The sequence below is a fragment of the Excalfactoria chinensis genome, chromosome 2 (genome assembly GCF_039878825.1).
Source record: "Excalfactoria chinensis isolate bCotChi1 chromosome 2, bCotChi1.hap2, whole genome shotgun sequence".
Classification (NCBI taxonomy): domain Eukaryota; kingdom Metazoa; phylum Chordata; class Aves; order Galliformes; family Phasianidae; genus Excalfactoria; species Excalfactoria chinensis.
Genome location: NC_092826.1, coordinates 135,229,768 through 135,301,856, shown reverse-complemented (window position 1 = coordinate 135,301,856; position 72,089 = coordinate 135,229,768).

Genomic DNA, 72,089 nt, shown 5'->3' with positions numbered 1-72,089 from the left:
TTAGTTCATGGGATTAATTTCTACATCTGTCAAAAAAAAAGACCAATATTGAGATAATACTGGAAGAAAGCGGATTTGCAAATATTTTGGCAGCTTAATGATGCAAAGCCTCTGTGAGCTTTTAGTATGGAGGTGCTACAGTGTTCCGGGGTGCTTAATGATTTTAAAAAATAAAATAAAATGGAAATGGCCATATGGAAGAGTTCCTGGAACATCCATCTTCTCATGGCAAACATACAGTGCCCAGGGCAGCAGTACCTGAAGGGAAAGGGGCTCTTCAGAAAAGCAATTCTGCTGCTGTCTGTGATCCCTGGATCTAGAAACAACAGCTGCTCCTGTTGCAAACTCAGCCAGATGGGAATGCAGAAAGCTCAAAGAAAGCTTAAAATAGCTTTCTGCAAATGGTGGGAAACAGCTTAGAGGAAGTTTGATGCTGTGAGCACTATTCTGCATGATATCAGCTGCTTCTTAATGTGGAAATGAGTTTATCACTACCACTCTCCTTAAGGATTGAAATTACCCATTGTTGGAATTACTTGGGGGCAGACAGGCAGAGGAGCTGCATTCCAGGTCTTTCAATTAAGATGCTACCCTATTTTCCAAGATGTAAGATCATGGAGAATTCTTGATGGAAAATATGCTTTCAAAAGTGTTTCATGAATTTTTGAGCTCCTGATGTTTCTGAGATCTTGTCACTTGGCTTCAGTTATTTTTCTGGCACAACTAGAGATATGTGCAGCAGGGGGAGATCTTTGGAGATCTTTGAGGTCTCTTCCAACCCAATCTATTCTATAATTCCATGTTCCAGCTAACCCTATCCATCTCAGACCTCCCAGACCCCTCCCCCTCTTAGAAAATTGCTTGAGAATCCATCTCTCAAATATTGCCTTTTCAGTGATTTTCCCCCTTCCATATCTGCGAAAGTTATGATCTAATTCAAAGGATGAATTAAATTGGGAAAGGATAAATGCTTTTGATATGCACACACTTGTAATTTTGCTCCTGAATTTTCCCCTCAGCTTCTGGTTCTGCTGTTGTGTTGGGTATGCTGCCTTTCCTAATGCCTCCATAAGCCCATTTACAGTCACGCTATTTGTTCTGCTTGATTCTGTTCATCATTATTTTCCATCCTTGTCAGCAATTTTAATCAGAGCGAAATCAGATTAAAACTATTTAAATATGCTAATATGGTGACAGGCAATTGAATGGCTTCTTATAAATGATTCAAAATCAAACATAGCTTCCTGTGCCTCGCACAGCTGCACCTTATTAGCTTCGATATTTCTGCTTGTCAAATACATTATATTGCCACTTAGTTTCTTTGCAGTCTGACTCACCTTTCTAATTGTCCTAGGTTTATTTCTTATATTTCCCAGATTGTATTCCTGTTTCTGACATCACGAAGATAGCTTTGTAAAACTGCAACACAAATTGCACCTAATTGCTTTTCTTATGCATCATAACCTACCAGGGAAGCAAGTGATTGGCTATGAACAGTTAAACAATAACTGAAAGACTTAAATTTGGAATCCTTGGTGTCTGTTTTACAACCAGCAAGATGGGAGGTTTCAATTCAGACTTTAGAAACTACCAAATAGTAAGATGTAAGGATGCAAGGGAAGCGCAGAGCTGCCAAATCTCCCAGTGAGGTATTTTAGCACTATGAAATAGTTACACAGTTCATTTTATTGCCCGTCTCAATTTGGCCTGCTGGAAGTATGACTTCATTTCATGCTCCTGACTAAGCTAATTATGGGAGCAAAACATTGCGCATTAGCAGTCTCCAGTGGAAGCCTAAATGAAAGAGACAGCCCTGATCCCAATGGAGAAACTGGCCTGTTTTGTAATTTTGGCAGAGTCAGAAGGAGTGGGAATAGATAAGCAGCATGTCTGTTTTGTGCTTGCAGCAGAATTGCTTGTCCTACATGGGATGATGTGGGGGAGGAAGAGGGGACTGAAGAATAGGGCCTGTCAACAGTCTTCTTCAAGGAGGAGGTGCTGTTTTCTAATACGTACCAAGTGAGTTACTGAAGGAAACATTTGCAACAGGAAAATTGCAAATACTGGATGTTTTTGGCGTGTCAAAATTGAAATGTTTAAAGAATCAAATCCCAGAGGAAAAGCTTTGTTTTTTCCCCCAGGTATTAGCACTTCTGAAACAGTGAAGAGTTTGTAATGTTAAGTATCATTACCTTTTTGTTACATCTGTATGATCCTTGGTTTACTGTCACACACTATTGCAAACCCATGTGTTAGGTTTGAAAATGTATATGGAAATCCTTATTTGCAGAGACTTTAAATAATTCGAGCACATTGTGGTCAGAGTTGGTTAGATCTCAGCTGGAGTGTTACAAACATATTTTGCTGAGATATGAATATGATGAGCAATTTAAGAGACCATGGAAGACTGGGAGTATGAATTTTACCATCTCTAGGAGATGATCAAGAAGTCACAGAAAGTGAGATGCAGTTTAGGAAGACATACTTTCAGGTTAGGAAAAAGCCATCTTGGAAGAGCTCTAGAGCTTAGAATTGGTTATCTTTAAGGTCTGCTTCAGCCTAAGCCATTCTATGTAATGTGCAGCATTTGTCACTGAATGATTTTGACTTGTGCTTGCCTGAGTGTTTCTTGGGAATGCTCATTAAGGTGCAGCAGATCCTCAGCTGGAACGTAGCCTATAGGTTTGTTGGAGTCCCCTGTTCTGATTACTGTATTAAATGAGGTCATTATAAAATAGGCTCCCTGGGGTTGAGTCACCATTCTTGGGTATGTTTAAAAACCATTTGGATGTGGTCCTTTGGGATGTGACTTAGGAAAAAGTTGTCAGAGTTAGGGTAGTATGGTTTGGTTGTGGTTGGACTTGATGATTTCTAAGGTCTTTTCCAACCTGTGCTATTCTATGATTCATTAACAAATCACAATGACTTCTTTCAAATAAAACACTACTTTAAAAAGTGAAACTCTTCTTCCAGTCAATTCCCAATTCTAGGTTTTGGATAAATGAATGTCAGCTGAGTCCCACAATAAATGTGGAAAGCATTGGACAGAATAAATAGCATATCTAATCATTTTCTAAATAGCTTACCACTTACCACATAAAAACATATAATAAAACTGGGGTGACTTGCACCTCCTGAAAATATTAAGTCCCTCTTTGCTCAAGCAAAATGTCTCTTATTGTCATGTATTATCAGATGCCTCCTCGAAGGTGATCTCAGAGACTGACCATCAGCAGCAAGAAGAGCATGTATTGAAGAAACTTTATGATTCTTTGCCTGGTTACATTAATGTTGCATGCAAAAAGAAAAGTTTTTGAAGAGGTAACCCAAATCAATCTCTTACAGGGAGTTACAGGCCCAGGTGATGAATCACGCTTGTTATGCAGGTATGGGAATAATCTTGGTGTCATTACTATTACTCATGGGATCAGGAACTTGCTTAGTGTAAATGTGGATATAAAACTGATCAAAAAAACAGCCATTTTCCACCCTGGTAAATGTATAAGTACATTGGACAAATATATATGGCAGGAATACAGGATTTTCATCTGGATTAAAAAGCTAACAGTTACAAATCAGTGTGTAGGAACAACAGAAATGTAATTAATGTCTCTCAGTGAGCACTTCTTCAAATAACAAGCTTCTAACAAAAACAACACCTGCAAGCTAATGGGTAAAGTGAAGTGTTGCTGGCTGCCGTAGTTAATGGAGTTCTCAGTACATAAAAGGTTGAAGCCATGCAGTTTATTTAAAATGTTAAATAGTTCAAGAAGTAAAAACATCAAGCTAAGCTGAACTTGCTGCTCAGCTTTGCCAAGCCATCCACAAAGGAAAGATTTCAAAGGGAGATGGTAGGAATCTTCTATCCTGAGCCCTATATTACATCCCCAAACCCAGGGAAAAAGACTCTGTTTTAGAGTACGTTTCCCAATGCTTGTCCATATATTCTATGATTGAAAGGGACAGATCTTCAGATATCATAGAATTATTAAAGTTGGAAAAGACCACTAAGATCATCTAGTGCAACCATCAAACCATTACTACCAAGACTATTCAGCATGTCCCTCAGTGCTATTTGCATGTTGTTTCAAAACAGCTTTGAGTCAATGTGATATTAGAGTTGGGCATGGAAGTGCTTCTATTCCTTTGTGGTTATCATCTTACTGAGTTAGGTCATTCAGAAGATGTTCATTCTTTTTGTTACACAGATTTATTCTGGAGTATTCTAAGACTTGAGTGGGTGAAAAGCTGTTTCAAAATCTGCCAGAAATCAATAGGGCCAATAGACTTGGCATTCCTTCTGTCAGCTTTTTACTGAAAAAAAAACCCTGAAAACTTCAGCTTTGATTTATTTATTTATTTTTTTAATTTTCTATTTCCTTTTCAAGTATTTATATCCAAACCTGCAATTTTAGTAACACAAAATAACGGTACATATGTTTTCGTTTCCTCTTGTACGTCCTAAAGATCAAACTGAAAGGACCAGCTATGAAATTCAGCCCTGGTTTAAATCCAGGTCCCTTTGAGGTCCCATTTACTTTATGTCTGTTTTTCTGAGACTCAGTTTTATATACTGTACTTTTGGAGGGGATTTACATTTCTATGAATGAGCAGCATTGGTCAAAACAGCATCTCAGTCTTGACTCTAAACTTTAGAATTTATTTTAGTGCAAATAAACAAATGAGAAGTGCTAGGAAGGATGTAGTTCCAGAGCCATTACTCAGTATCCATAATCAAGTATTTTCCCTGGCACCATTACTAATAGAGTTCAGCTAATCCTTTGGAAGTGTTTTCACCCCTTTTACTCAATTTGTTTTTCATTTTAATTTCTATTTTACTCTCTGGTTCTAGCATGATCCATTTAAAAAACATTTTAATCTGATTAAGCAGCTCAGGGAATTAACACGGTGAAGTGTGAGCAGAAGGGGACTTTTTTTGTTGGGTGGAGTTTTTTTTTTTTTTTTTTGGTGGGATTTTTACTTTCGTAAAGAAAACGAATGAGATGATTATTCTGGTGAAGAATGTATGAGAACAGAGGATTAAGCATGTGGTTGAAATGGATTAATAACAGCCAGGCACAACAGTTGTGTGGGGGCTTATCAGTATTGCCTCCCACCTTGAATGCAGGAAAGGGCCTGGGTGCTCTAACTGTTCAGGTAGGGATGACTCCCCTGTACTCTAATGATTCATTTTCGCTGGCTTTTAATTAAACTATGGAACTGTGAGAAACTTCAGAAAGGAAGATTAGGGTAATGCTGTCAAAAACAATAAGAAACACAGGAGATCAGCCCAGTTTTTGATGTCACAAAGACAATCTGCAGCTGATGTCTCATTGCCTTTCAAAGGAGAGTAAGACCTGAAGGACGGCGGTTGTTGGTTGAGGGTGTTGCATTTATGTCTCCTTAACTTGCAACATGCTGACAACTTACAGTAGCCAGGAGAAGAATGCAATCACTGAATGGCTTGGGTGGAAGGGACTTCAGGATCATCTCATCAAGTTCCAACTCTTTGCCATAGGCAGGGCCACCAACCTCTGGATTTGGTACTAGACCAGGCTGCCCAGGGCCCCTTCCAACCTGGCCTTGAACACCTCCAGGGATGGGGCGTCCACAGCCTCTCTGGGCAGCCTGTTCCAGCACCTCATTACTCTCTTTAGATCCAATCTAAATCCTCCCTCCTAGAGCCTAAGACCATTCCCCTTGTCTTATCACTATCTACCCTTGTAAGAAGTTGATTCCTCTCTTCTTTATAATACCCTTTTAAATACTGGAAGGCTGCAGTGAGATCTCCTTGCAGCCTTCTCTTCTACGGGCTGAAAAGGCCCAGCTCCTTCGGCCTGACTTTGTATGGGAGCATCTTCATGGCCCTCCAAAACAATCAATTGTTCCTCCCCAGGTGCAAGACTCTGCACTTGCTCTTGCTGAACCTCATCAGATTCCTTGGTCTGACTCTCCAGTCTGTCCAGGTCTCACTGAATGGCATCACAGCCTTCTGGTGCGTCAGCCACTCCTCCCATAGATGTTTACAAGAACAATGTTGCATAATAGAATAACAATATAGCTAATTCTAACAAGGTGAGAATAATCAGTTCTAATGTGTGAAAATTAAAATAATGGACATTTTCTTGTAAAGAATTTAGTAACTTCTATGCAGCCTTATCTCAGTCATCCCAAAGAGCAGCTTTTTCTGTGCCACAGTACATTTGCTTCAAGATATTTATGGTATTGAGGCTTCATATTAATGTGTTTTTCACTATTGTTACTTCTGTGTCCACGCTAAAACTCATGCTCTATGACAAAGATGTGGAAAACATAGAGATTAGCTGGAAGGTGATGTTCAGAACCCATCTCAAATTTGGCTAGAATGTTCCTAGTCTAGTTCAAATGTGAGGTAATTTAGCTTTGTTTCTCCCTCTGTAAGGCAGATTAACTTGTTACTGCCTGTGAGTTGCCTCTTCAGAGACAGGAAGTCTAGGAACATATCCATGCCCTCAAATCCTCCTGCAAAAACAAGAATCAAAATCAGTTTAGGCATGGAAAAGACAGGAATTAGTAAATTCCATGTGACAAAGGATAAGGAAAAGAAAGTGGTAGAAAGTTCACAGTCGTGTCTGTGGAGCAAGAAGTTGCTTTAAACACAGGGACAACCTTAATGGAATCAGTGTGGCAATGCCTCAGGAATTAATCAGGATGTGGGGATGAAAGCTGGCTGAAGTGAACATAAAGGACACAGCAGGAAGAGATCATATTGTAGGCAGATTGATGTGGGACCTTGAAAGAAAAATGTAGGAGATTTCTACTTGATATAGTAGAAAAGAATACATGGATTCAGTTGGAGAAATAGTAGAAATGGGATTTATGAACCACTTTGGGAAATACTGGGGCTTGCTGTGCGTCACTGCAGCATGCGTTTTTTTTCCCCCATATTGAAATATGGATCTGCTAGGAACATAATGGAGATAGGACAGAGAACAGAGGTGTGTGCAGGGCAGCTGGGATAAGACTGATAAAAGTGAGGGCAGTGAAAAAGACAGTAAAAGAACCATTAAAATTTCTGAGCCAATTTATTGGCTTTTTTTTTTTTTTTTTTTAATAAATCAAATACTCTGAAAGAACAGCCTCCATTTGATGGAGAAGAGAACCGTGCAAACCAATTATCTTTCCAGAAGAGGACTAAACACTCGTGCAAAGGCAGAATAATGTTGAAGCTGTTCTGTCATGAGCCACTGAACTTGCAGTGAAACATGAAAATGCCATTTTTGGCTGGATTGGATTAGTGAACCAGTTGCATCTATTGGTTAAACTTAAGGCACTGTAAGATAGTTACCACGTGGAAAATAATGTGCTGTTGTATAAGAGGTTGGTGTAGTTGGCACTTACTTTGATAGATAATGGCTTTTAAACTTTTTGTTAAAGCAGAGGGAAAGACTGTGAGTAGGATCAAGATTTCTTACGTGTTTATAGTAACTTCAAAATGATTTAGAGGTCACAGAGGAAGCATGTTTCCCTTGGTAGGAAGTTCTTCCTGTCCTGAGCTGGATTCTTTCTCCACTACTATGACATCTTAAATAAGATAGAAAATGCATCTGAAGTGAACAGACAGAGCTTGCATTACAACTCCATCACATTTTATCTTGTACTGCCAATTTTCTGTCTGGGAGTTGACAGAGGACACACATTTCAGAGTTATTTTGTTCAACTGGAAAAGAGTTTTTCAGAAATAATGTTGTTATAATCTGACACTGTTTCCATACAGATGGAGCAAGTGCTTTCATCCAGTTATTAGAGATGTGTGTCCAGCTCTGTATTCAAATTTGCTGCCTTAGAGGGGTTGTAGTAGGGCAGGAAAAGCTGCCTTAGGTGGTAAGAGAGGCCCATATGTGTGGAATGGGGAACCGTAGTTATCGCTTGTGGAAACGTGGTTACTGTGTATGGCTCTGGCTCCTTATAGTTCCTGGAATTTGCATGGTTATTAGGCTTAAAGACCTGGCTTACTGTCTCCTTTAATTATTAGTGTTTTGTATGTTTTTTTTGTATGTTTAGTATTGTTGTATGCTTATATTTCAGAGTTACCCTTCTGTTCTCCATGGGGACACTTTTCACAGCAGACCATAAAAAGAGCTTTCTTAGTTTTCCTCTTGTTACCGCTTTGTTTCAATATCAGATTCTTCACTGTAATGTGTGGTTGAGAGCCCTGTTGTGTGATATTTATCAAATTGCAAAGACTGCTTCTACTGGATCAAAGAAGTAATAGAAACATTAGCTTCTCATCCAGACTAAAAGTGAAATTCAGTGCAAATATTGAGTTTCAATAAATAGTTTCTGTAGTGCTTGGGAAGGAGGTCTCAGCAAAGCTCACAACATGTGAGCATTGCATTTGCCCAGTCTTATTGCAATGCAGTTATATGATTGCAATGCAAAACCAGTAGGAAGGAAGCAAGGAAGTATCCAATCTTGTAAGCGTAGAGACATGTCCTTAGCTTATGTTAAATGAATTGGAAATAAGAAGTGTCTTCTGGACTGTAAGTATGAAGAAATATTAACAGTCACCTGGGAGAGTGGTTTTGCAGCATCTCTGTCAGCGTATCACAATGAATCTTGAAATTGATACTTAATTACTTTGCTTACTTTCAAGTTTGAATGATTAATTTAGCAAACAGAATGACAATTCACTTCTGGGGATCTGCAGAGGAGTGCATAATTTCCTTTTTAGTAGAGTTAGAGGCCAGCAGGTTATATGTCTTTTTTCCTGATAGTGCCTGTTTGATCTGTTTAATACAAAGCAATACCTGCAGAATTCTTGATGCTGGGGGCCTGGATGACCTCTGTCTTCTGATATTTCCACTGGATATTGGAGATGGGACTGAGATTATGGTCTTTGGGTACTGTTTGCTGCATCCTTCTCTGGAGCAAATGGTCTTGATCAGAAGTTCCTGTATCACCCTTCGTAATTAGGGCTGATTTTCTTTTTGCAACATTCAGCATGTTACTCAGCCCTTACTCATCTCCCTCTGAGATGGAAAGTCAAGCAGTATTTTATCTTGTATTGAGCTCACATACACAACATATCTTCAAGTGCTTGGTTCCCTTTTGTTCTCCAGAGTTGGTTACTTTGATTTCTCTGTTTTTAGTAGGTGGTAAAGTTGTGTTTTCTCCCAAAAGCCTGAATTAGAGTCCTATTTCCTTCTTCCTTTGTCATGGGACTTTGCTCTCCTCTAACACCACCTTTGTAGAGATGCTCTCTGTCAGACTTTTGGGTCTACTTTCTCTTCCCATGAACCAAAACCTCTTTTTGGACCACTTCTCTCTATCTCTGCTGACTGACTCTGGAACCTTGGACTCTGTTACAAACTTTGAAGTAGACTGAATGTTATCACCCTCTAGCTCTTATAAACTGAGTTACATAACACAATTTTGGGGAAGCTGCTTTTCTTGTCTCTTTCATCCCCTCCTTAGCATTACTGGAACCTTCAGAAAATCTGCTTTTTGGTATAGAAATTATGAGCACTTACATGGCACTTAAATTCTGAGAGCAACAATGAAAGTAGTTGTGTTTCAGACACTTGTGATGGTAAGTTCTGCACTTAGCATAGAAATGAGGGTGTAGTGATGTGTATCTCTTACTCCTCTGGTAGGAGTGGAAGATGTCAGAGTGTGCTTGGGCGGAAAGAGTTTCAAATCTCAGCCTTTCGTGGTTGTTAACAGCATTTTCTTATGCTTGTCATCCTGTTAGAACGAAGGCAGAATTTATCTCTTCAGGCTTTCTAATTCAAGATGGAATTAACACTCAGGTAGCCAGACAGACATTAAGCCACCTTCTGAGCTGAAGGAAATGGTTCCATGTCACAAAACTGGCATAAATCAGCTGGAAATATAAGCCTGGAGAAATAGTTTGGTGGGCTGTTTTTATAAAGAACAGCTCTTAGAGCTTTTCTAAATGGGCTGTATTTACTAGAAATAGCATGAAATAGTGGAGGGGTATGCTTTAGACAAACACTAATTATTCAATTTGGTGCAGGAGTGTTTACAATAAAGGCAAGACATTCTGTGGCAGAGTAATATAAGAGGTAAGAGCTGATGTTATAATCGGGCTGTTCTGATGTTACAATTCACAAATACTGAAGGAGGACTGAGGAGGATTTGATATGAAATTTACTTTGGGAAAGAGCTGAACCTGTGAATGTCAAAGCTTAAGGAAAACAATCAAGAGTTTAATTCAAAATGGAAAAAGCTTTTTCATTTAAAGCGTGGAGCCCTTTTCATCCTTCTCCCTTTCCTGTTACCTGCCTTCAGCATACTGAAAGATTTAGAAATACAAAGAGGCATTTACTGTAGGTCACATCTCTACTGCTTTGCTAGTAAAAGGTTATTTCTTCCAGAAATGTCACTCCTGTAAGCCACTGCTTCAGTGCTTTGTCCTGTACAGAAGTCCCAGTGAAATAAGAATATATCACAGTAAGGTGGTGAGAACTGGAAGGTGGATGGAATTGATTCCAGAAATTGGAGAATTAAAATAATCCCTTTGATTAGAAATCTGTTATTCATGGCCTTAATTCTCTCACCATTAGCTGTGGTGAGAAATGCCTCCTGCATGTCTTCCCAATAAAACCAAAGGTGCAATAAGGAAAACTGGTGTGTGAGGGGATGAAATAGCTCATGGAGTCTCCTGTGAGTAGGCAGAGACAGGAAAGAGTTGTTCTGTGTTCTTGCTTCTTTTCAGCCCTCACTGGCAGAAAGTACCTGCTTGGTAACTGACTAGAGCCATTAGCATTTCAATTGTGTTAGTATGCTTTCTTCATGCATGTAATGACAGCAATTGCCACTGCTGCTCTTAGACTTAGCAAGAGAAAATAGTTATCAAAGGGGGAAAGGAGACCTCAAGGTCAGGTTTCTATTTGAGTGCTTCATATTCCAGTCATTAGCAGCGACACGAGCTCTGGGACCTTCCTTGTGAGCCTCACCTGTCTAAAAATAGATGCCTTGCTTATAGGGAGCAATGTGTCCATGTAAGTATAGGAAATCTAGACATTTGCCTAGGTCTTGTCACTTCCGGGTGGCTCTTTTGGGATTAACGATCCCTTCTTTACTAATTAAAAGTGATTTTTCTCTCTAAAAAATGCTTTCGATATATTGAAAGGTTCGATGTCAACAGGACTTCTCCTAGTCTTACTGTCTTGTGTTGGGTGTAGAACTTGTGGTTTTATATCATAGACTGATATTTTACAGCATATTTACAGCTGAGTAGATTATTAAGGAAAACAATAAGACTCAGGGCTCTGTTTTTCTGTTTTGGGGCTTTGTCCAGTTTTTCAAATCTATGGAAAGTGGTAACAAATCTTGATATCCTGAAACACGTTCAGCTTTCATATTACAACAGATAGAAAAATGGCATACAGAGTAGGGAAAAGTCAGTGCCTTAAGCATGTTGTGTAGACATTAAATTGTTTCCTTTTCTTATATGGCTGCAGGTCATTACCTTTACTGCACAAAAGGTCGTGATGGCCTTTTTTTCCTGATGCAGTTTAAACCCCTCTTTTTCTGACAGTACTTCAAACTACCCTTTCCCTGGTGATTGCTTGTTCCATTCACTGGAAGTAGACACTTTTCTCTATATATGTCAGTTAGAGGGTAAGGAATTTTTAGGAGAAGCAAATGCCAAACAGAGTATTTGGTAGTTTTTTGTGGACATCTTCATGCTGTGCCTTTCTCCCATCCTGTTGTCTGAGGAGCAGTGGGTCGTGCCCTGAAGATCTGGTGTTGTTTATACTTATCCATATGGAATAGTAGGGCTCAAAACATCACTGATTTTACCATTGTGCTCTGAGAGATGCACTCTGAGGATAGGGACTTGACGTAACATTTCTTTTCCTGTCATCTCTGATGATGCAGATGCACAAACGAGGTTCTAGCTGTTTACTTGCATGTAAATTTTAAGCGTAATTACTAACAGAAGGGGCTCAGGGAATTAGGGTTTGACAAATGGTAAAAGACGCATTTGGTAGGAAAGTGAAGCAGCATTTGTTTTTAAGCTTCTAAGGCTGTTCCAAATTATGAAGGGAAAAAAAAAAACAAAACAAAGTTGAACTACGGGAGAGGTACTTGAGACCATGTTCTTTCAAGTACTCCCTCCTCTAATTCAAAAGCCTAATGACTGCAAATATAAAGAATACTGAACACTTGTCCTGTATTTTGTTTTCTAGAAGAACAAGAAAAAGCTTGAAATTATCTGTGCTTTCCCTAGGGGAAGGTGTGGAACTAAATTACAGAGGAAGAAATGTTATCTATGATCTCTGTACTGATTACTTCTCCCTCCTAAAAGCCTTGACAGTATCCATCCAGTCAAGTTGGTCAATGGACAGAGAGATTTACATTTTAAAAGGTTTTTAAGACATTTATACTTTTCTTAGAAGATTTCTCACTTTTATTTGCAGAGTCTTATCTCCTTCATCAGCCATATGGGACCTCTGTGAGGTGTGTCTGATGTATTTTCTTTTAGAGCCCATGTCTGGGTACTTTCCTGCATGTGGGAACTATGTCTTTGTCCCAAGGCTTTCTCATATTCTTTTGGTGCTGTTCAGGCATGCAGGGCTATGACACATTACATATATTTTGTAAAATAAAATCAATGCTTAAGAGCTGAACTTTAAAACTAATAAATAAATTTGGAGCTCTACCAGTCTGAATCTACTTGTCCTACTTTGTGTTTGCCTTCTCTTACATCATTAGTTAAGTGCGAACCCAAACCAAATTTTGGCAATTCAGAGGAGTGCATTTCCCATTGAGGGATGTGTTTGGCTGGTGGAAGAGATAAGCCATGAGCTCCAAGGAGGAAAGACTGAGGATGTAACCTTCCCTTTCACAAAGCTGGTCACCATCTCACCTCACTGGCCTTGTGTGTACAGTGCAGAAACCAGAGAATTTGTGTTGGGATTTAAGACCGGAATTAACTGAAAAGGGAATCCTGTATTATTTTATTCACCAACCCCTCCAATGTTCCTGCTAATGAAGTTAATGACTTTATTCTAGCCCCATGTTGTTTAAACACTGAACAGTAGAGATTATGTCATCCCTATCTAGCAGCTTCTGGGTTGCAGGAAAAATAGCTTTAAGGACCTCTGCCAATCTGCTTCACCCCTAATCTTTTCTTTTCCTAATTTAAAGAAAGACTTCATGAAAAGAATTTTATCTGCTGTTATTTCTAAACTTGGATTGCAAAATAGTGCCAAGGGCATATTCAAAACTGATGGAGAAAGTAAGTGCTGGTGAGAGGAGTAAGGCTTGTGTACAAGCTCTAAGCACCTGCATCAGAGGACAGTATTTAACAGTGGCTCATGCTGTATTGTTCAGGTGCATGCAGGTGATATTTTATCCCTTTGTGATGAACTTGGAAGTGGTGAGCAGCAAGATCAGGGTGCATAAAGCAGTGCCTTGCACTTGCAAAGCACTTTAAAGTTTCACGTGTCTTTTCCTGGGAAGACTGCAAGCAGTCAGCTGTGCAACCTCAGTACAACACGATGGCTTTTCTCCACAGCTTGCCTTTGATTTCTGAGTAACTCTGCAGGGCAAGCACTGGATTTACTATTGGAGGAAAATGCTGCAAGAGTTCAATGGGTTCAGGTGAAGGTTGGGAATTACTGTGCAGCTCATGTATTGGAAGCTAAGAGGTCACAGTTTCTGAAGAATTTAAGCTTTGAATGATTATCTCTTGGCTCAGTACTTTACACACGAAGCTTCTTTTCTTGGCATCTGGAGATCCTTGCTGGCTTTATTTTATTAAACTGTTTTTCAGCAATGCTGATGAGTGAAGGCATGTGGAGAAGACAGAGAAACAACTCCATAAAACTGATTGCTGGAAATGGCTCCTTCAAACATCTTCCATTTTCTTCTTGGTGCATTTGTACCATTGTGGGAACTCTGTGCATAGCAGCTCTGTGAAGTCTGGTTTCTTGCGTGTTGCCTGGGTTATTCCTTGTTCCCCTCACCTGTGCCCTGCAGGAAATTGTTACCTAATAGCTTGTGATACTAGGCTCTCTTCATTTCTCTGCCATGGAGAAAAATATTTAGAGAAATTCTTTAGGGAAATTTAACTTTTCCTGAGAACCCATTTGCTTTTTTTCTGAAACGAAGGTGAGGAACCACACTGCTGCAACAGAAATTGGATTGGTTCCCAAGTGCCATTACTATATTTCCTGTTTACTGTGAGAGACCTTCCAAACCATTGACTGAAACAGAAGCAGAATTAATACATATCAAATGCTTATAAGCAAGCTATAGTCTGCCAGTGATCTTTATTTCTCTTTTTAAAAGCCTGGTACATCTTAGAGCTGCAGGCTGGTAGTGCATTCTGTAGCCATTTATTGATAGAAGTTGTATATGGCATGTGGGGGTGAGGGGGAAAGAGGAAATCTACAGCCACCCTTTCCTGAGTTGCTTAAAAGCAAAAAGGCCATTCTGTGTTTTTAATGTACCAGCTTTATTAAAATAAAAAGGCATAGGGAGATTTCTTCTTTAGCCTGAAGACAAACATTTTCTGCATTGTACCAATTCTGCCAAAGATGGGGTGCAAGGATGCACACAGCTTCCTCAAAAAGGTTTCCTGAAAGCACAGGGAGGTACCCCGTGTCATGAATCCAAAAGACATCAGCACAAATCCTGATTCTCAGGTCACTGAAATCATGAGTACAAATCTAAGTTTTCCTACCTTTTTTGTAGCAGTTGATTTTATTCCTCTCTGACAGAATTTCAACACCTTTATCAACAATGACTTTTCTATGCATATATTTTCCCTTCAGGAAAGGAATTAGTATCCTTTCCTAGGCTATATGTTGGGATCTGTCCTATCCATTTTGGTTCAGAGAATAAAGATGAAGGCTTCAGTTTGGAATGATAAAATATCCTGAGTTGGAAGGGATCTGCAATGAACATTGAGCCCAGAAGGAAAAACACCAAGTTTTTCTCCAGAGGATATTTCTGTGTGTGTGTGTGTGTGTGTGTGTGTATACATATATATATATATATACACATACATTATATATATATAAATATATATTAACTGAAGCCCATTCCCTATTCTGCTGTCTGGGCTACCATGTAAGGATATAATTATTTCCCCTTCCCTATTTTATAGCAAATATATAAATGTCTTTGCCCCACCCCTGGAGGCATTCAAGGCCAGGCTGGATGTGGCTCTGGGCAGCCTGGTCTAGTGGCCAGCGGCCCTTCATATGGCAGTAGGGTTGAAACTAGGTGATCATGATGGTCCTTTTCTATCCAGGCCTTTCTATGAGTCTGTGAGCTGCTTCCCTGCTGGTAAATACAACATTGCTTTCAATATTGTTCATTTGCATCTTCTGCATTTTCCTAAGTTATTTACAGTATAAGATTTTTACCTGCATTTAAAAAAAAGTGATTTTTTTTCTTTTGTTTGCAGACTGCTCCTTCACTTGGTGAAAACCCAGCAGTCTGCACTACTTCTTTTCTACTACAGCTTTATTTTAAGGGGGATTTTCTGGTCCTTTGCTGTATGATCCCAACAGTTTTGGCTGGCTGCAATACTGTCTCTTCCAAACACACGTAGATGATGTTACAGTGCTGCTAATCAAAATGATAGGTGCAGTGGAGGATACAGACTATATGAGGTTCTGCCTGTTAGAAAGTTACGAGGCTCCCTATGGTGAGTGGGCTGACGTTCTGAGCCTGTGTGTATACATTTGTGTGGGAGAGAGGGTTGTCAGTAGATCAGGGTAACAAAGCCTTCTGTTGGTGTCTGCTCTTTAGGGAGGGTATGACTAAAATAGCAGAGTAACTGAGCTGAAATTATAATTTTGGCAGAGTAGGAAACGATCTGAAAGAACCATCTGTTAATGCTCAACACTCAGTAGACCAATGTTAGAGCAGGCTGATCTTTCTAATTACACCTTCCCCTGAGCCCCAGTCTTACTTCTGACAGTGCTCCTGGACCTACACAGCTCACAGCTAATGGTCCTTCATATGAGCTCACAGAGGCTGTGTTATCTATTGATGTCTTACCTCCCCTGGGGGAGGTTAATTTGCATTCAAATTTGTGTTTTTTGTACTGCTGTCTTTCCTTATGCTTAGTAACTTTCCATTGTCTCTCATCTAGGTGTAGCAAGGAGACCTAAACAATATCTTTTCTTAAGTCATCTGCTGTCACTAGTAATGCTCCAGAGTCGGATATAAATCAGGCCTAACAACTTTCCTGTCTTCACTGTAATATTCCTGGCTACATTAACTTCTGTGTTAGAGGCCTCATCCTTCAAAAAGCATTGCTATATTGATATGCCTGAAGCCTTATGTGAAAGGCTTGGTGATGAGGGAGGGAGGAGGAACAGCACATCTCGCCCAACCTTCGTGCTCTTTCCTCTGAAAATACTTGTGTTTGCTGATACTGGTCATGAGCATAGGGCAGCTCCAGACAGGAAACTCAGCATGTGTTATGAGGCAAGAATTCTAAATGAGAGACCACTGTCAGCAATCTGCAGTAGCTGTGACAGAAAAATCAAGGAGATCCTGCTTTCCTTCCATGACATTAGCAGGGAAGAGAGCAAGCATGTGGAGTGTTACTATACAAATGGGGGCGAAACAGTCTTCATGAATCTGCTCCTGCCTTTCCTAGAGCACAACCAGCCTCAAACCTCACTTGACCCAGTGGAAGGCTCTTTCCCTCTCCTCCCCCTTACTTGTGAACACATACACAAATAACTAAGGTAGGGCACTTGTCTGTGTGCCTCCTAGCAGCTTGATTTGTGCTTACTACAAGCTCTGGTGTCCCCAAGGCAACGTGGAGAATGATTATGACAGAGAAGTTGCTATCTGATATTGTGCAAGGATTAGGAAGTGTCAGTTAATACCCCAGATGCCTCCTATAAACTAAAACATCAGCATTGGAAATGACATCTCCATGCATCTCCAAACTCATTGATGTTAAGGTCATCTAATTACAGCAGACTACCAGAAGAGTGTCTCCAGCAGTACTCTCAGTGCTTATGTCAGATAAATGGTGGGAGTTATGCAACGTGAATTATTTCCAAACTCAAAAAAAAAGAAAAAAGAAAAAAAAAAATCAGTAATAAAATGAATGAATGAGTAAAAGTGATAGATTAAAGTGAGTGTCATAAAAGGGGACTGAGTTCAGTAAAGCTGAACAAGATACTTGGTCTCTTTTTATTTGGTTCCCTGTAATCTTGTAAATTTTAGATCCTGATAGCTCAAAAGCTTTATATAATGAGATCACTTAAGATAATTAGGTATGTGATGCTGAGGTACAGGAAATTCCATGAGGCTGTGATGGATGGGGGTACAAGTGGCATTACATGAGCCTGTAGGACTATGCAAGATTTGCCTCTGGAACTGACCATCAACTCCTGATGGATTTGGAGGTAAAGTCAGATCTATGAAGAGCACTGGTGGATTGCCTCTTGTAGCCCAAGAGCCAGTTACCTGTGGTACTCAGTTTGGAGATAATTCTAACAAAAACTAGAAAAAGTTGGTAAGGATTTTCCCTGCTAAACTTTTTTCAAAGCAGTTGCTCGACAGGAACATTTTCTCATAGGCTGAATTGTTTTGCTGCTGTTTTACTGCTCCCTGTGCTGAGGTGCCGGGAATGCTTCATGCTTGAGGGCATCCAGATGAGATGTGTGGTCACCTTTGGATTTTTGATGTCATTTTCAAAGTAAGGCACAGCAGTTCTGCCTCTGCTGAGGCGCTGGACAATAACAACACTGTGAAGAATGTGTTTTCTTTTGACTTTTCCTACCAGAGGAATTGAAGGCTGGAGAACACTTGCACAAACTTCAGTGCTCTACAAAGGAGAGGTCAGTGAGGTTGACTTCTTCACAGGGCTAACACTACCCTCTGACACAAGTGGCCTTTGTCTTCCTTTGTAGCAGCCTCCATACGTCATTCAGGGAACCTTCTCTCTCAGCTTTCTACAAATCCTGCTCTGAGCAGCATACTGAACTAAGACATGGTGAAATCCAGAGACTCCATAGGCACAGGAATTCACTTGTGGCAAATGCTGCCTCTTTGCAAATAAATTCCTCCTCATTGCACCTCTGCTCTTGGCTGCTGCTAATTACTGGTGTCAGTGTGACCCAGTTGGTTGTCAGCCCTCAGAGTTTATCAAAATGCATTGAACATCACTACCTACACAACTGTTTTCTCTTGCTATCAACTTTCATACAAACCAATATACAAGTAAGCTTCTACCCTGGATAATAAATATGGAGAATGGCCAGGTTGGGAAAGTTTTGCCTTAATATTGCTGGCATAATGGAAGAGATTTGGCTTCTTTTGTCTTGGTCTCTATATCAGCTCAGTGTGAGTCCTACATTTGAGAGTCATTGGAACAATTTCCATTAAGAGGCTGTTTACAATGAGTGCATGCTTATATGGAAGAGAAAGCATGAACTGAAATCCTGATTTCAGTAACAGTAAAACTGGTGTTCGCTTAAATGGAAGAAATTGCTTCCAGGACTTGTGGCTGAGAGTGGCTGCTGTGGTAACAGTAATAAGTTGTTATGTAAAAATATTCTAAGGCATCAAAAATACCCTACGAAAAGCAAGGTAAGAAGGTGGTTGAAATTAGAGGTTGAAACTTTAGTTCAGCCATAAAACACTACTCTGAGCAGAAAAGAAAAAAATAGTAAAAGTAACTGCATTGGGAACACTTTAAGTCTTGGTAAATGTGAGATAATGAGGCCTAAACTTTTTCAGCTGGGATGAAAATAACTCTTATTTCACAATTCTTTTTGTGGGCAGCAGTGCCTGTAGATGGTTGTCACAGCTTGGTCAGCTCATGGTAGCGTTTCCTCAATAACCTGAAACCAAAAGACTGCAAGAAAAATACGGGAAGCTTCATACAGTTTCAGGACTACTGGTGGGGCTTTGTGATTATCTGTCAGATTAAAGCTGCTAGTCTTGTAGTTTTTTCTTGTCTCATATCATATTGAAACCCATTACCCCACAGGTATGTAACAGATGATCAAAAGCTTTCAAGATTTTTCTGACTATGTGAGCTGGTGTAGTAAATGTCTCCTTGCTCTATGCTTCTCCTGTATCCTTGAAACTGTAGCATTATCGCCACTATTTACATTTTTTATGTGTTAAGTGTAGGGAAATACATGAAAGGGAGAACTAACCCCCTATCATTCTAATCTGATAGAGGATAACCACCCTGTGAGGGCAGTCAACTAATGATACAGCATTTATTTCAGTGTCAGAGTATTCAAGTTTAATTTGATAAAATACTGCCTTTTTTTGTTATCTCTTACTTGGTCCTGATCTGATTCCCAGAAGCTTATAGCTTCCTTCTTGGCATTTTCAGGCTCCAGGCGAAAACCATTCAGTAGGTAGTAGAACCTGTACAGAACTTCCTTCAGTTCAGTTGGGAGGCACACATATCTTTAAAAATTGACTGGCCAATCCTTTCTCCCTTGTACCGTGCTGCAACTGGTCTTTGTTGTTCTCTTTCTGTTCTGCCTTTAAAGCATGACTTCTAACATAGGGGGCATCGACATCATCTTTAGTGAAGAAAAGAGAATCAGATGGTAACACAACAGCTCTTCTAGTTCATGTAGGCCATTTGGGTAAATGTTCTATTTGTTGCCTATTCATGAGAACCTAATAACCTTGAAAGAAATCCTAAGAGTCCCGGGTTGCACCCAAGGTAAATTCTCTTTTATTATATTAATGCAATTCAAGGCTTCCTCTGGAGTCCAAAGTAAAATCTGAATGTTGTCAGTGGCCCTAGAAAGCATGAAGAGACAGCTTTGGAGGTAAACTCAGTAGCTTCAGAGCTTATTCATTATGTGATAATTTCCAATGAGTTTCTTACAGTGCTATTCTGGAAATATACGTAAAAGGAAATTCTTCAGAAGAGGGGGCATCGATGCCGTTTATAAGTGAAAATTAGGTTAAAAATAGGTCAATATTTGGAAAATTCTAGCTTTTCAGATGAGCTCTTTTAAATCAGTTCTTATCCCTTTATTAGTAGGGAAGAGGAGAAATTGAGAGACAAGGTTTTTCATTTTGGATTCTGTTGGGAGAATTTATAATCTTCTGCAAAGAAAATACAGGGATTATATCTGAAAGGCATTTGGGTACTCAGGAGTAGAATTTCCCAGCTTTATTGTACATTTCACATCTTTCTTCAAAAAGACATAAAAGCAATTCACTTTTGTTTATTTTCAGACAAAATTAAGTACCTACATAGAAGACACTATGATACATAGACACACTATCTTTTCCTAAATGTGTTTTGCAAAGCTACTAGATATATTTTTTCATTTTTACAGTGTTTTTGTGTCACTTGTCTGTTAAACCCATTACATTTTTTTATTTGTCAGATGAAGAAACTTTGTAAACATCCATAAAATATTAAAGTAACTCAAATGCAGTGCTGTGCGTGATAGGAAAATTATAGGCAGCCATTCAAAATGTCACTTCTTGCAACTGCTGATATGGCTTTTAAACTTGGAAGAAATCATGTATTCCATAATGATCTCTGTGCAGTCTGCAAACTGTCTTAATTTGTCACATCAGGGTCAATGAAAATGAACAGGTCCCCAGATGTCAAAGCCATTTAAAAGTCTTTTTCTTGCTGCTACAGTGGCTTAATCTTGTTTTTTTATTTTTTATTTTTTATTTGTTAGTGGGAGTAAGTGGATTAATGTAAGCCACATGCTGAATTAGACCCTGTGCTCACGCATTATGATCGCATTCTCTCTGAATGTGGTCAGAACAGGGCAGTCATACAGCCATAAAATGGCTTGGAATAGCTGTTTATGTTGGAAGGTACCTTAAGGATCGTCGACCTTCAGACTCTGGGAGGGGAGGAAGGATCCTGGGTGTGATGCTGGACAACCAGAGTCCCTTCTGGTTGGAAGTGTACAATTACTTTCTCTGAATGGTACTAATAAGAAAATATTTCTTCCTGAGCACAGTGGACCTGCAGTGTTGTACTTGGAAACAACAGAGGGGCAGCTTTGGTGTGCTTATTCTTTCATATAGTGCAGACTTGGTGAAAGGGTCTTGCTTCTCCGCTGGCATGCAACTGCCTTTGGTGTGATCTAGATTTTCTGTAAACAGACTCTGGAGATAGGTTTTTGGGGAACAGATGAGTTCTTAAGGCTCAGCCTTGTCACTATGTGCCCCCTGGGACTCTGTGACTCATAACGCTGATCAGTGCTAGTGATACCAAGGGAGCAGTAAAGCTAGGAAAAAGAATGAAGCTCTTCTATTTCAATTAAGATAATGGTTAGTAGATCAGGGGCTGTAAGTGTTAAGTGTTGTTATTGCCCTAAGTGATCTGCAGAGATTTTGGAGACTCATTTTCCCTCATTACAGAAGATACAGCTATGAAACTCTTTGAAATAGTCGTGCATGCTGGGCTGTAGTGATGCTGCCTGTGCTACTCCTGTGCAGTGGAACATCCAATTGATTGATTCACTAATGCTAAGAAAAGGGAGAATAAATGGTGAAAAGAAATGCATGGAATTGCTACAGTCAGGTGTATAAGGGCTCCCTTTACAATACCTACATATCCATTCTGCAAAGGACGTAAGTGCAAGAGCCTTCTTGTCATGGAAGTCAACTATGAGTTGCAAAATGTAAGCAGTATGGTAGAGGTACAGCTGCTGTAGCATGGCACAGGTTTAGAGAGTCGAGGAGCCACATGGATCTACCCTAAAATATACTGAGCTACTCGAAAGGACAACCCATCTGAACATCCTTTGTTGGAGAAGCTGTAGCAGAAATGCCATGACTTCTGAGGAGAGGTTTGTTGAAGCTCATCAGATTGCAACAGAAATCCAGTATCTGGTGACCATTCAAAGCTCCAAATCCATCAGGTGACATTTAGGAACTCAGCATGACAAAAATTGCCTTCTTACTCAGAACACTTAGTATCCATTTTCAAATCTGTTAAATGTGATCTATTTTGTTGGCAGTTCAGAGATGAGACATTGAAAAGCAGATGATGATCTAGATTCTGCTTCCTTTTAGGTAGAATTAATCGTCTTTGTTATGAAATTCAAATCAATTACAACTTTGTAACAACCAATAACAAAGACAATAAAGATTTATTCATCTTGCAGAACTTGTGCAGTTGGAAGTGATTTTGTTTTTCCGAGTCCAGATCCTGGTTTATTTGCAATGCTAGTGTGGCTTTCCAGACTTGGTGGCTGGAAAGCTGTGTCACTTCAGTTTTTGAATCAGCATGAATTTTGACTTGTGATTCTGGCTATATGTAAGCATTCCACTGGTTGTAAAACAAACACCCTCAAGTGAAGCACACAAGAAAAATGTTCAGTTCATGCTGGAATATGTTTAGTGCACCCGTAGTCTATAATTTCCTCTAAAAATTCCACATTGCATTAAAAACTTGGAGGAAAAATTCCTCCTCTCAAAACTATGAAAGTTCTCTAAGTTGTTCGGTGGCTTAATCACTATTCAAAGCCTGAATTTACAAATTCAGTGAAATCTTCATGTAAGAGGAAATTTCAGTGATAAGTCTCTAAAGATGAGAGCTATTATGATGAAGTGTTTGAAGACAGAGTTTCCAGTGGTTTTCAGAGTCATCGGAGATAGAAATTACTAATTGCTGGGGAACTTCCCTTTAATCAGACTCTTAGCAGATCATTCAGCAGAACTTCTGATATTACTAAAGCTATCGTGAAAGATATATATGTGCACCCTGATTGTCCTAAAGCACAATAAGAAATTATTGCATTATTACCTCTTGGCAAGAATCCTCACAGTTTTCCTCCTAATTGCCTCAATGATTTCTCGTCATGACCAGTGATTATCATTTGCTTCCATGGTTGTTGATGTTCACTTATGAGAGTTGCAGGAAAGTTGTGGGGTTTATGTACTGCTTTTGATCATGTTATGGTGCTTCAGAGAAACTAAAAATGCTTTGGACAGCAAAGCAAAACAGCTGAAACCACTGGTAAATAGTTTGATGCCTTTACCTTTCCTCTAAACGGTTTGGTGATGTTTCTGACTTCAACTTGCCGACATGTGAGCATGTGGGGCATGGCTATTATTTACCTCTGCATTATCATAAAGACAACATGAGTATGGATTTAAGCTCTTTAAAGGTGCTTCCTTACTGTGTTTTTATGCCTTTAATTTTAAATTAATAAAAATTTAAAGAAATCCGTCAAAGTTAATTGCTTACAGTACTTCAAAACTGAGTCTGAAAAAAATGAGATTCAGAGTCCTTGGTGTGAATGGTGCTCCTTGTTTCACCTGCAAGATGGGCAGATTTTTTGTGTTTTATATAGCAGGTCTCTGGTCAGAGCTGTCTGGCAGAAGAAAATATTTTCTGACCATACAGCCCAGTGCTGTAGATGCAGTTCTCTGCAGAACAGGGACAGTGATAAATGTTTGTAAAGTGTAATAAAACCAACACTCAGCTCTGGCGTAATGTTTCAGTTTTCAGGTTGTTCTTAAATCTAAGCTAACTTACCATTTCCCTTCGAGTAATATAACAGTTATTACCTCTATTTTACAGATGAGGAAGGCATAAAAAACCCCAAATCATTATGTTTGAAATTAGTAGTTTTAGCATTTGTAAAAAAATTTATGCCAAATCACAGGCGTGTCTGGAATCTGATATCCATCTTGTTCACTGTGATTTCAAAAATATCTTCAGTAGATCTTAAGGGTTATGACCTCTTTTACAGTGTGAAACCGTGTAAGAAACACTCAGAATTTCATCACCAAGCATGTTTTTGGATGTGCACAAATATTTGTTTTCTCATCAGATATGTTTACTAAGGCTTACCTTACTGCTCTTTGTAAACAAAGTGGCTGTTCCTTAAAATATCAGTGTCTAAGCGCTGTATTGGCTGTTCTTCATCTGTCTACTTGATCTGTGCTAAAAAGAAGGACTTCTATGTTTTAAATCTAAATTTTCATTATTTTGGTGCTTTCAAGCTTGTGATGAAAGCTGAAAAATAAATAAATAAATAAAATGAAAGCTTTCATCAGTAAATCAAAGCATTAGAAAAAAAATTGCCAAAAACCTGCCTGCCAAATCCTAATGGTGGGTTTACATGCTGTTTTCTTTTGTTTTGTTTTCTTTCATTTGTTTTTATTTCACTGTAACATCACCATTCTCTGCTACAAGACAGAATTTTCTATCATCCTGAGTCTTCTCTTTGTGAAACCCGTGAGAGCCAGGAACTTTACACAGACCACTTTCCTTCCCATGACGTAAAGTACTTAATGAGAAATGTAGGGCTGAGAGCACCTAATCTTGAATTGGGCAGGTGACCTTCAGAAAAGTGGGTAGCATTATGGAAAACTACAGTTTTTCAAAAGCAGAAGCATTTGCTGGAAATGCGTCTGTCTCCTGGAAGGAATATTTCCCTGGAGTATGAAAAGAGAAGCCTATTAACTGTAGATTAGCCAACAGTTAATCTATACTCATATAAACAAAATCTGTTGAAGGACGTTTTAATTTTTTCAGTGAAACCTCTAAAAATGGGACAGCTGTAATGTCAGTGTCCTAGTTGAGGTCAGTAACTACAAATAATTTTGACTTGGCAGCCTCCAGGCTGGATGACAATAAATGTGTACTTATTTCTCAGTTTGTAATGTATTCTTACATTTGTACTGTCCAAGTTAGAAAGCCTAGCCCTTTACTTCTTACAGCATAAAGATGGGTAGGCTGCATATATTTTACAGTTCTGATTAATGCTGACTGTAGAGGTTATTCTCATATGTGTAAATGTCTAATATTTTAATGACTATAACTAATTGGTTTATTAGGTGAGCCAGGATTCTCTAAATCTTTCAATTTACTAGGAATTTAAAGTAGGATAATTAGCCTTTTCTGGAGGAGAGCAATTCTCTCTTTGGTATTCAAAGGAATGCAAATAAACCAAAGTATCATCAGCTCCTCTGATGCAATTATGGCCTCCAAGAACTTTTAACACATGTACCTTCTAGTATGAAAAGCAATCCTGCATCTGATAGTAATATGACAGAAACCATTCTTGAGATCAAGCTTTTAGGGATGAACATATGATCTATATTGGGCATAATGTTTTGGTTTGGTTTTTTTTTCAGTTGTAAGAAGTAGCACAGGACTCACCCATGCATACACGTTTAAAGACATTCAAATTGCAAAATCAATATCTTAAAAAGTTAGGAAGTGTCAGTATGAAAGAGTAATGGTATTTTTTGTCCGCTTTGAACCTGCGCTCTCATGGTATTGGCTTCAGTAACCTGGAAGTCTACTTGATATCTTCATTTCCACAGCACTTCAAGACCAGCAGCTCTCCTGTTGCTTTTTGTGACCAGAGTTGATACCTGGCTGCAGAATGAACAACAGGAGAAAAAGTTGTCGCTATAACCTCGTGTTAGACCCCTCTCATGTAAGAAATACACTGAGGAATTTCTTTTGTACTGCAGTGAATCTTTTGAATTAATGGATGAATTAATGAAGAGTACCAAAATTAATGTCTCAATGGACACGTAAAGTTCTTCCAAATCTGAAATGATTCAAAATCTGAAGAGATCATCTCAGAAAGGAAGGATTTAAACAATGCAAAATTCTCCATGGAACAGAGAGTCCCAGCATTCCCAATTTAGATTTAGTTCAAATTCAGGGCTGTTCAGAATTGCAGAGCCTGGAAATTATGAGTCCTCCAATACATGGGCAGCTGTGGTCTCAAAAGCAGTCATTTACCAGAACGGGTGCAAATGATCCAGGCAAACAGTCAGGCCTAAGTGCACGTTCCTCTCACTCTGCTTTATTTCTAGAGAAATGTTCTGAAAACTACAGTAAAAAAAATGTACGTTTTGATGAATGGTTACATACTAGCAAATTATCAAGGCAATTTCTTTCAACAAGTTATATTCTTGTGTAAATATTCTTGAGAATGAGTCCTTAGGTTTAAAAATGACTTTCTGCTTTTAGAAAACAGGATTCAGTGTGTCTTTGTTGCTGCCTGAGCTTTATACTTTAGCTGATATCCATACAGATAAACAATTAGAATCAATATTTAAAAGCAACAAAGCCTGCATCATTAGTTAATTGATTGATTAATTATTCTTTCAGTTCAATACATGCTTAAGCAAACTGTGCTTTCAGCAGAAGGGTATATCAGAGCTAATCTTCAGGAATAATGTAACTCAAAATGGGATCCATCCATAACAATTGCTTTTTAAAAGCAAGGTGTTTCGTCTGATCTTGTTGCCTAGGGGGGATGGTTACAGACCTTCATATGCTGTCATCTCAAACTGGATCCAAAAGTCTTTTAATCATTAGGCCTTAAAAGTCCCTTATTCTCCTGGATTGGAGTCAGTTGAAATGAGTTTTGCACTTACTGACTACAGTGGAAACCTGTTTGAAATGTGTGCCTTACACAGGTACTGTAGGCTGAAACCTGAATTTCTGTTCAGCAGTATTTAGCAAAGGATCAGATGTGATTCACGAGGATAGCAGTAATACTAAGTGCAGTCTTGTATGACTAGTTTCAAAGGCACAGAATTGTTCCCGATTCAAATGTGATTGCTAGTCAGCAGAATGTCTGGTGAATGCTTTTAATGACATATATTTTACAACCTTCTCTCGATTTCTTCCCAGCAGATTGCATGAACTCTTTAATAATGGGTGCAGGTGTATTCTTATATGTAAAATAATAGCTCCCTATTCATCATTTCACTAAAAGCAGATAACATTTTCTGTGCAGCTCATTAGTCATGAGGAGGGTTGAAAATAGGAATGTGACTTCAGGCTCATCTGATGACATTTTCTGTGAGTGCATGAGTGTGCAGGGCAGCTGTATGAGCATTTATACCCATAGCAGTTGTACAAATGGCAATCTCAGAGAGTATTTGTGAACCCTGACACAGCCCCACATGAAGAGAACTCTGAAAAAACCCGTGAGTTATTAAGGCCAGTTGCCTTTGCACAGGCATTAAGAGGGAAAGAAGGTTTTAAGGAGAAAAACTCCATGGGAAGAGCAGGGTGTGATGGTTAGATCAGGACATCAAATGAAAGGTCTAGGTTGTACTGTAAAAGTAACCAGAGAATCAGTGGACCACAATGGTAGCAATATTGACATGAGGAATATGTGATAGGGTTCTCCTTCATATAAGGAGGAGAAATGAGACTTCACAAGATATCTACCCTGAAATAGTCTGATATATATGAAAAGTAGGCTGAAAAAAGATGCCTCATCAGACAACCAAAATACCTGGAGCGGCCAGTTGTCTTCATTTTATGGAATTATAGAATGGTTTAGGTTGGAAGGGATTTTAAAGGTCATTGAGCTCCAAACCCCTGCTGTGAGCTGGTTCCCACCCACCAGATGAATATGCCCTTGACCCTATCCAACCTGGCCTTGAATGCCTCCAGGGATGGGGCACCCACTGCTTCTATGGGCAAATTTGGACCAGAAAAAACTTAAATTAGAAAGTATGTAATCCATTTTGGATGCAGATCAAATCTCTTGTTAAAATAGTCTTCTTGTTTCCAATTCTGTGCCCTCCTTTAGTGCAACAGCATTCTTCTCACTGAGATCAGTGATCAGACCATGCAAGACTGGGAAAGACTGTGAGATCCACTAGATGGAGATGTGACACTGAGGCTCTTCACTCTACACACATGGGGTATTTCTCTTGTCTTGTAAAGAATTTGATATGGAAAGAATTGCAGGGGAGTTGGACTAGGCAGCCTTCAGATGTCCCTTCCAAATCTAAGGTTTCTATGATTCTAAGAATAGATGGATGACAATGGTGTAAATAACACTCTTTTCTAGTCTGTGCATCAAAAGAGGTGAATTTTTGTGGTTAGTTGCACGTAATGTGAACCCAGAAAAGCTCTCTTGGAATTCTATCAGGAATCAAACAGGAATTGATCCACTGTCATTTTATTCTTGCTTTCATTTGCCCTCCTCCTACTCACTCTCCTCTATGCTCCAAATCCACCTTCATCTTTGAGGTCATCTTAAAGCATTTCACATATATTGGTTTATTAAAAGCTCCCAAGCAGCTCTTAGAATGTTACATAAAGAAGGCTAATCACATGAAGATTAAAATGGTTTGCTCTATTTGTTTTGAATCTGAAATATAAAGTCTACGAGCTGGAAAACAAAAGGTATGCACTTATTAAAGCTGACACCAGTTGTGACTTTTTCTCTGATGTGATGAAATTTATCTTCTGTGCTCATAGTAGCCTCTATGTCTACGCCCCCGTCCATACTGTTTACTCTAGATTTTCAGTATCCATACAGTTACTGAGTTTCCCAGTCTAAAAATCCATTAATGTAGTGTAAGCCAGGCATAAAGAATGGTTCATTTGTTTATTTTCCATATGTATCTTTTATGATGTTAAGATTTGCTGTCTGTCTCCTCCTTCTTCCAAACTGAAATGGCCCCATGCTTTTCCTATACATTTTGTCTTCAAGAGCTCCTGGTTTTCATTGTTATTCTGCTCCCACTGCGTTGTTTGAGCTGCAGTGCTCAAAGTAAAGCATAGTGCTTTCTTAGGGATTTGATTGGTTCAGAGTTGCAAAGGAGGAGCAATGTACTTAAATTTATTTTGTATGTTTCATTTTTGAAATGTTTTCAAAACAACTTATGTTTGTTTACAGTGTAATTCTCTAGGAACTCCATATCCTTTCTGTAGAATAGCTACATAACCGGCGACATACTAGATTTTATGCAGATGAAACCTTGTTGTGCCCTTTCAACATATGAAAGCAACAAGAAAGATGGAGAAAGACTTGTGGTCAGGATTTGCAGTGACAGTGTGACAGCAATGGGTTTTAAACAGAAAGATGGATGATTCTGATTGGATTTAGGGGAGAAATATTTTGTGGTGGTGATACACTGGCAGAAGCTGCCCAAAGTTATGGATTTCTCATCCTTGGAGGTGCTCAAGGCCAAATTAAATGGGGCAACGTGGTCTGGTGGAACGTTTCCCTACTGATGGCAAGGGATTGGTCAAGATGACCTTTGAGCATCCCTTCCACACCAAACCATTCTATGTTTCTATGCTTCTATGATTATTCTATAGTTTGCAGTTGCGCCCTGCATCCTTTCCTTACTGCCCACTTTGCCAAGTGAAGAATTTTATTCACTACACAGAGATGTGCAATTTTCTAGCCTTAGTTCAGAGATCTGTTAGCCATAGTCACCACTCTTCTGGCCGGTTTTGTGGCCAGGAAGAACACACCTGTATTTGTAAGGAATTTGGAAAAATATGGATCATTTTGGTTTTAACTGAAGTAGTTTTTGTCTCATAGTTCGTCTTCTACATTTTTGTGCATAGTTAAACACTGACTCAGAACCATTTTGGAGAAAATTTCAAATCTAAAAGGATAATGGAAATTTGTGGTAGCTTTATTATTATTGCTATTATTTTTCTAGTGGAATTTTATTAAAATCTATAGAAACAGACAGAGTGGGATGTCCTGGTATTTTCTGCAGCAGAAGTAGCAGACTATGCTGTTGCTCACCACCTCTAGATCAGAGATGAGCTACAGTTGGGTTCTTTTCACATGGCAAATTATTGATGAGATTTAGGAACCTCTTAACATTACTTTTTGTATGAGCCTGAGGATGTAAATACTGCTAATTAGTAAGGTGTGGAAATTAATACATGGCTAACATAGGAAATTAATGTAAGTCCTGTTTATGTTCTACTGTAATGAACAGAACTTGCATTCTCATCATTGCTATATCACAGTGTGAGCTCTTAAAGAATAAGAGAATTGGAAACGTAGATAAATTTGCAATCAAAAAACCTGAAATTCTATCTGGAAGAGATCAGTTCAGTAATTAAAGTGTCCTAAAGCTTTTATTCAAAAGGCAGTATTGTTCCCTCAGTATTTATGCCACATGTTGTTGCCTTAGCATGACAGCTGTCATTCAGTTTTCAGGGAGACCCTACAACTGAACTTGGTCTTCTGCAATCTCCACCTTCATTTCTGTCTGAATTCTCACTTGGTTGTATCCTCTTTCCTGGTTGATACTGTTAGCTCAAGGGAGCAAATACAACTTTATTCTCAGAGATCCTGGGGTGCTCCATGGAGTCTGCTGGCTAGAAGCAGTTTCAAGTACCATCCTTACAGTGCTCTCACAGGTGTCAATTAAAAATGATCAAAAATATGTTGTAGTACACAGCCTGAGAAATCTGACAGCTGTGTTATGAAAAGTAGGAAGATTAGCTTTCTCCCATCATTATTTAGAAATCCCTATTATCACAGCATTTTTTAAGAATGATGTGAATGGGTATAAATAACATGCATTTTGTACATGTTTGAAAATATACAAAGTAGTTAGGGGTTGAAATTACATCTCTAAAATCCCTGTGAACTCTGTTTCACTTCTTTCCATCTCAGTAACATAAATCTTACTGAAGGGAGCTATTTGCAAACCCAAGCAGGGAATTTCAAGCCTATGTGAGCACCTCCTGCCCATCTTGCTATGAATCAGTCAGTACAACAGCAGCATGATGACGTTCTGCATCAAAAATTCTGCAGAAGCCTTATCAAGACCTACTAGGAAATGAAGTCATAAAGTGTTATTCTGAGTGCAAAGGCTGGCCACACGTTTTGAGAGGGAGGTTGTTAATCTCAGCATTGTCACCGAGTGTGGTGCCCTGGGAAAAAATAACAAGTAATATCACCTTGCTTTTGTTTTCGTATCTGTGGCTGGGGAATGTGGCATTTGCTTTTCTTCACGCTGCTTCTGCCATCCTCAACAGATTCCCCACGAACACAGTTCAATAGATCAAGTTAATAACTGATAGTGCTACTTCATTTGACTAATGTTTTGCCACACGTATTTTTTGATCATATACCTTCTGGGGTTCATGTTTTACAGATTACCCTGCAGAGCTTGGCTCCTAAGGCAGAAAAGAAAAACATTTGTATGGAGTATTCACATCAGTTATGAATATTTTAAATCTGACTCTCCGGTATCTTGTTGTAATGCAGCCAGTTTTCCCCTGGAATCTAGGCACTTCATAAAGTGCCTTCTGCAAGTGGAAATACCTGTAAAAATATGCAAAATGATATGCTATTTAGCTCTGTGACTCTGAAATTTTAAGGAGGAGGAAGGAATATTATGTTTTAAGCTACAAGGCATGGCTTATTTTGGCTTGTGATGGTCAAGATATCATCATAATCACTTTCAATGGCACTCTTACTAGTGTTATGTGGTATCTGTATTAGTCAAGGCCATACAGCTGACTTAGCACGATTTGGGTAGAAATCAAGAGCATACTGTGTCTCTTATCACAGCATCAGTGCGATGGGTAATTAAATGCTAATCAAACCATCTCCTAAGGTTCTGGACCATAGCTTACTGCTGCAGACAACGTGATGGATTAAAGTAGTAATTCTGCCTGATAAGATAAAACTCCATGGTATTTTTTTTCATTTTAATTCAAATGATAGAATTTTCTCTTTTTGCTAAGACAGTTCATAATATTGTATGTACATAGGTAGCCTTAGGAGGAGAGGACATGACAGTAGGTCCAGGGAGAAAGATAAAATGATTGTTGATAGGGCAATAAGATACAGGTGGCACAACAAAGTGGACAAAAATCAATCTCAGAGCTCAACTTCCTCTGTAGAAGAACTGCAGTATTTCCTACTTGTCTCTTTTGAAAGAATCTTGCTCACCTGGAAAGCAAAAGTCCTGAACTTCTGTCTAACAATAAGTGTAAATCATCAGAGTAACTCTGGAGACTTTGTTAGGTGAGAATCTATTCTGTGATGCCTGGATTGATGGAGATGCCCAGGAAAGTTTGCACTGATTATCCTCTTGCCTTAGCTTGAGCTTGGATTTACAGTTATAGCAAGAGCTGTTATAGCAAGCCAGCCCCAGCTTTTAGACACCTCCGACTGTTGTCTAGAAATACAAATGGAAACACAGAGCTAAACCCTTGGCACTCGTTATGTTCACAAATCGTCTACAGGAGTTTGGGTGAAAATCACACAGTGTAGGTTAATCGTGGAAGAAAGTAAATTATTAAAAATCCAGAACTTTCTGTTCATTTTCCCCTACTGTTGAATGAACAGTCTGAACATTTCCTAGAATATATTACACCAGAAATACATTGTTATACTCAGTCTCTTAAGAGCATTTTAATTTCTGCAGAATAAAGAATACAAAGAACATGGTTAGCATAGATTACACCTGGAAATGATGAATTATTAAGGAACTGCTTGATTTTAATACTTCAATACTTCAGCTACTATATTAAGAAATGCTTTGTACAGCACCCTAGAGGGCTGACATCCTAGATTCGAACTGCCAAGCATAAATAACAGTTCACGTTTTCTGGCCAGATAGCATTGGATGCTGACATCGGAGCCATATGTCAGACTGGGAAGTGGGTCTCTCTTTTGTGGAGGGATGTAACAGGGAACTAGGACATTGGCTATGTTAGATTTTACTTCTAGAATGGTGGAATTTGGGATGTGTATTGAAGCATCCCTTATCCAACGCTGTGCTGGCTCTGGGCAGCTTTGTGTGGTGGCTGCAATTGACTGAGTATTCTCACATTCCTCCTGGCTTTCACCTGTACTGAGAAAGATTTTATGATGAACTACTGTCTAGTTCCAATAAATTTAGCACTCCTGTCTGAAATCATTCTTTCCCCCCTTCTTTTTCAGTGCTCCTCTGATTCTGCAATATAGTTGACTTTCTGCACTTACACAGCACCGACTGGTCTCTTAATGGACTGTAATAAAACTTGACCCATAGATGATTCTTCTTCCAAAACAGTTATTATATTTTAATGTGGAAGGAAATGCTCTTATAGAAAACAATATTTTTTTTCTCAAAATGAGAAGCAAGGAAAATAAATAGAGAGGAGGGATAGAAAGAAAACAAGACTTTTCTTGCTTATTCTGCTCCCCATGACCTGACAATAATTTATGTGCAATATAAAGTAAAAGAAAAGTTACTAAAAAGTTGCATATTGTCTTCCTCTTGAGGGAATAATAGTTGTAAACTGCAAAACCCAGATCTAGTTTACTGTTATAAATGGATTGCATATATGAATAGCTTTTGGAGATAAACAGAGAAACTACTGCTTATGAAGGTGTTTCTTTTATATTGCTTTTGCATTCAGAGCAATCATTCTCCACTTGTTTGTGATTTTTATTAAATATGATGCCCACTCATATTTTATGAGAAATGCTTACGCAAAGTAATCTATTTGATTCATTTTCTCAATGCTTAACTAATGAATAAATATTGCATATGATTAATCTTCTATTTTACTGTGCCAAGCATTTTAAAAAAGAGTAGAACCAGAGTGGGCAGCTTCATGCTAGGCAATAAACAGCAAATGAATAGAAACTTTTATCAAAGGTAGTTGAACTTATAGTTCTTGTTTGCCTTGCAATGTTTTCTTATAAGACTAAATAATGTTTTTCAATTAATTATTATATTTTTTCTCCTTCAGAACTAAACTGAAATGCCTAACTTCTTGTTCATATGACTTAAGAATTTGAACTCTGTAATTGGATGGAGCCTGCAGTTTGCTTCCATCACATGGTTGTGTTTGTTTCTTATTGCTCAATGATATGGTTAAACCCATGGAGTGAATCTCTACTAACAAGCAGGATATTTCTTGTTCATGATTGAGGAACATGATATTCACTCATGATGCTGCCGTGCAAAGTTTACATGTCTCCACAGGTTCCTTTGGGAACGAGTTCCACGGTTTAATTAGGAACTGTATGAAAAAATAATTTCTATTGATTTTATTAATCCGTGTTTCTGATCATTTTATTTCAGGTTATTTCTTGGGCGGTAAGACATACAATTGCAAATAATTATTTGCAATTTTTCTTATCAGTGCAGTGCCAAGCTATATCTTTTTCTTCCTTCTCTGTAATTCCTATAGTCTATAATTTTGAATGTGTGGTTATGTTTGTTTTCTTCCCCTCCAACCCCCACAAATTCATTACCTTGTAATGGGTGTAATGGGTGCTGGAAAGTCCAAAATGAACAGGGGTCTTCAGGAAACCATTGAGAGCACAAAGCAGTGCTGCCAGATGGGTACAATGGAGGTGGTCATCAAAAAAGGACATAAAGCCTTCAGTGCTATCTAGCAAATCAAACCAAAGTTCAGGTCTCTGGTAAATGAAGAGATCTGAGCTTTTTTTATTATCAAAGCTCTCATTAATACAAAATTATAGAATCGTGGAATGGTTTGAGTTGTAAGGGACCTTTAAAGATCCTCACCAACTCCCCTGTGAAGAGCAGGCTCATCTATTGCTAGATCAGGTTGCTCAGAGCCACGTTCAGCCCATTCTTTCCACTAGTTTGACATCAGTCATGGTCATCATAGAAATAAATTGTTTAAAAGACAGGTCTGTACAAACGAACTTAAGGAGCAACATGCTTTATATCTATAAATACTCATATTAATCATTACATAGCAGGACTTTCATCAGATTGGTCAGAGGCCGTGGAGCAAACCCTGGAGCCCTTTCCACCTCTCCCATCATGATCTGTTGTCACAACTCTCACAGACAATAACATCCTATTAACAAGGTCTGTCTCCTGTTCCCTAGGTAATGACTGATTAATGAGCATTTCTAGAGTCCACATCACTAACCCTCTTCTAGAAAGCTAAATGAGCTATCTGAGAGACAGGCGGAAGCTGGAGTTACTTGTCTTTCTCATCCATTACCACAAGGACCCTTTCTAAGTGTCTTTCACTCTTCTCTTAGTTCTTCAAGAATCTTTGTATGAAGTTATGGGTTCTGTAGCTCTATAAATTGTCCTGGCAAGAAATCAATAAATACTAAATCCTAATAAATTAGGATTCCAATAGTGCTTTTAGAAAAAAAAAAAGCAAAACAGATCAGTCAGGCACTTGGATGTACTTACCTCTAAGCATCTGATCAGTCTTACTGCAGTCAGCTCTCTGCTGCCTTAGCTCCAGGCATGCAAGCAGTCCGAGTAAAGCTGGCTTGATGAAATAAGTTTATTTGCATGATAAACCATGATAAATATGTGCTTTGTGCTTTCCAGAGCACAGCCCTGACTGGAAAAAAGATAATGACAATGTTTTGTTTTTTAATTTCTCCCTATGTCATTTACTTTAGGTGTGTCTAAAGAGCAGCAGCACAGTTCCCATTCTTGGGCTCTGCCCTGCAATTAAGCATACAGCTGCTGCATGGCTAAGGGGAGCCCAGCAGTCCAATGTTTCTTAAAGCAATGCAGTCAGCTCTCCTGGGCTGAGCAACAGCAGAGTTCTGCTTGGAGGAAGTTAGTTGAGTCCCCCTGAATATCAGCTGTTTGCAATGGAAATGTTGATATCTTATCTGTGGTGATAATAATGAAGGAACCAGGAAAGGAATATCCTTCACTGGTTTTAAAGTAAAAAAATAAGGCACATTCACAAATGTAATCTGTTCAGGACAGGAATTTGGTCCTTGTTATCTGTGGGTCCAAATATAATGTGTTTTTAATTGCCTATTCATTGCATCTAGCAATTAAGGCAAAATTATCTCTCTTCAAAAATTCACGATCTTTACAATTAGAGGTAATTGTCCTCATTAATTGAAAGTGCAGCTTTATTTTCTGTTGATTGTATTTTATTTATTTATTTATTTATTTATTTTAAAGGATTCCAGAGGGTTTTGAAATCCCATTAAAGGGCAAATGCTATCGAGTGCTTTTGCTGCAGCCACAAAGAACAAACTGGAGGATCAGCTCAGTACTCGTGGTGCTTTTTAAGCTCTGTGTTTATTCAGCTTAAAGTTAGTGATGTTTCAGTATGCTAAGCTGTGCTGGACTGTAACTAAGCTGTGCTCGAATGTAACTTTGACACTGGACATCTCTTTCTCTGTGCAGTCAGTATCACATCCTCGTCTCTGCACATGGGCCATTGCTGCATTGTGTACATGTGCTGTTTCAAGGTCCTGTGTGCTGCAATTTATTGAAAACAAATGCACTGCATGAAGGAGGAGACACCTGGAGACCATGAAAAGTTTTGGGAGGCCCAGAGTAAATACTGGACAGAGGTCAGCAAATCTACAGCTGGATCAGGCAATGAACTAAAACAGTGTATGGTGCATATGCACTGTGAATGGTACCTCATGTCAGAGATGTAAGAGATTTGTTGACCAGGCAGTTTTTCAGACATTCAGTGCATAAGGAGGCACTTGATCTCTTGCCATCATGTCACATGTTGGGAATGGTCAAACTGGAGGAAGACAGGAAAAATGGTGAGAGATGTTGGCCAAAATACACTTTGTGTATTTGGAATGGGAATACCAGGCTAGACTTGGCATGTGCTGAACATCTTGGTATAAAAGATGTTTTTGTATTATAAGCTGCATCATGACTTTGATACCAACTGCAGTGAAGATACTGGGGCACCTTCATCATCCAAGCTACTCTGCTTGGCAGTGGGTGCCAGAATCAAACCTCAGTGCATGCAGTCAAGCCTCCCTGCTTTGCAAAAGTCTCTCAGAGTCCCTGTTCAGCCTTCAGCAGAGCTGGAGCATGGCTCCAGCATGAAAAAAAGTCTTTCATCTTTTATTTTGTCCATGGCCTTGCAGAATGAATCAAACGTACATAACCAGGCTTTTCTTCCTAAAACTCTTCACCTTCTTCTTCATTTCACCTTTAAATTACTAAGTGCTGTGTTTCACAGAGCAGCTCCAAAGAAAGACACAAGGCAACTGCTTCATTTAACACTGCTTGGCAAAGCGATCTCGCATGACCTCCCAGCAGCAGCCTGCTCGCTCACTTTAAGTGCAGTGTAATTGCTGAATTTCTGACTCACCTCTCTGTCTTTCAAGTGCATCTCTATGGCTACATTTTTAGGTACAAAATTAAAATACGGTGCTAAACACTATCTGCTCATGTTTCCTTATTGCTCTGCTGTTCTTGTGAGGATGCCTGTCAATCAAATGGATACTTTTCTTCTGAGAGGAGAAAATAATGTGGGACAATGTTTATTGGTCTGTGAGATTTGAATACTTGAAAACTGCGTGCTTCTGTGTTCTTGTTTGAGTGTAATTAGATTTAATGTGACAGTGTTTTGGTTCCTTCTCCCCAGACACAGCAAACATTTGATTTGTGAATATTTTGGGAGTGGCAGAGTGCAGTTCAGCTTTTGAGTTGTTCAGTGCATCTCTGTCAGGGAACAACAGTGTATTCATGGCACAATTCTGGAGGATCCAGGCCTGCTGTGGATGGTTGGATGCAGCAATTTTCCATCTGAGATACCATCCAGGTAAAATGCATCTAAGGGCTTACCCCAGAGTGCCTTATGAAAGTCAAATAAAGAAGATCCAACTTAAGTCATCTTCCATAATCACTAGGAATGCTGAGTACCTTCCAGCAGAATGCTTCTAAAGAACAGAGCTTGCCTTGTTCTATAAATCCTTTTTGATCTCTTTTTTCTTCAGCTTTCCCTTCTTGTATAAATATGACTTGGTCTCTAAAGCCAAAAGCCAGCTTTGGAAGAAAGTGATTGCATAAGGTGGTGTTTGCATTAAAAATTATTCAAGTAAGATGAGAATTTGGGGTGAAGCTATTTTGCTACATGCTACGTCTTAAACGATATCTCAGATGAATTTATAGTAGCTCATTCTTATGTTCTATAATTTATATGGATTTTTAATTCTCCTTCAAGAAACATTCTGCCTACAGTGATGTGCATTTTTTACCTTTTTTTTTTTTTTTCTCTTTCCATTCCCCAGCTGGCAAGTGAGGAGAGGGCATACTTGAGGCATAGGCTAGAAATTACAATGTCTGTATGTAATTTAGCCATGAGAAATACAGTGTGACTCAGTGTAGACACTGCAATGTGGATTGACTGAAGTTACCCAGACAAGTGTTGTGACTATAATGCAGGGTATGATTTCTTCTTTCTTCCTGAAATATGCATCCAAAATAAATCAGATGCATCATTTATCTCTCCCTCTGTTAGGACAGTAGCTAAGGGAGTACAGCTTTACTGTGCTATGTCTATAACACAAACATCTAAAGTTGGCTGAGATAACACTCTTCACTACCTGTATCTCATTCGAAGGTCCAGTGTAATCAATGTTTACAGGATTACATCCAGACATCATCTTATTCTTGTTAGGACTCTGTCTCCTGTGGTTTTATGTCCAGCAATAGCATCTGACAGTTCCAGAAACTACAGCACAGCTGCTGGTGAAAAAGTTTTATATGGAGACTCATTCTCCAACTTGCAAGTCAGAAGAGAATTCTTGAGTTTTCATTCAGTCTGAACAGCTATAGCTCACTCTTGGGGTGACAAAAGCGCAGATTATTGGATCTATGTTCACTTTTGCTAGGAGAGCACCATGTGCTGTGGAAATTGGTTTACTTTGTCACTACAACAATGCCCAGAGGCAGCTTTCAGTACTGAAGAACAGCTGTGAACTCATCTCAATGAGAGGATAAGCGGCAGACATGGCTGGGAGATGACCGGGGAGTTTCCATTTTCAGACTGGCATCACTCCAGTTTTTCTTTACTTGGTGGGACACAGCTGTTAATCTTGAAAAACCATAAAAAAACTATCTTGTGCTTATTCATGGTTAAAATTGTTTTCAGAGCGAGTTGCTTATTACATGTTACTTAACACTTTAGCGTGTGTTTTATAATCCATCCATGCTTTCAGGGAAACACTAATCAAGTTGGGCAGATGGCATGGAAAGAACAGGAATGGTAGGTCCCAAAAGGGATGGTGTCAGTGATCAAATGGGATCTTAGAAGAAGGACTCGAATAGTCACAATGGTGCAAACAGCTGCTGCACCAATGCCTCTTCATGCACTGATGGGAGCTAGGTGCAATGGCAGTGAAAACTGGGTTTTTTTTAGGTAAAAGAACTGTAATCTTAGTCTGGGTTTGGCTTTTGTTGCCAAAAGACAGGGAAGACTGTCCTGAATGTGGGAAGCAAATGGAAACAAATGCCAAAAATAAGATTAAATAACAGAACCTTCAAATTCACATCTTACATGCTCAGCAGCTTTCGTTAGTGTTTTCCATCCTTTCATATATCCTTGACAGATAGTGCTGCTGTGTCTCACTGCTGTTCTGTGATCTCTTCCCTTACTGGAACAGGCTCATTCTGATCTTTTTAATGATTTCTGAACACATGATTGTAATGATCACAGCACGGTCCAAGGTGAGGAACTACATCTGAGCTGAATGATGTCCAAGATCCCCTGGCGCACTGCCCTCAAAGACAAGGACGTTGAGGAGAGCTGGCTGCTCTTCAAGGATGCCCTCCTGGCAGCACAAGAGATCTCCATTCCCCTGATTAAGAAAGTGGGCAGGAGAGGTGGAAAACCGGCATGGCTCAGTAAGGACCTGCTGAGAGAACTGAGGGTGAAGAAAGGGGTGTACAAGCTCTGGAAACAAGGCTGTGTCACCCGGGAAGAATACAGGGATGCCGTCCGGATTTGCAGACGTGGGATCAGGAAAGCGAAGGCGCAGGCAGAACTGAACTTGGCGAGGGACGTGAAAAACAATAAGAAAACCTTCTACAGGTACATTGGCCAGAAGAGACAGGCCAAAACGGACATACCTACTTTGGTAAATTTAAAAGGAGAAATGGCTTCAACAGATGAAGAGAAAGCTGAGGTGCTGAATGAGTTCTTCACCTCTGTCTTTACTGGTGGCCAGGATTCTAGTCTTTTTCACGTCCCTAAGTCTTGCACCCCCATACCTCTATGTGGGGACCAAGGAGGTAAATCCCTCCCCACTGTAAGGGTAGAGCAAGTCCGAGATTGCCTCCTTAGACTGAATGAGTATAAGTCTATGGGGCCAGATGGCGTGCATCCCAGAGTCCTGAAGGAGCTGGCTGAGGTGGTTGCTGAGCCGCTCTCCATCATATTTGAGAAGTCGTGGCTGTCAGGTGAGGTCCCGGATGACTGGAGGAAGGGTCACGTCACTCCCATTTACAAGAAGGGGAGCAGGGAGGACCCGGGTAACTACAGGCCGGTGAGTCTCACCTCCGTGCCTGGGAAGATTATGGAACAGATCCTCCTGGACAACATGCTTGATCACATAAAGAACGAGCATGTGATCCTAGACAGCCAGCATGGCTTCACCAGGGGAAGGTCATGCTTAACTAATCTTGTGGCCTTCTATGATGGAGTGACGGCGTCGGTGGACGAAGGGAAGGCGACCGATGTCATTTACCTGGACCTGAGCAAGGCCTTTGACATGGTCCCCCATCACATTCTCATCTCCAAATTGGAGGGAACTGGATTTGATGGGTGGACAACTAGATGGATAAGCAATTGGTTGAAAGGCCGCAGACAGAGGGTGGTGGTCAATGGCTCTATGTCCAGGTGGAGGCCGGTAACGAGCGGTGTCCCTCAAGGGTCTGTCTTGGGACCGGTGCTCTTTAACATCTTTATTAATGACATCGATGAGGGAATGGAGTGCACCCTCAGCAAGTTTGCTGATGACACCAAGCTGAGTGGTGCAGTCGATACGGTGGAGGGAACGGATGCCATTCAGAGGGACCTTGACAGGCTGGAAAGCTGGGCTCGGGTGAACCTAATGAGGTTCAACACGGCAAAGTGCAAGGTTTTGCACTTGGGCCGGAAGAACCCCAGGCACTCGTACAGGCTGGGAGGAGTTGTCCTTGAGAGCAGCTCGGCAGAGAAAGACCTAGGGGTCCTAATAGATGAGAAACTTAACATGAGCCAGCAGTGCGCTCTGGCAGCCCGGAAGGCAAATGGGATCCTGGGCTCCATCAGGAGAGGGGTGGTCAGCAGGGATAGGGAGGTGATTGTCCCTCTCTACTCTGCTCTTGTGAGGCCCCATCTGGAGTACTGTGTCCAGGTGTGGAGCCCTCAGTACAAAAAAGATATGGAGATTTTGGAAAGGGTCCAGAGGAGGGCCACGAAGATGATCAGGGGGCTGGAGCACCTCCCCTATGAGGACAGGCTGAGGGAGTTGGGTTTGTTCAGCCTGGAGAAGAGAAGGTTGCGGGGTGACCTCATTGCAGCCTTTCAATACCTGAAGGGAACTTACTCCCAGGAGGGGAGCAAACTCTTCGAAAGGGCTGATAATAGCAGAACTAGGGGAAATGGTTTTAAGTTAAAAGAGGGAAGATTTAGGTTGGATGTTAGGGGGAAGTTCTTTACTAGGAGAGTGGTTAGGTCCTGGAACAGGCTGCCCAGGGAGGTTGTGGATGCCCCGTCCTTGGAGGTGTTCAAGACCAGGTTGGACGGGGCTCTGGGCAACCTGATCTAGTAAAGGCGTATGTTTGGTGGCCCTGCTAGGCAGGGGGGTTGGAACTACATGATCCTTGAGGTCCCTTCCAACCCGGGTCATTCTGTGATTCTGTGATTCTGTGATTCTGTGATGTGATGATTTAGCTAATCATGACCTGAATCACGTTAAGCATTTTCAGAAAAGAAACAAACAAAACAGCGTGGCTCCAGACAAAGGTATTTCCTTGGTAGGAATGAAGTGTTTAATCTAGAATTTGACTGTCTTGTTTCATTGGTTTGAGACTGCTCACTATAAAATAATGTATGAGATAACATAACAGCTAGACATAAAATGCTTTCTCCTGACACACATTCCACTTTTCTGTCATTTGACAGTGCTGTAAGACTTCCCAAGCACCATGTTGGAATGAATTAATGTGTAGCTATTCCCTGTGCTCATTATGCTAAATTAGTGTTTTATCCATACTGTGGTCATTTTGTTCACAGAGAGCAGGAGCGGGTGGTCACTGATTTCAGGCAACATTGTCGAGCTGGAAAAAACAAGCAGTTACCAGACATGACCAGTGATGTCTCTTCTTAATAATAAGTCACAATTTCTGTAGGCAGTTTCTTCATAGGTTTGAAGGTTTTTGGGATGAATTTCTTTGTGGAGGGCTGGAAAAAGTAGCTAAAATTGTATTACAGATAGGGATTGAAACATCACCGTTCTTGTGACTTTTCCAGAAGGGTCAAGAAGGCTTCCATCCACTTACCACCAACGCTTCCCACTAAACCATGTTCCTAAGTACCACATCTACACTTTTCTTGAACACCTGCAGGGACAGTGACTCCTTCATGGTGATTTGTTAATGGTGGCGTGCCATTAACAATTTTCAAATACATACATAAAGAAGATACTTAAGCATTCAGCCTGTGCTAACATCAATGAAATTCCAAATGAAATTCCTGAAGGTATTCCTGAAAGAAAAGGTATCAGATTATATGACTGTGATGAGGAGGGGCTTGGCCTCTTCTCCTAGGCAACAAACAAGAACTGAGGAAATAGCCACAAGTTGTATCCAAAGAGGTTTAGATTAGACATAAGAAATAACTTTTTCTCTCAGAGAGTGGTCAGGCACTGGAATGGCTGCCCAGGGAGGTGGTGGAGTCGCTGTTGCTGTCAGTGTTCAAGATGCGTCTGGATGAGGAGCTATGAGATATGGTTTAGTGGTTTGTTGCAGCTACAGTAATGGGAGGATGGTTGGACTGGATGATCTTGTAGGTTCTTTCCAACCTTGTGATTCTATGATTCTATGTGTTTTATTGCCGTTTGAAAACAAAAGCAAATAATTGAGATGTTTATGCTAACAAGTTTCCTTCAGAAGATATAGCACTTACATGCATACGTGTATGCCCACACTGACATACATACATGCAGCTCCACACATGCACGTGGGGAGAGAGAATTTTTAGAGCAAATTCAGGGAGTCGTTCAATTTTGTCTGCCACATTAAGTCAGTGTGCATTAAAGGTGCAATAAAGATGCAAAGACATAACTGAGCGCAACACCCGGTGCAGTCAGAATCGACAGGCTGAGATCTCTGGAATACGTAATGTCTTCCCTTTCTCTTTAGAGCTTTTTTTCCTAAGTAGCAGTGAGCATAATTTATTGTCCTAGCAAGAAATAAATTGTTTTCTGAGAACAGCATTGGGCTTCTGCCTGCATATTTCATGCAGCTGTGATTATGGAAAAAAAAGGCTTTAGAAAATGAGCCATCCCCAATTGCATTCTTGTTATGAATACATTCATTTCAATTTCCCTGTTTGGTTACAACTACAGAGACATTTTGCGTTCTATTTTAGTTTTTTAATTTCAATTAATGTTTATTTTTTAATCAAAACAAATATGTCACAAGGAAGCACATCCTTTTAAACGAGGTTCTTTACCCAGCATTTAGGTATCTTTTAATGATTTGTTTTCTTTCTCAGCACTGAGTTTTCCCTCAAAGCTCTCAGATCAAGATCAAGTCTTTGTGGGGAGAATCATCGCTGCTGGATTTCTTTAACAAAAGACACAGTGGGTACACTTAAATCAGGAACAGCCAAAGTGCTTCCAGTTGTGTCTAAGGGTCTTGTTTTCTGTGATTCCTTGATAAAACTTCACATAACAGTAGAAATTTCTGAACAAGTGTTGTGCAAGCAGAGGAAATGTGAAATGATGCATTGGGGATGTACTGTGATCTGACACACTGTATGTAATCTATGAAATTCTGATTGTTCAGAAAGCTTACAGAGCTAAGCCTTGACAACCTTGTTCATGACCGTCTGTGCTCAGGAAAATATCTGGGTAAGGGCAGAAGTTCAGTCATGCTCACATTATCTTCTGTGTGAGGTGAGTGGAGCCTCATTGTGCTCTTTTTTAAATTACTTTGCAATGTCTGAGTACAAATATTAGATCCAGAAAGACCCCAAAGCCTATCAGAAAGAGGTAAGTATTTGGGATTTCTCCTTGTCTTCTGGTAGAACAAAATTGGGTGATAACATCTTTACACCTACCAGTCAAACACGTGGCAAATCCAATCCTCCCCACCAGCATAACTGGCTACTACAGAAAACACTGAAAATACCAATGACATCAGATTCTCTGTATGTGTGTCTGTACTATACAACAAGGTAGGAGGTGCTGCTGAAATATGTTCCAGATATGAGGGTTGAATGTAAACGAGGGTAAAAATAGGACTTTGGTCTGTCCTGTGTGGATTGAAAGAGATGTATGTGATGATACATGTGGTGCTTTAACAAATGAGACACTTGCTTTCAGGTCACAATGGCAGCAATCAGTTCAGTTTATGGTACTGGCTGTGGAATTCTCTCCTCTGGTCCCTAAAACTATTACAACAGTTGTTACAGATGAAACAGAGATGAAACGCTGCTGAAGAGCTCAGACATTCTTACCTCTCTAGAACAGCTTTGGGCAGGTTCAGTTCTGCAAATCCCTACAACTGCTGCTTTAGAGTGTTAGAAATCTATTTAAGCCCCTCCCTCTTTTTAATTTAACAAATGGGTGGTGCCATTTACCTGTATTCTCTGCAGCTGTCAATGCTTTCTGGTAAGATGTGTGTAATTTACCCTTTATTGCTAAACATGAACTCAAAATGAGGACTTCTACCTAGAAGACTTTCATAACAATGCCCTGAGGCCGGTAATTTAGACCTGAAAATGGGTGTACCTTTGACTGTTTTACTACTGGATTGGGTATTTTGTGACAGTAACAGATTCAAGAAAGTTTTCTTAAAAGGCAGCCAATAAAGAATGTCAGGTACATCCTTTTTGCTGTCCCTTACCAGTCATGAGTCATGGGACCTTGCAAAACAATTCTTAATAAAAGTAAAGCCTGTGCTATGGAATCCAGCTACACTCCTAATCTGAGTTCTTAATAGGTTTCATATATAAATTCCGTTATCTAGAGGGATGTTCAGAAAAACATGACAAATCAAACTCTCACTCCTGACAACCACAAAGCCATTCATACCTCACTCTGCCTGGACAAATCAGGGCATACAGTAAATGGTCTTCTTGCAAGAGCTTCTCATCTGAGAAGTAACTATCTTCAAGCTCTTAAACAGAAAATAAAACTCCTTTATTTCACTAGGAATGCTCTGCTGTCTCAAGAGTTTTGTTTGGGTTTTTCTATGAATGCCAGAGAGGAAGGCTGTGCTGAGAAAGGCATGAGGAGAATCATGTTCTGCTTAATTATGGTACTTAAAGAATCTGTTCTATTTTTAAGCTGAACATTTGATGTTGTACAATACACAGCCACATTTTTGGGCAATGTTATGAGGAGGGTCCATTCATGTGCCACATACTTGCTTTTCCTCCTTGGAAATATTCCTTGATGATAAAAGTGTTTAAAAATCCATAACAAGTGGTACATTGGGTTGCTTTGAATTGGAATGTGGGAAAATGCAGCATAAACAATTTTCTATTTCAGACGCAATTCATACTGAAACATTCTGCTGAAGCATAACTTACACTGCAGACAGATTGGAACAAATAACGCGTAAGTGCTTTGTTTTAAAATATTGGTGTGGATGAAAATGTATTATTCAAGAGAGCTCCTTGGGATAGTTCTGCAATAGAAAATAACGTATGCAGATGGTCTAACATACGTATGTGAGAAACTTGAAGAAGCAGTAGCAAATGAGATCCAGCTGTGATTCCATCAGGTGCTCTACAGGGATGCTTTCTAACTTGTGGAGTTTATTTTCCCTTCCTCTTATTTTCCTTCATTTATTCTTTTCTCTGCCCACCTTATTTGACTTTTACTTGCATCTTCCTTCTTAGACATCAAGAGTTCGATTGTTACGCAACCTGCTTAAACTATTATTTCTCCTGTTTGATATTACTTACAACTTGAGGAAATGGCCACAAAGTGCATCAGAAGAGGTTTAGAGAGGATATAAGAAGGAGCCTTTTCTCTCAGAGAGTGGTCAGGCACTGGAATGACCTGCCCAGGGAGGTGGTGGAGTTGCCGTCACTGGCAGTGTTCAAGAGGTGTCTGAACAGGGAGCTCGGAGATATGGTTTAGTGGTTTTCTGTAGGCATGGTAAAGGGAGGACGGTTGGACTAGATGATCTTGTAGGTCCTTTCCAACCTTGTGATTCTATGATTCTATGATACTTATTTTGAGCTCTTCATCCTCATTTCATCTTCAGTGATGAGAAGGAAGACATCTTTATCCAAGTTCTGGCCGTTTCTATGCCTCATTTGGGTGTTGATGCTGTGAGCCCTCTGAGTCGCACTTATGCGAGGGCTTTGTCAGGAAGGAGCCACTGTGCATCTTCTATAACACACTGGAGGCTGCTTCACATGAGAAATGCCCTCTCTGCTTCCTCTGTATTGCTGCCCATAGACCTACAAGAGCTTATGCCACTTTTCAGACTTTGAATCAAACTGCTGCTGTGGCTTAAACCCCTCTCTTCTATCCCTCACAAAAGACCTTTCAGTTTCCATTACCAGCTCTGTGGCCTCCAACATAATACATTGGCCTGTTGGAGTGAATTCAGAGAAGGCACTTGAGGATGCTCAAAGGGCTGGAGCACCTCTCCTATGGAGACAGGCTGACAGCTGAGCTTCCAGTTCATAAAGGAGGCAACAGAAAAAATATGGGAAATACTCTCTTTGTCAAGGAGTGTGATTGTCCCTCTTCATGGAGGTGTTCGTGGCCAGGTTGGATGGGATCCTGGGCAACCTGATCTACTCAGAGGTCCCATGGCAAGGGATTAGAACCAGGTAGCCTTAGTCCCTTCCATCCCAAACCATTCTACAATTATATGATATAGCATTAAAAAGAGCTGGGATTTATTTTTGCCATCACAAGCATCAGGAATGGTGCTAGTGAACTGTCAGGCCTCATGTGAGCTTAACGTATTCTTGGCTGGATGAGAAAACCACATATTCGTCTGAGAGAGAGTTGTTATGAGAGACTGAACACCTTGTAGGCAAGGGCTCAATACATCAGTTTTTACTGATGACTGAGGAACTTGTGTTAGTCTTAATTTTTGTATGTGCATAAAAGCTGGCGTGGATTAAAATACTGGAGAAAAAGTCTATAGGCAACACCACAGATGGTAGAGATCACATTTAATTTCTGCCCCTGAGAGAGCTGGTCTCAGGAGGGACATTTTAAAGCAAGAATTGATATAGAGGCTACATTATTTCAACTTCTTGGTGTGCATTGTTGTACATTTTACTTCCATCTGTTTAAGCCAAAGAAAATGTACTCCAGTTGACATTTTATATAAAAAATAACCAGATCAGGTTAAGAGATGTCTTTAATACGAAAAATGTACATTAGTGGCTTTAGTAGGTTTGGAATGAGCTGTAAAAGTGAGTGCTCTTTACACATACCTCAATTTGGTGTATTCTGTAGGATCTTTTTGATGTGTGGATGTTATTTGTCTTTGAGCAGTAATCATGAAAGCTCACACAATGGCATTATCTTGTACATCATGCATTTCAGCTCCCTAAATGCATTCTGCTGCAGCAGGTGAAATAAAAGCTTTGTTTTAAAGTGGAGCAGGAATATAAAACAACTAGAAGCAATGGGTTATTTTTTTCTTTTTAGAAAGGGGTGCTGACAGCAATTATGGAAGACCTCATGACAGCGAGATCAAACACTTGGAACCCTCATTGGTTAAAACTTTCATCACCATGAGATAAAAATACCAATTCATTCTTCAAAATATCAGGGCTTAAATTCTCAGAACAACCAGTTATTTCAGGTGCCCCAGTTTATAGTTTCCTATTTTTTTTTTTTTTTTAACTATACTTATGAGTGCTATTTTTGTAGAAAGATCCTTCAGAAATCAAACTTTTTCAATGAGGTTTAAATTGGATGTGCACAACCCCATCTTATCTGTGAATAATTCAGGTCTAAATGATTCTAACGTAAATGCTTCCCATTTATCCATATCAGAGTCAGTTAATATTAGAGAAACAGTTTGAAATGCTATCAGTTTTCATTAATGTTTTATGTTTATGTGAAAGGAAAGAATAAACCATTCATAACATCCAGATTGGACAGGGCATAGAGTGATGGGGGTTAGTCCCATGGTTTATTTTAGCTATGAAGAGCAGATTTCTAGATGTAAGATAGCACTAAAATACTTCAGTGCTGAGCTTGAGCAATCTCTATGATTTGAAGTTTTTATGAAAAGCTTAAGGAATAATCAGTAACAGCTGATCTAGTATTGCAGAAGGGTGACGATGAGAGTTCACAGTGCTTTTTCAACCTCAACTTCTATCATTTTGTGCACGTATACGTTGTACATTATGTTGCATATATTCTCAACATCATGTATATGATTTAAGATATGTAAATAATTTTATTTTCTTGTATATATATTTCACACACATATATTGCTCACAGATCAAAGTATGCTGGCAGTTTAGAGGCATGGCCTGCTGGAAGAGTAGTTTCATTTCTAGATTTTCACTCTGTGGAATGAAAAGTTCATCAGGCTAATAACAACGAAGATTGCTGTATTTGCCAGGTAGGCAAGAGTGCAGGAAGTGCAAAGGTTTTCCTAAACAACTCCAGGAAAAGTCTTCAACGGAGCCACAAGGTGGCAGATGAGCTGCAAAGATTGCGGGTTAATAGCTGTAAAATAGAAAATAGACTGTGAATGACAATTTAAAAAGAAAAAAAGAAAAAAGAAAAAAAAAAAAAAGCATAAATGATTGAGTGTTGTGCTTTTGAGTACTTATAAAAAAAAACCAAAACAGACATGTTTCCTATCCCATAACAAAGTAATTCAAGCATCAGCCGCCTCGACCATCTTATTGCAACAGGTTGGGGATCTAATTGTTTTCAGTGGTAGCTAAATCAACCATGGTTAGTTTTTTTGTAGGCTCCTTGTCTTGGGTGTTGTTTGTCATTTGCCATGACTGACATTTCATCAATATCCAAGCTGAATCTGTTCAAGCATGAATTAATTTTTATTTGATGCTTTGGTACTGTAGAGAAGAACAAGAATTTCCCTTAGACAGGAACGTAGTACCTACAATGTGTGCTTGTCCTCATTGGAGTCATCTGTCTGTGCCACACCAGATCAGTTCAGCCTCAGGGAGGCTCAGGCTTATAAACCTGAGCATCTGTGGAGCAGGTAACACCTCTGCTATCCTGACCTCTCAAGACTACCGAGTTGAACTCCTGGATTTGCAGGTCCTTATTAACTTGGTTGCTTCAGAGCAGACTTGAGTTTTCTTTCAGTTTCTCAGAGGCTGAGCTGATCCTATTCTTGTAAGATCCATTAAAGGCACAGAGTTGCTGTTAGACAGTGACAGCCCCTCACCAGCAATGATAAATCTAATGTGAATGAAGACATGCTGCTTGCTAATGGAAACATTAATAATGGTTCCATTGCTTTTGTAGTTCTAAATAATTGTATTGAATAATTAAAAGACAATTTATTCTTTTTGTTTTGAAAGCATTCCTCTCACTCTTCAGCTTGTTTTGTTTTGTTCTTGTTGATTTTCCTGTGTTTGATCTTATATTTGCTATTAGAAGAATATACACTGAATTACTTTTAAAACGTAATACATAAATGAATGTTCTGCCTGTGGCCTTGTGAAGGGCATTATAATTACAGGAGTAAATTTTTTTTGGGTCATAAATAATAATAAATAATAAATAATTCAGTCAATATTAATTACATATTCTTGTTTAGAATTGATTTCCATATCTTCTGTTCATTAGTTTTCCTTTTATTACAACAGTATCTCATAAGCTGTTGTCATATATTCCAGAAGGGCTCTGTTATAGTAGGGGGAGGTGACTGAAAAAGCATTTCTGTCAATGTTTCTTTGAAAGGTTTATCCTGTTTCTGGTCCTTTCTTGCTTTATTGTCCTAAGAACAGGATCAGCCAAATTTTCAGAGTACAGAAGAGAAATGTTCACAATGCTTTTTGGTTTTGATTGTTTATGGTGGTTAATCATAATAAATTATCATTTAATGATTAAATTATTCATAATTCAACAAAATTAAGGATGCTTTTACTCTGCATGTGTTTCAAAAGGCTGTTATGAATTAGTAGCTTATATGTGTCTGCAAATCCAGCTTATTACAGTGAGAGAAGGAAGAGGAAATTTTTATTGTGAAAAGCACTTTCCCAGAGTATTTAAACTGAAAAATGAGAATGATAAATTCCTGTTCTCATTGCGATGTGAGCATCCATAGTTTTGTCTGGTTTTGGAGGAGTCAAAGGCATTCTGCATGTCCCAGATGTGGGCATCGATTCAGTTTAATGGCTCCTTGCTGGACTGGCACAGCAGAAACTGGAAGTGCTGATTTTCTCTAAGTACTGCAGTACTTACAACAATGAAGTAAAATAATTTGATTCAAGTAGTATTTAGCTACTCTTCTCCTCTGTACTTCCTGATTTATCTTGGTCAGCTATTTCTGTCCCTAAGCAGCAGCTTCAACAAAGTCTCTTCAGTCCAAATCTCACAAAAACTACCTGCTCCTTTTTAATCAACTCTTTTGATATTATTCCTCAAAAATGATCACATTTGGATGAGTCATTCAGAGAACTGTTTTCTTTGAGCAACAAGGGCATACTTAATAGCTTTATTGACCACATCATTTTGAGTATTTAAAGGTTTAAGAGATAGAGCAACAGATGTTGAGAACTTACCAGGAGTGCAGTTTAAGACTTCTGGACATTCTCTGTCACTTGAATTGTGTCACTACTTTTGTCTGACATCCTGAATGAAGTCAACATGCTTCTGGAAAAAACTCCTACTACAAGACACTCTACACAGGGATTAGTTGCATAGAGGTCTACATTTTAACTCACCACTCACACCTGTACAGAGACCAGAGGAAATACATATGACTTGTAGAGTATTACACTGTTACACTTCTCATCCTAAAATAATTTAAATTAATCACATTCTTGAGGTATCTTTTTCTTTTTGCTGTCCATTAAAAGACGCTAGGGTGATTAGTTTGTCAGGTGATAACTTTTGTGTGGATGTTTAAAGTGAGCAGAAACCCCAACCACACAGTAACTGTGAGACAAGATGGTAAAACTGTGTATGTGGCAACAGGAGATTTTCAATGTTTTAAAGTCAGATTTTTTTCTATGAGTCAGTGATGCTATTGTCAGAGCTAAATCAGCATCACAATTATGCTATCAATCTTTTTGCATATTTCTAGTTACAACGCTGTGATTAGCTATAATATTATGCCACTATTACAATAATCCTGTGATTATGAGTTATTATGCTGAGATGTATTTATTTGCCTGGTCAGAAAGAGAAGCTATCCCTAGAAGACTAAATCAAAATCATTAATGACTTTAAAGACTAATGAACAGTGGAACGGAGTGGAGACTATGCCAGAAGAATGGGAGGACTATTAGAAGAGAACGTGGTTCTTAGTCATTTCTTAGTAATTTTGGCAGTAAACATGCTGAAGATTAGATAATTGCTAAGACTAGGTAAGAATGCATTCCTACAATGACCAACATAGGAATGAAAGCATGAATGCAGAACTCTGTGGAAGGAATGGCATATTACAGCCTCAGAAACTATTACGAGTGGAACTTCAAAGAAAGCAAAGTGAAGGAGATGGCAGGTTGGAAATATTTTTATGCTTATTCCAGAAACATGCATGCACAAGACATGTATTCAAAAGAACATGTATAAAACAATAAAACATGTATTCACTTAATTTCTCACCTGCCTCAAAACCTGCTATGACTTCCTCCCTTCAGCCATCATCTCTATTGGTGGGAACTGAATCCACAAACTTCATTGTCAAAAGAGCAAAACTTTATTACCTAAGCCAAAAACTACATCTTTTATCTGTAAGAAACCAGTGGATTATTGCAGACTCTGGGGCTAGCTGTTAGATGAAAGCATGATTATACACTGAGCCAGCGTATTATTACACTTTCACTTCCTCTGCTGAAAGGTCTATTATCCTCTTTGTGAACATGATCCAATGTCTGTTGAAGTCAGTGTGAGCTTTTCATCGAGTTTAATCGACTTTGAATTACAATCTAAATGTTAAGTCTCCTTTTACCAGCTGGAATTAAACAGAGTATAAGAAATATGACGAGAAGATCTTTAAATATATCTACCCATTGATCTGTCTCTCTATATATACTATAGCATTTTGATATTTGTCTATCTTCCACACAAACACAGGCTTTAACATACCTAGAGTAGCTGTCTGAAGGGGATAATATGATGTGTGCAGGAATCTGGTCTACATTTAATCCAAGGGATATAAAGAGCAATTTAGGTACAGCTGATAGAAAGATGAAGAAACTTCATGGGTGAAAGGAAAAGAGGAGGAGGATTTCTCAAAAATAACTTTCCCAAAGGGAAACTGATAAGCTGTTTCATGCTGTGTATTTTTTTTTTTTCCTCTTGCTACTCTGAATAACTCGAGTACCTTAGTTCTGATTAATATATTTTTAATATCCTTATTATTATTATTTTTTTTAATAATACATTAAAACTATCATGTTGCCGAAAACCCCACCCAGAATGGCCTTAACAGTTCCAGGGTTAGGGCATCCAAAGTTTCTCTGCACAACCTGTTCCAGCAACTCATCACTCTCATAGTCAAGAATTTCTTCCAAAGCAAAGAATTTCTCCAACAAGGTAGATGATTTTCTGATATATTTGTTTCTTGAAAACCCCAGGTTATTAGTATATAGTCTCACATCTACTTATTGATGAGCAACTAAGACTCTAAAAGGAATTGTCCATATTATAGTTCTGCATAAACCATGGATTTCCCCATTTTCAGCCTGCAATATAAGGGCACAATTACAAATCTTATTGTGACAGCCAAAGCTTCCATTTACACAAGCAAAAATCACTCCTGTTGGAAAGCAGGTAAAGATACTATTCCTGCAAATTGTGGTTGGTTACCACAAAGAGCCTACACAAATGGAACTGCAGTAGAGCAGCAATAGCGATAGATGGATTGGTTTAAATCTGCAGTATAGACAAGTACAGACTATAAATCAGTAAACATTCTCAGTAGACTAGCTATTTCAGCTGCAATTATTTATTGTAGTGAAGATTAACATACATTTGATGGGTATATAAAAGGCAATAGAATATAGCAACTGAGAGAGCATTACCTGGCATAGAGCTGGGATCAAATTATCCTTTGTATCAAACTCAGAAATACCGTCACAATTGGAATTTTGCATAGTTTGTCACTGCCAACAGAGAAATCACCTGTCCTGTATTATGCTGCCTGTAAGTGTACTATCATAAATCAGCTACTTATATACTTTTACAGAGAAAAAAATGTATTTTAATAATAACACAATGCAGACAACTTTGAGCTATTGTATCCAAAACCCTTTGCAGAGAGTAGTCATTACTTTCAAGGATTTGGGGTCAGGTTTTCTAAATTTTCCTATCTTCTCCTACATCTCCTATTCAGTTGGCATCAACGATTACTATGCATGTTACAGGAAATCATAGTATCATAGAATCATTAAGGTTGGGAAAGACCATTAAGATCATCTAATTCAACCATCAAACCATCCCCATTATATCAACCAAGCCACATCCCTCAATGCCACATCTCCATGGTTCTGGAGCATCTCCAGGGACAGTGACTTCACCAGCTCCCTGGGCAGCCGTTGCCAATTCCTCACCACTCTTTCTGAGAAGAATTTTTCCCTCATTTCCAACCTGATGCAACTTAATGCCATTACCTTCTGTCCAATACTGTATAGTTAGTCTATAAATCACACTTTGATCAATCAAACCTGGAACCTGAAAGCAGTGTTTTAGGCTGTGACATGGGTAACACCAAAGCAGTGAACAAACACTGGTCTTTTCTGAATAGCATTAAATTTCTTCTACCAGGAACCAGGCTCTGAATTAAAATTCCTCCAGTAACAGTGCAGCATCCCTAGAGAGCTGTTTTTGACAGAAAATGAGGACAAAAGGAAGGGAAATATAATTTAAAGAAACAGCAATATTTTGTGTCTTTTGACATTACCATTTTTGTGTACTTAGCAAGGGTGATCACACTGTCTTATCCAATTTTCTCTTGACCTAATGACCTCAGTTTCCTTAATACCAGTGGAGACAAGTAGGCACTGCTAAGGCACGACTCATCTCCTAAAAGCAGACAACAGTCAGATGAAACTCCCAGATGTGCGTATTTCTTTCCCGTGATTATATAGCTCACGTATAAGGACTCACATTACAGATACATAATGTTAGGAGGGATGAAGCCTCCTATAAAGACACTGCACTAAATGCAGAAGAGTACTTTCTATCTCTCCATCCACCAAACACTAAAGGAGTCAATCAATTACATGTTTCAATCTTGACCAAGAAATACTTCCAGATATGCTGGTTCAGGTACAAGTCTCAGAAAAGCAGTAAAAGCTCTCAGTAATATTATGGGGGAAATACGTAATAATCATTTATATATATCTTACTGTCTTTAGGCTGGTGTCTGATTTCTACTCAGCTGTAGATGATCAGCATTTTACAGCCTGGAAATTCAATGTCAGCATTGAGACCTATCATAAAAACTTTGAAATATAACTGATGTTAAAGAATGTTTCACTTTATTCATCAATTTTGTCAGTTTATGTGATAAAGAAGGTTAATTTTAGTGTCCTATTAAGTCTTCTGGGTTAAATTAGTTTTTAGTAGCTTAAAGGATTATGTTTCCACATAAACCTTTATTGGCTACAACGTGCTTATCAAGTAGTGTCTGGTTTTCTGGACTTTATTTTGGTCTTGTAAAGTGATTTAATTTTATTAGATTGTTTGATCTTGTCAAAGTGCAGCTGTTAATCTGTGCTTTTCCACAAGCTCTTCTTTCTTCTGGAAAATCAGTTCTGTCATTATGACCAAACTGCTGGTCTTAGTAAAAATCATCCTGCCCATTCATATAAGAGAAAAACTTCACATACTTCCCAGAATCCCAGATGTTTTCTAGAGGGCTCTCATTTATTGGACACCTGAATGAAGGTCTTAGTGGGCTGGGGACAGCCATATTACATTGTCTCTATGAGTTGTTTTATGTTCACTGCTCACCAGTACTGTACTGTTTTTGTTTGTTTGTTTGTTTGTTTGTTTTTTAAAGAGTTATTCCTGCTTTAATTACATCTATAAAATGTACAGCTCTCATGATTTCTCACAACAGATGATAGCTATCATTTTGTTTTTGGTTTTATTTCCTTTGTTAGTGTATGGGAATCTGTTGATCACAGCCTGAACCTCTGATTAACCACCAAGGCAAGGAATGAGTCAGCTGCGGGAGCACAGGTGAAGATAATTCAGCTGGGCTACTGGAAGGGGTGGAGCTTGGCTCCACCTCTCCCAGATCTCATTTAAGGGCTGAATACCACTAAGGCAGGATCCCTTTCTCTAGAGATTTCTTCTGTGTGGAGTTTACTGTGAGCCTTCAACACTGGTGAGTATTTCCTGTTTATCATAGTTTGTCTTTCAATCACAATAATCTTTTGTAAGGAACATCTGTTTAACCTCTGTTTACCTATCAACCGTATAATTGTAAAACTGTACAGTTAAGTTATGCTTAAATTGTGATAAGTGCTGTAAACAGTGGCAATAACAGGGCGATAACTTCCATTTTGTGTTTCAGTTCTTAAACAGTTTCTTTTCTGTTTAATCTGGTTGCACACTTCCTGAATCTCAGAGATTAAGTAAATATTCTTTCTGTCTTTGTTTGTACAAAGACAAAAATAATCCGCTCCAGAAAAACAGGTACTTATTCTTTATAAATGGAAGCTTGTTTATTTTTCTCAGGTTGCTTCTTGTTCTTTGCTATGCAATGTAGAAATGTTGCCGATCTATGCAGAAAATCGAGGAATGTGAATCAACCAAGAAGATGAAAAAGGAAGCTGTTGTTGGACTGAGCTGTTCTTTCAGCTTCTGTAACTGGACATAACAACAATTCTAGTTGGTTTTTACACCACCAAGGGTATAACACAGTTAAATTTTAGCCATTGTATGCATACACTGCGTATATATGTATATATACTAAATGCATGTGTAGCTATTAGGAAGATAGCAATGTTCAAAATATACAAAAGGATTAAAAGATAAAGTTGAGAGACTGCTGTCCTGAATAGGATTAGAATCAAAGGGGATAAGGAGGTCATGCTGAGGACACTTTCATCATTACTTCCTACTTATTGCAGACCTCAAACTACACCCAAAGGGGGCTGTTAGTGGGTAGGAAGTCAATCCACATGGTCATCAAGTTATAGTTTAGTCCTTTGCATTGGCCATGCATTGTGAATCCCCAAAGCGACTGCAACTATGTGAAAGATTCATAGCAGTTGGAGGCTTTAATTTTGTTAATATTATACTGTCATTTCAGCAGCCAGGATGTAAATAGTCAGACTTTCTAGATTGCTCCTCAAATGATTGTGTATGATATCAAAATTCCTTATGTATACATGGCTGTTTCGCATTCACTATTTCTGGAAAATCATGTGAAGCAATTTCAGATGAATGCACTTCAAAATGATAAAAACTATAAATGTCACATTAATGACCACACTTTAATCACTCTTACAATGTTAACACAAGCTAATATGTGAGGCAATGGAGAAAATACAGCCTCAGGATATCACCTCCCTGCTCCAGGTCCATTTCATATTTATCCCCTGCCTGGAGAGCAGCATTACCCAATGAAGCAAACCTTTTCTACATGGCACTGGTTGCAAAGACGCACCCTGCACAGCTCAGTGCACATTAACCTAAGTGAAGCACTGGGATCACAAAATGACAGCGATCCTCATAAATTGGTTCATTTAGAGTTGTGCATACTTGGGTCCACTGTGCACCTGGGACAGTAACTTTTCACTGATTTGGGTTATTTGCAGCACATGGACTAGTAGGGTGGGTGAAGGACTGTGGTGTTCAGCTGTAGTATCCTGGCAGAGAAGGTCACACTGCTGGGATACTGGCAAATAGGTTGACACATACCATCTCTTCCTTTCAGACTAGATCTAAAAGCTGATCATCAGTTTGTAGGCTCTTGCACCCCCTGTATTACATGCTTTGTGTGCTTAAAATGCTCCTGGCTTCTAAGAATTGGCTCTATAGGAAAGCACCTGCTACGTGACATTGCCTCTCCTGCAAATGGATTATCCTTGTCTTCACCAGTTCTTTCCGTGCAAGGAGCTGTGCAGGATGAACAGATCTTTGAGCTGAAAATCAGGATAGTGCAAAATATAGTTTAGCAAACTGAAATACTCCCCAGTACAGAAACCATATTAAACAGCAGTTGATGATTAGAGCTATTAAAGCCTGATTGTTAATTGGATTGGTACAAATGAAACACATGGGCGATTAAAAGGACATCAAACTTGGTGGCTTGCAGTAGGGACAGCAGGCTTTGGCAAAGACAAATTATTCATTAAGGCCATATGATGACAATAAGTAGTAGTTGTTAACACCAAATTTCACTCTAATGGGAGGCTCTTTGGTACCTGGCTAATTTCCTTTTTCATCATCTTGTGTTGCTCTAATGGGCTTTTTCTTTCTTGTGTTTTCTTTGGATTTATCACTGTCAGCTGCATACACTCTTGCCCAAACAGTCTCCTTTCAGGTTTCCTGCTTGCCTGCTTTTTTTTGTGCAGCCATTTCTTCACCAAGTCACTGGCAAACACCAGGGCACTAAACAAGGACACATCAGTCCTTTTTAGCTCAGTGGGAACGCTCCAATGCACATGAGAGCCCCCTACTGCTCTTTATTATCCTACTTGCTTTTCTTTTCTGTTCCACTGAGTTGTTCCCGGGCTTCCTGCAGAGTCATCCCTCTTACTGGAACAGTCATAGATCCACACCTAGAAATACCCGTGGTTCTGTACCAAGACTGCTGCTTTTCTCAATTACCCAGTGTAGATCAAAAGCCAGACTGAGAGTGTAATACCAGTATAAGCAAAATCAGGATCAAAACCTCTGTAAAGAGATCCTCAGTAAAGAGTCCCCCAAACACCAAGCTCAAGGAACCCAAGCTACATTTCCTCATTTTGTATATTTGACTGACCCTTTATACATCATTTAGCAATGAGAAAATCACCCCAATGGTTTTTTGACAAGCATCTGTTGTGCCTGTTTTTATTGCTTAACTACTTTATCCAAACTCCTAGCACATATACTAGCTTCAGGCTTAGCCATGCATTCACTTCACACTGTACGTCTTTAAATGTTGTATTAGAAAATTTTCTCAGTCTGCTCATCCTTTTCCCTATAAATACCACATGTATCTTGGGTAGACCTTCATTAATTCTCTGATGGACAGCAGGCAGACTACTCATTAGTGTTGTGTCTAATTGCTTATCAGTCAAACTCTCAAGCTTTCCAACCTTTGAGCTGCATACCTACTGTTATTAAAACCCCCTTTTTAGGCCAGTCCAGCTTTTCTTTAGCCTGTGCATGCACAGAGGAAAACTCAAATGATCTTTTAAGGGCATTGAGGGAAGAGTGAAGAAAGGAAGGAAGCTGTATTTCCCAGATGGGATAGAGGCTTCCAGAGCTGATGGCAAGATTGTTTTAGCTTGAGCTGCCTCTCTTCAGCTGTTCATGCTATGTTTCATATCCAGAGTTACCAGAACACTGTCTGCATGTAATCCTGTGCAGACCCAATGCAGACAGCACTGTGAACAGACCAGTCCCTTACAAATGTTTGTGCAATTTATAGGAAATTAGATACTTCTCTGGAAGAATCATCAGTCAGTTTATCATGCAATTAAGCTGAATAAATTCATATGGACACTCTGTCTTGCAGTTGCTGCAGCTATGTGTGTTGGAGAACTTCAGCCACTGGTGCCTTTCAGAGGCAAGCCTATACCTGACACCTGGTGTAAAACAAACATTCAGCTCCATACATACCTTGATTCTGCAGCTGATGTTTGAGCAGAAGCCTTTTCCCATGAGGAAACTCTCTGATGTTTAGATTTCCCAGGCTGGGCAGGAACAATTGGAGCCAGGTGAGAATATTTGTGATGCAGTGGCTGGTGCTCTGCAGGGATAGAAAAGGCTTTGATAACAGATTTGATAAAGTCTGAGCCAGAGCTTCTCTCAGATGAATGCATTCTGTCAAATCAAAACAACGATTCTCAACTGTTTGGCTTGAATTTTGGGTAATAGAAATGAGATATTTTTCCTTCTTCCTGCTCACAGTAATCTTTAGTTGTTGAAAAGATGGCTTTTAACAGGGGCAATCAATCTTTGCAATGCTTTAATCATTGTAAACTCTGAAATCTGATGTTTGTAATTACTTGCAATTACTTCTTATTGCTGGTCTTTCTAACCCCAAGAAAATACTGATGTCGTTGTGTTTGCTCCTTGTTAGGCAGATGATATCCTGTAAAATTTCTTTAGCAAAATTAATCGCTCCATCTTGTATCGATCTGTTTGGCTCATCTAATCCATTTGCCTTTTATTGCTGATTGGCTGATGATGTTCATAGTACAAGCTGATGGATAAATCCTTTCCTTGTGCACAGTATCACAAGAGAAACTGCCCACCAATATCTTTATCTTTGCAATAGAAGTTTTATTGATACAGAGAGGAGATCTGTCACAAAGAATAAAAGCCAAGGTAATTTTTGGCTGGGAAAACACCTTTTGTAATGGGGAGATATAACTCTTGACAGTTAAGAGTGTTTTCTCTTGTCTTCAGAAGACTATTATCCATGGAAAATACTCTTGTCCCTAAATTTCTGTTGTAAATTTAACAGAATCATCTAATACACTAAACCTGTCATGGAGACTGGATGATGGGCAAAGAATGTAGACTTACACAGGATTTGAAACTTCTCACTTTTCTGTGAAATTAACTTGTTTAATGCCTGCTGTTGAACGTGTCCAGATTAATAATGAGTTATATATTTCATTATGGAAAGAAGCAATTGAATTTTTGAGACCTGTGGCTACTGCATTGCCCTGATCAATTTTTTCCAAGCTATTTAGGTGAAGTAAATGAAATGAGGACCAAGACAATCACCCAGGGCATATCAAGGCAGCTCTTGTTTAATGTAAATGCAGTATATGCCAGACTGTCATGTCTTTAGTCTGTTACTTTCTGTAGTACCATATTCATTTGTAAATAATCACAGAATCACCAAGGCTGGAAAAGACCTACAAGATCATCCAGTCCAACATTCCACCCATCACCAATAGCTCCCATTAAACCACGTCCCTCAACACAATGTCCAGATGTTCCTTGAACACCTCCCGGGGTCAGTGACACCACCACCTCCCTGGGCAACCCATTCCACTGCCTGACCACTCTTTCAGAGAAGTAGTATTTCCTAACATCCAGCCTAGATCTCTGGTGCATCTTGAAACCATTCCCTCTAGTCTTATCACCAGTTACACGAGAGAAGAGGCCGACCCCCAGCTCACTACAACCTCCCTTCAGGTAGTTATAGAGAGCAATGAGGTCTCCCCTGAGCCACCTCTTCTCCAGACTGAACAATCCCAGCGCTCTCAGCCGTTCCTCATAAGCCCTGTGCTCCAGACCCCTCACCAGCTTCATTGCCCTTCTTTGAATATGCTCCAGGACTTCAATGTCTTTCTTGCAGTGAGGGGCCCAAAACTGGACACAGTGCAGCTTTGAAGACGCGCAGCTTCACCAGAGCTGAGTACAGGAGGATAATCACCTCCCTGTTCCTGCTGGCAACGCTGTTTGTGATGCAAACCAGGATGCCTTTGGCCTTCTTGGCCACCTGGGCACACTGCTGGCTCATGTTCAGCCGAGCATCAATCAGTACCCCCAGATCATTTCCTCTACACAGTCTTCCAGCTGCTCTTCCTCAAGCCTGTAGCATTGCCTGGGGTTGTTGTGGCCAAAGTGCAGGACCTGGCATTTTGTAAGGGGATTTCTAGTCTAGCGTAATGGTGTTTTGCTCCAGCTTTCTTGCAGTACTTTGCAGGAGGGAGTGAATGCCAGGTTCACACAGACATACCCTGGTGGTTTTCAGACAGTGGGCCTTTGACTTATAGGAAATATACGAATGAGCTCTAGCTCATAACCGTGATTAGAATAATCAGGATTGGATCCTTTGATTCTTTTCTGCAGTTCTTTTTTTCTAATCTGCTGCTTCTTTCAGTCAGAAAGTGCAGAAAAATATTAATTTGTCTGTAGCAAACCACATGTTTTTATGTTCTTATTAAACAATTTCCCATACCTCAATTCCCTCACCTTGAGAATACTTCTGCATATCCCATCTCTAATTGCTAGGCACAACCTTCAATCACTTTGTGCAGAAAGCTGAAAAATGACTAAGAGCGTCTTTTAATAACTTTGCTAGCATGTTCAGAAATGGGGAGAGTGCTACGTTATTGTGTGGAGCAGCTGGTACTCATTCCAACAGGATTTACTGAAAAACATGTTTGTTTCTGGCTTTAGGATGAGTCATAATTGGTCCCAAGAGGATGGCGCTCTGGACTAAATGTAATTATGATAAGTATTTTGTAAAATTTAATTATTCTGCCTCTGGGAACTTACAGCCTTTAGAAGAGATCAACTTCTTACCAGATTTATTTTGGACTAGTGATTTCTAAAGGGACAAATAGTGTTTAGCTCTTATCATGAAACAACCTTAATTTCAGTCTCATTAAATAAAATTAATCCAGAGACATACTCCTTACTCCGAATGACACGGGTGCATGGGCCAAGACCCAGGTCCTCAGTGATATGCAATTGTCCATATAGGTATCTGACACTCATTAATTTTGATGCAATTATTTACTAAACTACCTTTGTGGATCTGGGACTAGATCCTAGCAAGGACCAAAGGTTTGAAGAGACCCTTACAACCTTTGGTATACAAAATGCTGTGTGAATGCTGATGTTATGCTGCAGAGTGAAATACTGAGTGGTTCTGACATAGTTGTCTGCTGTTGGTTTATCATTGAGTTATTTGAGTTGGAAGAGGCCTTTAAATGTCATCTAGTCCAGCTCCCCTGCAGTGAACAGGGACACTCACTGCTCCATCAGGAGTTAAGAGCCCCATCCAGCCTGACCTTGAGTGTCTCCAGGGGTTGGGCATCCACCACTTCTCTGTGCAACCTGTGCCAGTGCCTCACTGGTTTAAGCTGGGGTCTAGTAGTTTGGGCAGCAAAGACAGAAGCAGTCATACAAGGAAGGTAATGGTTTCTTACACGGGAGAAAAGCCCGTATCTTAACTTAGAAGAAATTGGCCATAGTCCACCTACTGTTCAAGTTTATTCACAAACATATTAAAGACATCTGTATATTGAGGATTCAGATAATTTCTAGAGCAACTAGACAAGCAAAACATGTCATGGCTGCTATCAGAGCCAGAAGGCTCATGTATTACTATAAGAACAAATCTTATTCAATGGCAGGTAACATTCGGATTGCGTTTCCAGCACTGTTGTTCGAGTTATGATCCTACAAAAAAGAATTAATTCTTTTGATGAATGCTGACTGGAGCAATATATTTATTCATAGTTGTCTTAAGAGAGAACTCTTGGTGGTAAATATGGTTTCTGCCTCTAGTCTCTGTGAGAGATGGTGTAGAAATATTACCAGGAAAAGAAAAACAATGGTTTATGTATAGTCCAAGAAAAGTCTCTCAAATAAAAGGAAGAAAGGAGAAACCAAAAATATTTTTTCCTGATTTCAAATGAAAATTCACTTTTTTTTTGTCTGAACACAGTACAATTGAAGGAAATTCTTTTAGTGCCCTGCAAAATAAAATTGTCTTCTTTATTTAAACCCTACAAATATATTTTCATTTGCTAGAGAAAATACATTATAACTCTGGATTATTTTTCTCAGTTTTCTGAGATAGCATTAATAGGGGACCCTGAAGCTAAACAAGTACTTTTGCATACCAAGTGATTTTTCACTACATACCTGTCATAGGAATGCTTAAAAATAGAAATAGGTTGGTGGGCATGAGTTCCCTCAGTCTGCTGTGAAGCACAGATCTAAAGACTGTACAACTAATTTCCATCATGCAAAAGCTCAGGTACTTATATCAAGTAATAATGCTGTCACCAAAGAAAGCCATGGAACCAGACTGGTCCGTATATAGCACCAGAACTACATGGGGTGTCGCACAAGAAGCATCTGCTGTCACCTGCTGATGTTTTGATCACCAGAGAGCTGAAAAAAAGAATGTGTCTCTGCTGTATAGTGATGTCAGCTCCACTTTGGAGATGTAGATGCTGGAAGGGACAGTTTGGAGTCAGATGTAGAAACTGAGCTGCACGTGTTCATGGTCACAAGCTGCACCAGTGCTGCTAGAGAAGAGCTTTGTGATCACTGGGAGGGTGCAAATGGAAGCACCATACTGACTCCATGAAGAAGGGAGCTAAGCCTTGCAGAGTCAGCAATTTGGCCTCAGGTTTGGGGAAAACAACCTGGTGTGCAGGTGTAAAGAATCCCTGCAGTGCCTATAAACTGTAATCTCAGCCTTTCCACCACCTGCTTGTTATGGAATGAGTGTTATAAGAGGGATTTGTGAGTGTTGATGCATCTTAAAGGTAGTTAGCTGATAATATGTGTTTGTAAACTGTGTATGTGTGATAACTTTCTTTGATAGGGCTATATATTGGCTTTAACTTCAAGAGGCCCCCATGAGAGCTGCTTTAACTTGATTAATTGTTAAGGAGGATGGATTCAAAGTAAGCATCTGTTTAAAAGACTGGAGCGTCTGAAGAGAAAAATACCAGGATGGAAAATATCTCATTTACTGGCCAATTTTATCATATATTAGTACACAGCTAAGGAAAGAGATGTCTTGTAGGATATTACAGCCCAGATGATCATCAGTTTTTGGAAGCAGAACATGCTATCAACTACAGATCTTCTCTATTATCTCCTTCATTGCAATAGGAGAAGACAGCTGTGTGGCAAGGGCAGTTACATCGTTGAAATCTATAGGGTTGGATGAAATTTATCTGGCAAAAGTACAGCTGGATCTTGGTTTCCTCTTTGTATGCCTTGGATGTGTCATTTCATGTTTTTGTTAGGTACATGCCTAGGAGGAAATTAACAAAGATCACATGGATTTAATAAATAGATAAATACAAATTCTGTAATTAAGCAGCTTTATTTTAAAAAGTTCATTTTTTTTTCTGTCATAGCAGAACCAAGGATTTATTTTCATTCTGAATGGAACTATGGAAAAGTGCTTCTTGCAAGGAGTTTTCTCCAAGTCAGACGTGTCACATCCTAATGATGATAGAGGGATGGTCTTCTGTACAAACCCTGTGCTCCAGAGGAGGATGGAATGTATCACTCTTGAGTTAAATATGAAGTTGTATTCTGCTACATCCACACCAGGGTGATAAGACGGTTAAGCAGTCTCAGCTACTGGTACTGCTGCTCAACATTACAATACTTTAGCACTCTCCATGCAGAATTATTGATGATAATATTTTCTACCTCTTTCTACCATCATTGTTTTATTGTTCATTTCGACACCAGGTTTTATAAAGGCATGTGGCTAGGAGACTTAGTGAGAATTAATGGAGCCCTTTCATTGTAAAATAACTGGTGAATTTTGGATGCTGTTGTCTGTTTTGTTGTATCTGATATGTAAGTCCCAATATACTGTTTCTGATGACAATGATTTATCAAATTAAGAGATGTGTTATCACTAGAAGAAGCTCCAAACATTTCTGTGACTGCATATGTAATACTGAAACCAGAAGGAATTTCTGGCTGTGGTTCTTTTTATCAGATAGGTTTTTTTTGTAGAAAGCAGTGATGTGAGGCAAGTAAGATTTTTAAAAGAAAACATAACATTGCAGAATCCAGTGCTCTAGAGATTTCTACTCCTCAGCATTGTGAAATACATCTCCACAAGCCAGCACTTTGCTTGCAGGAGAAAGAACAAATAGGACTGTAAGGATTAATTTTTCTCCCAGACAGTAGTGTGTGCTGCTTTGTGGGCAGGTTTGTAATCCTCCGCAACAGCAGTTTTTATTACTTATTTGGCTACTCTGTATAGTAGCTCTGTATACTCAGTATAGCTGCCTTCCTTACTGTAAAGTGGATTTTTGTGCTGTGAATCATGATCTGTGCTGCAAGTGAGTAGCAGCTATGGTTGTCACTGCTGCAGAGAAGACACAGATAGTGGAGGACAACCCCAGGGAAATGCTTGGTCTTTCCTACAGCCAAACTAAAAGTATCTGTGTTTGAATTTTCATACAGTGACCTCGTGTCTCTTGATTTGATAAATCAATACAATCAGAAACAATCTGGCTGGGCCTGGATGTGAACCATCAAGCATACCCAAACGGTAATGAATTCAGAGTTGCACTGTGCATCAGGGATGAGCGGGGAGGTCATTTATCCACATCTCTGAGTTCACAAGGAGATGTCAGTAGCGGTGCTGAAGCTCTCAGCATGCATCAGCTCTCTTTACCACTCAGCTGAGAACTAATAAGCTACAGTGATGCTTGCCTGGGTTTAAAAGAAGCGGAATTAAACTAAACCAAAGTGCTGTCCAAAACTGAAGTTTCTCTGTGACATGAGCCTTTCTGTGATGTGCTATCTGCAGAATTGCTTGTATCCAACATTGGTTTGAAGAAACAGCAGTTTTGTCCTCATTGAATTAAAAGAAACACAGAAATACAGAGTTGAACCTTTGCAAACAGCCAGTGCAAAAGGTTATAGGAGCATAAGGACATAAGTGGTGAAGGGTCCATTAATCTCAGCAGTGTATCCTGTAGTTCCTCACCAAGTCCCTGGACTTAGTTCCTGTGAAACCCTTTAAGGAAGGGACCAGTGCAGAATACCCTGCATGGCGCTCTATAAAATCCCCCTCAGGTAGAAGTCAGCCTTTTCTCACAGGTAGCTAGAGATTGTAAGAGAGGTATTGGCCTCAGGTTGTGCCAGGAGAGGTTCAGGATGGGTATTAGGAAACATTTCTTCTCTAAAAGACTGGTAAGTCTTTGAAATAGGCTGCCCAGAGAGGTGGTGGAGTCACTGTCCCTGGAGGTGTCCAAGAAGCATGGAGATGTGGCACTGAGAGTGATGGGCTGATGGTTGAACTAGATGATTCTAGTGGTCTGTTCCAGCTGTAAAGATTGTATGATTCCATATGAGGGAAACCAAATCTGAAACAAGCCATTTTGAAAATAATATTGATGGTTTATTTATTTATTTCCTTTCTGTAGAATCTACTTGCATAGTGCAGCAACCAAGCTTGAGGCTGATAGTGATCCTGATCCATCTGCGACCTTTTTATTTCGCACCCTTGGCATCCTTCAGTTCCCAGGAGATTTTAATGAAAGATAAAATGTTGTCAATAATAATTTGGCTGTTTCTTCACCAGGCTGCCTTAGAAGGATCATATCCTCTGGTTAATGTTCAGTTTGTGTATTTATGCCATCGTCTCATCTGTGATTACAGCAGTGTCAGACAGAAATATAGTTTACCAAAGCATATACAAGAATCTTCTCAGTTTCTTCTACAGCAAACACCTGTAAAAAGAATTTATTGGCTACCTGGTTATGGTGTTCCCTGACTTCTCCTTGTTTACTGGTGTCATCAGCGGCACTACAGAATCTTCAGGCAAGCTTTTTTTCTTGCAGTGTGTAGGGAAAATAAAATATTATTTGTTTTAGTTTCTCACATAATTGCTTTTCAGACTGTTCATCTGACTGATTTTACTTTGGTGTTTTTTAAACAGATTTTGTGATGCTTCACTATTGCTACTTTTATTGTTTAACTTGGGTACAGTTCCAGTATTTTGAGTGCTTTCTTAATTCTAATATCTTTTTCTTTGTTGTGTCATCACACAGGTATTCTTTTATCCTTTCTCAAACTATTCTAATGCATGATAGTCACAGGCATTGTACTTCCAGTTTGGCATCCTAAGGTAGTCTATATAGTGCATAAAAGGATTTAATTCCTTTAGCTATATGTTTTAACTTCTGAACAAGCTCTCTCATTTTTACTGAAGCCATAGATTGGAGTTTAGCCCTGCTGTAGTGGATTTTTGTTGCTCCTGGAAGGAGTGAATCTAAGTGCATTTTAGTCATTGTTAAAACATAGAGCTTCCACTGTGCAAATTTGAATCAGATCCAGTGCATTGCTCAGTATAAATGCACAGTTTGCTTTTCATCTCACCGTTTGCTCCAATGAACTACTGCTGCTAACTGAAATCCATGATATAATTCCTCTTTCAATGAATTCAAAGAAATCACAGTTTTAGTAGATTCACTTAGGAAAGCTGAAGTTCAAACCCATTTATAGCAACCTTCAATAGTTGAGTGAAGGATAGCTTGAGGAATGGGACATTCTCTGGATTCTGGAATGCAATTACTGTTTTCATAAATCTTAGTTCATAAGCAACTGGTATTCTGCCTTTGCTGGGAATGTATTGTTCAGTCTGGAGAAGAGGGGGCTCAGGGGAGACCTCATCGCTCTCTGAAACTACCTGAAGGGAGGTTGTAGTGAGGTGAGAGTTGGCTTTTTCTCTCATGTAACTGGTGATAGGACTAGAGGGAATGGCCTCATATTGCACCAGGGGAGATTCAGGTTGGATATTAGGAAATGCTACTTTTCCGAATGAGCCGTCAGGCACTGGAATGGGCTGCCCAGGGGGTGGTGGAGTCACCGACCCTGGAGGCATTCAAGGAATGTTTAGGCATTGAGGGACATGGTTTATTGAGAGTTATTGGTGATAGGTGGATGGTTGGACTGGATGATCTCGTAAATCTTTCCTATCCTTGGTGATTCTATGGATCCATGATTCTGTGAAAGATATTGCTATCTAATACATGACTATCAAACTGTTTGTCAGTCTTAGACATCTCCTACCTGCAGGGGGGGGGGCAGGCTGTAGGATGGGAGAGGAGATCTGAACTACTCACCCTCCAACTGCATATTAGCCACAACCTTTGGCGGTGTACTTGTGCCATATGGCATTGCATAGCTCTGAAAAACAGCTCAGAAATAAGTTTTTTTGCAGATAAACTATCGTAGAATCATAGAATCACAAGGTTGGAAAGGACTTTCACACTTTTCAGGTACAGCTGTGGGAAATCTTCAGCGCACACCAGCATACATGTATTCTACTTTTTTTTTTTTTTTTCCCCCTTCATTTTTTGGACTTGGTAGTATTAGGAAGAATCTTTAGAGTGAGAAAAAAAAGTGACATCAAATTAACCTCATCCCGCAATAGGAAAAGGTAATATGTTAATTCTGTTTACACATGTCAGATTCCCTGTTCTATTTGCATGGATGTAAGCATCATATTTTCAAGTGTTTTTAGGGGAAAAACAGTTAGGTGACAGGAATGGAGTAGGTTTCCCAGAAGAGTAAGCCATGCTTCTAGTTCATAAATACAAGAAGTGAATCATCACAGACCATTGGCTCTGTGCTATGCCGCTATGAAAATGATTCCAGATGCAGATGAAGTGAATCTAGACTCATGCTTCCTGAACTTTATTTTTGTTATTGCATTGTGAAAATGCTCATATAAAATGAAAAATTATCAAGGACTAAAGAGATGTCTATGCCATTAAGGCAAAACCCATGGCAAGAGAAAGCTATCATGGAAATAAAGGATGGCAGCTGAGGGAAAAGATTATCTTTCTCCTGAAAGCTATTACTTTTTGTTGGAATAAAAGAAAAGTAAAATTCCATGACTCCAAAACAATACCAAAAATGATGCGTCACAAGAATTTACCTCTGCTCCTCATTCTGATTGTGCAGAGACAAGTTCCCCCAATAGGCTGCACTCCCACTGTTTTTTGATATAAATTAGTGACAGCATCACACTAATTGCAAGAACTCGACTGAATAGAAACCCATGAAGATATTTAATGACACATTATATTTTCTGAGGGTGTTTGCCTAGTGGCTTCTTCATTCTTCATTATTAATCTCGGTAACCAGCTCTCAGCACTGTCAGCCCTTGTTGTAGACTTTGCCACTCAATGGAGCATAAAAGAGAGCCAAAAACAGAAGCAAAACACATATTTAGAAGTCCCACTCTATTTCCCTGGGCTGTCAGATGACAAATATTTGATCAGCTGTGCATCAGTAAATTACATATCCCACTTGCTGAGAACTTTGTTTGGGAACAGAGCCTTACGAAGTAAGAGTATAATTGTGCAAACCTCATTAAGAGTGTTTAGGATAGGAACAATATGGTTGTGGTTGGAAGTCTTATTTGCAGTCTTTTGTAATTTCATTAGGATTTATCCAAGTCAATTTCATGAGTTCTTTTTTTGTTGCCATGAAGTGTTAAAGAAGATGGCAGTGTTCTGTCAAGTCTCATAGCGAGTGACTGCTCTTATGAACTCTGGATGCTACCTACCCTGTTGGAAGATTTTACCTTTTACGGTGAATTGCAATGCTGAAATGAGAAAAAGCAAGTTTGTGCCCTTTATTGGTTCATGATGCAAAAAGACAGTTTTAGAGTCTGTTCTTCCACCAGCCTTTCAGCAGAAATATAAAGCTCTGAATGTCTGGCTTTCATCATGAGTTCTGTGGAGTATAGGCTCAATGGGACAGAAATATCACAACAAATAGAAGTTGAGACTGCATTTTATACCTCATTCAGATTCTGAACTGCTGTGTTTAGTCTTCCCAAAACAGTACTTTGATTTCTTTCCTAGGATTGATTTCATCTAACTTTAGGTGTCACTTTAGGTGTTCACCTAACTACGTGTCAATCAAGGGAGAGAAATAGGTGTGCTTAGGAACCGTCTCACATGATGTATTTTAAACATCATCTTAGCTTGAGAAAAGTCACACTATTCATCATGACATGCTTCACCTGGTGATAAGGAAGATCTCCAGAATAGGCCAGATGAATCACTTACTATGGATGAAAAGGCACAGATGGAGGAACACAGTTCCTGGGATGTGACACAGGAGATACTTGGAGCCTTTAGAAGAAATGAAAATGACAGTGCCTTCCAAGTATTTTTAAGCATAAAAAAAAAAAAAGCAATTTAAATATGTCATGTGGATGGAACTGGCTGAAGACAAAGAACATGGCGAATGTGAGTCCTCACCTGAACACAGACAGTGAGAATAGTCTAGAAATAGATGCTGAGCCTCACAATTTGTGTTTCAGTTTATCTTGATTTCCAACAAACAATCCCCTGAAAATAAATAAATAAATAAATAAATAAATAAAAGCAAGCTTGCTTATTGTTGACAGATAACAGGAAAAAACCTATTCCAATAAAAGGATGTGAAAAGATGTGCTGACAGGCATGTGAAAGATTCACCTAATGCACAGGATTCCTTATTCCTGCTGAACACTGGTGCTAACACACCATTTGGACACACAACAAAGACCAGACTTGAATGTTAATGTGTGCTGGGAAAGCTATTCTCCAAACAGGGGATACTTGCTCATTATGATTTCCTCTCATGCTGTTGCTAGTGTCAGTGTCTTGTAGATAATGTAAATATATGTCCTTAACACACTGTTAACTATCCCTATCTCCCCACCAGTATTTTATATTCCCATATTTCTGACACAGAGATAGGGAAGAAGTGAATCTAAGTTTGTGTGTCATCTCTGTCAGATGTCAAATGGTTGTCCAGTGTCTGGTGGCTGTTTAAGCTTCCAGTGGGTATCTGTGAAGGAGAATTGATTCTACTCACAGATATACTTCATCTGTGAATATGAGGGCAGCATTGAAACTTGTTTAAATTAAACAGGTAGAGTGGAATTAATCTAAGTACTTGAGCCAAAGACAGGATGCTTTTTATCTTACTTTATCTCCTTTTTCAGTCAGTTAACAGTCAGGGGCAATTTGAAGGATGATATATATGATTACTTAGACATCTGCTTTAGAATGATATAAATTGTAACGCTGATTCCTTTGAGCATAAAGACAAAAGTTGAGTGATGTCTTAGTGAATGTGAGCCAGACCCTTTTAAATTGTTTTTTCCCTGGTTATCTTTTTGTTGTTGTTGTTGTTGTTGTTGTTCCTGCTCTGAATATTTCTTCTTGCTGTTTCAAGGGCAGTGGTTGATGCAGTAGAGTAGTGTCAATCTGGCAACAAAACAGCAAACCCAGCAGTATCAGGGCATTAACTTCTAACAGAAAATTGGCAGGCAAATCTGAGGCATGGGACTGTGTGAAAGATGGCTATCACACTATGTTTTGGGAGCAGCATTGGAGCACAGCTTCTGTGGAAATATAAAATAAAACGTACTTCAAAGCTTAGGGATGAAAACTCAATGTATGTAGCTGCCTGGAATGAGTGGCTTCAGTTTGCTGTGTTCAGCTCTGGAAAGTTGTTGCTTATCCAACTGTAAATACATGACAGAGAGCCAGGCACCCTCGAGGGCACCTCAGAAAATGGCAGTTTCAGTGGCTGCTGGTGTATCATCAGGGCAAAATTGTGCTTGTGAGACCTGTTCCCAAATTAAGGCAAGTAAAATGGGAATAATATCCTAGGGAAAAGATTACTTCTCAGGAAGTTGTGCTGGTGTAATTAAATGGGCAGAAGGTGAAAGAGAATGACATCTGGATGCAAGGAAATGAAAGGTGATAGCCAGGATTATTGAGGTAACTCCTGAGATTAGGGGGGAAGGCCTGTGGGGATTCAGGCAGCAAATAGAATTAACAGGTGCTGTGGAAATGGGGAAACTGCATGGTTGGAGGAATATTTTGGTGGTCTTTTGAGCTGATGCTTGATAGAGAGATATCTCTGGCCAGGGGGGAAATGAATGTCTTGTATTGTGATGAGACAGCAGACAGATCAGTGCAGGATAAAGCTAAAGAACCACTTGCAGCATTAACACTGACTTTGGCAGCTGAAGATAGATCTGGGAGCAGGGCATTAATTACAGGTTCATGGATCCTGAGGCAACTGAGCCTCAGCTAAGGCCACAAATACTAATTGAATAAAATTAAATACTAACGGAAGGGCCTACTTGGCCTGTCACAGACATACTCTTTCCTGATGTATTTTTCTATGATGCAGCCAGCATGCCAGACGGCAAGGTGCCAGTTCACCATTACCCTCACCTAGGCTGGTTCTTTCTATCCTTTCCATTGTATTGCTGTTGTACTTCACCAGATTCTACTAGAAACTGTTTCTTCCTCAGTTAGCTTTCTGTGTGTTTATAGACTCATTTTCAGTCTTCTCTTTAAATTGTCCCTGTGGAAATCTGAGACTCATTCTAAAGACCATCCTAAATTCTTGCTCAGGTATATCTCTTTTATTCCCACTATTATGTTTCCAGTTTCATCCAGTAGAGGAATGGTGATAGAGGCAAAGGCTGTTAAATTGAGACCATTTAGCTTTTGCGTTTATAAGTCACAGAGTGGAAGAGAGCAGGTGGTGACAGGTCTGTGATGGGTCGTAGGT